This window comes from Peromyscus eremicus, chromosome 10 (genome assembly GCF_949786415.1).
Source record: "Peromyscus eremicus chromosome 10, PerEre_H2_v1, whole genome shotgun sequence".
Taxonomy (NCBI): Eukaryota; Metazoa; Chordata; class Mammalia; order Rodentia; family Cricetidae; genus Peromyscus; species Peromyscus eremicus.
This window is the reverse complement of record NC_081426.1, coordinates 21,982,458-22,054,546: the sequence shown is the minus strand read 5'-3', so window position 1 is coordinate 22,054,546 and position 72,089 is coordinate 21,982,458. Positions and strand designations below refer to the sequence as shown.

At 42.0% G+C, this 72,089-nt stretch overlaps 1 long non-coding RNA gene across 2 annotated transcripts; it reads left to right on the top strand.

Moving 5' to 3' along the window:
• Positions 1 to 24,113: 24,113 nt before the first annotated feature.
• On the top strand, positions 24,114 to 64,570 carry LOC131920958 (uncharacterized). 2 transcript variants are annotated; one of them, XR_009381812.1, is made up of 5 exons: positions 24,114 to 24,575; positions 28,074 to 28,183; positions 35,187 to 35,376; positions 63,475 to 63,599; positions 64,200 to 64,570. It is a non-coding gene; the product is annotated as an uncharacterized LOC131920958 (long non-coding RNA). The 2 variants fall into 2 exon arrangements; XR_009381813.1 differs by lacking the exon at positions 28,074 to 28,183 and having other exon boundaries at positions 24,118 to 24,575.
• Positions 64,571 to 72,089: the final 7,519 nt, after the last annotated feature.

Here is a 72,089-nt window from a genome sequence, read left to right as displayed (position 1 = left end):
GGTAGGGAGGTGCCTGCTCTCCAAAGGCTGAATCACACTCTACTGCATGTGCAGGGTTTCTGTTGTGTGTTTGTTGCTTTCTTGTTTGCTTGCTTGGAAACAGTCTCCTTATGTAGATAATTATGATCTCAAACTTGTAATTCTCCTGCCTCCGCCTCCAGAGTCCTGGGATTACAGGCACGCACCAGCACACTGGATAGGCAGTTATTTCTAATCTATCCATCTACAGATGGATATTTATGACTGTATAAATGATACTGTGATGTACACAGACTTGTAGATATTCCTTCAAGATCCTGATTTCCACTCTGGATGGATCGTACAGAAGCTCAGTGGGGATGCTGAAGTAAGTTCATTCTAGAAGTCAGGCACACAACATGGTGCCATTAGCCAGTGATGCAGTATGCTTCATTTAAAACAAAAGAATGGGTCTCAGGTTGAGCGTTTTTGCTACAATAAATATACAAACACAAGAAAAGAACATAGAAAGGGGTACTACCTTCATTGTGGTGATGGTATCACAGAGAGACACAACAAAATAGAAACAGTAGATATATACCATTTTATTAAGTTGCAACAAACTTAAAAAAAAACACTTAAGCTATTTAAAAGCATTTAACTTAGGACATTTGCTTTAAATAGCAGCCCCTATTTACCCTGACTCCTGAGGTGGGGATGTTCCTCTGACATTTCCCAAATGTCCTTGGGAAAGACGGATTCCTGGCATCTGATGCTGACGTTTGTTCTGTGCCCTAACTTCTGGTAGCCAATACCAGAACAAATGCACATCAGAGGCTGACTACTTCCTTCCCCTGGATGAGTGTTTACATGCCTCAAAAAGAACAGAAAGAAGATAGAGAGGGAATATTAAATGAAATCACACGAATTTACACAAATGTGAAAATACATGACCATGCATGATAGAATTTATCCCATGATCATGTCAAGTTTTGCCCTACATTTAGGAGGTGCATTATTATTTGCTAGAAACCAGGAAGAGAAATGGACATTAAGAGCTAAGTCATATCATATGCATAATCTGAACTTTCAGTCTAATGAGTGTATCCAATGACAGCAAACTAACGAAGTCCAAGAAGAGAAATGTACTTAATCCAGGAGACCTGGCCAGATGTTATGAAATAGCTTGGAAGCAATTCCCTGAACCTAGGACCTGGGCGATCCCATCCTTTGGATTTTCCTTACTGAGATCCATCTTATCCAGCATAATTCACCTGTAAACATAGCACTCAGTGTGAAGAGAAAATGCTGTGGAGCACATCAGTCATATTGTCCTGCTGTAATTGTTCTGGTTTCAGCTCAACCATGCACTTCTTAAATATGGCTTCTCCACATCTCAACAGAAAAAAAAAATCAAAATCATAGTAGATGAGATATAGAGCTAAATGAATATGTCTAGCACTTTCCTTTAGCACTAGAAACTAGAACAGTGAACCTTTGGGGACCTGTTTCGGAATGGCAGTCCCAAAACATCGATCTTATCTTCTCCTGGATTAATGAGCTACCAAGTTAAAACTGCAAAGACTACGTCTGAATGTATTCAAAAGCAGTTGAATTGCCTTTGATGGCTTTCCCCTCACTCCCTGGTATCACCGAGCTCCTTCTGTGGTGTTGAGGGTGTGGCTGGTGCGCAGCGGGGAGGGGAGAAAGGAGCACACACTGCTGCTATCAGCTTTGCAAAGCCTTGCTCTCATTGGTGAAACCTGAGCATGTCTCAGCTCTTGGCTGGCCGTGGTCAGTTGTTCACAAAGAATGCTAGGAGACCGGTGGAAGGGGATCAAGTCTTTGTAGCTTGTGCCTAAAAGAATGGACCTGAAAGGCCTGTCAGACGCCTCTGAGGCCCTTCTTGCCAGGCACATATATGAAAGTTAATTCACCTCCAATTTCTTCCAAAGTAATGTTGGTGAGTTTTATACCCCCTACCCCCGATTGTATGCAAAGGACTCTACGCTGAACTATTGTGTCAGGTCCCTCTGTAGCACTCCAAGTTCACATATCTGACTTCCCTGTTGGAACACTTCCTGAGACACATGGACTTGCCAAGGACAACAAGTCCCAAACTAAGTCCATAGTCTCTCTTCCCCATCCTAACCAGATCCCTGCCCCCCACTTACCAAACTTAAACCGTTCCAGGTGGACCAGAGAAGACAGAGCCTCAGCCCCCAGCAGAAGCTGGCTCCATTTGTGGGCATCCAGAACCTCCTTTCAAACTTCTGGCCCTCTGTCCCAAGAAACTGCACTTGCAAGCCACATGGCCCTGGTCCAAAGAGGCAAATGTCACAAGGAATTCAAGAACTTTGTTGTTTGCCTAATACTGGACAGATAATCGTTCTCCATCAACAGGCGTTTGGGTTGTCCCCAAGTTTTCCTCTATTACAGTTAATGTCACACTTCACATTAGTGCTACTATGAACATGGGATTTAATAAAGGGTGTTTCTATTTGCCCTTTACTAATAGACCACCTTCCTCTGTTCCTTCATCTTGTCCCTGATGTCCCTATGGGACAGTGACTGCCGCAGCCACTGTCCAATTAAATGATGTATAAATGCTAAGCTTGACGTAATTGGTTTAGAAAGAGTTCTCAAGGCAATTGGTCTGCACTGAAAGCTGAAGGCAGGTATCTGATTTAGCCATCTCAGTTGCTCCAAGGGGATGTCTTGACAGTGTCCTGGCTAGCTGATGACATCAAGGTCAGGTTCTGGCTCCTAGAATAACTAGCCCAAGCTGCTGTCAGCCTCTGGGGAGATGAGACATTGCCAGGAACCCAGCATTTCTTTTTCTTTTCCATCTGTTTTATGTATATCATGAACGCACACATCCATGAGAGGCTTCAGATTATAGTTAGCTTGGAAGTAATTTTGGTGGGTGTATACAGCTTAAGTACCTCAGCATCATAATGTATGTACGTTATTGTTCACAATGGAAATCACCCCCAAAGCTTGAAAAATACTTTTATTTATCTTTAAATTGTGATCGATATGCACATTTGAAATGGTTTTCTGGCTCTTCTCAAGGATAATTTGTGTTGTGAGTTAATAGCTGAAGAAATGGTACTGAAGTTCAGTTATTGCAATATATTTTAGTCACTGCATTGCTTAATAGCTGGAGTTTTTTAAAGCAAATGACAAAACCTCATTTATTAGTATACTTATTACTTTTTAAAGAAAACACCTAAGCATATACCACTAAAGTTCACCTGTGACAGAAGCAGACTTTACAATTAGTATTGAACCAAGAAGGAAACATTTAACAAGAGAATCTTCAAAGGTACCAAGCATTTTGCAAGGGATTTGATTATTTACAGTCCCCCCCCCTCAACTTTGTAGCAGCAAAATAAATGTGGATGAACTTCAGAAGCCTGAAGCAACATCGATTGTTTCACAAGAAAATCTGTGTGCACAGCGTCCCCCTGGGCCACACCATGTGTAAATAATAACATGCAGCTATGTTTAGACATTGAAATGCTTCCATGTGTAACAGTGCTGGGGGACTTCCTCTGAAAGTGGAACACTGGGCATGGCATCTTTTCCCTACCCAAAACTGTTCCAGGTGCTGGGGACAGATTTTGAAAGTTAAATCATTGAACATGTGCAAGTCAAAAACTTGTTGAGAAAGACGAAATGTTGAGATGAATTTTCTTTCTTCTTCAGATAGACTTTTCTAGGATTCAGGCCCTACCCTTGCTTGGCAATGGGCTTGCCAAGGCAGCACAAGCCAAATAAATGCATGAAGGTATTTCCCCTGTGGCCTCCAGAAAAGCTTTTCTTTGTTTTCTGTCTTTTCAGCCCTGCTCCCTTCCATTACTCCTCCTCTTCTCCCCTTCTCCCTCCTCCCTCTCCTCCCCCTCTTTTCCTGTTCTTCTTCCTATTTCTCCCTCTTCTCTCTTACCCTCCCCTCTTTCCATCCCCATCATCCTCTGTCTTTCTGTATATCAGCCCTGTGTTTATTTGTGTCAGTGATTAGCGCTCTCTCTCTCTCTCTCTCTCTCTCTCTCTCTCTCTCTCTCTCTCCTGTTATACAAAGATGTGAGATTAAATGTAAAATGTAAAATGTCTGAAAACATATAAAAATAGGATTCTGACCCACAATCTTTGATAGCCAGCCCTGGAAGTCAGCCCATTCTCTGCAGTAACCTATATAGGATGCCTGTCACTCTTGCAGGAAGTGAGAACAATATTTCCAACAACCCATGCGAGAAAACAAGTAGTCCTGGTGCTAAAGAGATGCCTCAGGGAGCCGGGCGGTGGTGGCGCACGCCTTTAATCCCAGCACTCGGGAGGCAGAGCCAGGCGGATCTCTGTGAGTTCGAGGCCAGCCTGGGCTACCAAGTGAGTTCCAGGAAAGGCGCAAAGCTACACAGAGAAACCCTGTCTTGAAAAAAAAAAAAAAAAAGATGCCTCAGTGGTTAAGAGCACTGGCAGGTCCAGAGGACCAGGGTTCGATTCCTAGCAGCTCCGGGAGTTCCAACACCCTCACACAGACACACATGCAGGCAAAACACCAATGAACATAAAATAAAAATAAGTATAAATAATTAAAAGAAAAAGAGCTGAGTGTGGTGGCACATGTCTTTAATCTCAGCACTCAGGAGAGAAAAGCAGGCAGATTTCTGTGAGTTTGAGGGCAGCCCGGTCTACATAGGACAGCCAGGGCTGTTACACAACAAAGTATGCCTTAGAAAAACTGGCCCCAGATAACTAGGTCTTTAATATTAACTAATCCCTTCCCTAATTTTGCCCCGACTAGTTTAGAACCAGAAAGCAGGAGCCAAATAGACGCCTGTAAGGAATTCATTCCCCGAATGCATGAGCTCTGGTTTCTGAGGGCAGAGCTTGCCCTGGCCTCTAATAACTGGAGCTCACTCAGGGGACTCTCTTAGGAGTCTCAGGCTCATTAGAGAAGGATGCCAGCTCCCTTGCTGAGGCAGGGATGCACATAGATGAAAACACTCTTCCTGCTCCCTCCTGAGTCTTCATTTACTCCCACCAAACAAAGCAGATGGGCTCTCCAGTTAGGGCTTCAGAGGGGATCCTAGAGAATCCGAACGGAGTTGTGACTAGAGGAACCTGGGACTTGTCCACCTCATATCCTGACTGCTAATCTCAAATGCACTGTTGTCATTTATGCTCATTTGTCTTTTGCTTTCTAACAGTACTTCTCGAAAACTCACGATCCGTGATCGATAAAATACCTTAAACTGGACATTTAACCGTCAATGTACAGTGTGAAAGTTGGGGTGCTGATTAAGCAGATTCTAAAATGTCAAGCAAACTAAGAGAACAGGAAGATTGAGAGAGGAGGGAGTGCCGCACAGTTTGAGACAGGAGAGCAAGGTATTAAAGCTCTGGGTCACGGGCCAGACAGCACCACTGCACTACAGAATGCAGGACTTTAAAGTGTGAAGTATGCCACTCTGACATGAGCAGGCAATGATGGTCTGATGCTGGACGGGCATCTACTAATTAAAAGATGCATCCTGGGGTTCTAGGCAAGGAAGCAGGCCAGTCATACATGAGGCTAATGGAGTGGAGCTAATTAGAAGTATGTGCAGGCAGGGTAGGGTGATTCCGGTAACACAGGGCCGAGACGACCTTCAACACCACCATCGTGGTGGGTTAACTTATGGTCTTTGCTGTGAGTGAAGCTGGAACAGGCTGTCATGGATGTCTGAAAGGGCAGCAGTGCCATCAGAATAAATCTTAAAAGGAAATGGAGAGGGAAGCAGGCTTTGGGGATTGCTAAGACACTGTGATGGTCGCCAGGATGGAAGTGTGTTGGAGAACTGATGGATGGGAGCTTCAGGAACAGCTAAGATTAGAGCTGAGACAACTGATGTCTTGCTGTGTGTTTCCTCCTTGCACCATCCACCAAACTCAGGCCCAGGCAATCCGGCTCTTTAAAAAGATGAAGTTCAGAAGTAACCTGCCGTAGTTTCCTTTCTGTTGCTATGGTAACAATCATTCTGACCAAAAGTCACTTTGGGAGGAAAGGATTTATTTGACTTATACTCCCAGGTCATAGCCTATCACTGAGGGCAGGCGGGACCTGAGTCAGAAACAGTGGGGGAATGTTGCTTACTGGCTCAGCCACAGGCTCCTGTTTAGCCAGCTTCCATATAGAGGCCAGGACCACTGTTAGGCATGGGGCTACCCACAGTGGGTTGGGTCCTCCAGTATCAATCAATCATGATAGTCCCCCACAGACATGCCCACAGGCCAAACTGATCCAGGTCATCCCTCAGATAAGGCTTTCCTTCTCAGATGACCCTAGTTTGTGTCAAGATAACAGTCAAAACTAGCTAGGACACACCTTAATTCCAGACTCTTTGTTCTTTTCAGTACCCTGTAGTAGATACTGAAAGAAAATAGTTCAATGAAGCTAATTCCAGGAGATGAGTAGCAACAGCTTGTTGCTAAGAAACAGAAATTCCCAAACTCAAAAGAAAGGGTAGACAAGAGCTCCAGAGGAGTAGAAGGAAATACTCAGCCTTTAAATAACACAATCTGCCAAACCAACCCCAGGCTTGTCTTAGGCAGCCCCCACATGACCTCCTGCCTAGCACCACTGTCCACCCAATGAACCGTGGCAAGAGTCAGCCTCTATGTCATAGTTGAGGAGGCTTCTGGTTATAGAATTGAGGAAGCTACACATAGACTTGGGAAATCCACTATAGGAACCAACAAGGTTAACCGCCTTCCTCCCAGTTTCTCTAGTCCTCCCAACTCAGATCTCCTAAAATTCCACAGTCAAGCACCTCATTATTCCATGTTCTTTTGGCAGGTTTTACATTCTCTGAAGACCATTTCATTGATTCCATTTATATTCTACACATGGTTGAGCAATGTGGCACAGACCATTGCATTTGATTACTAGGTCAGGTGGGAATGTTTGATTGGAGACACAAATAAACTTGTAAAATGTATTAAGATGTAATGGGATGATATTAGGGGATAATTACCTGGCCATCTAAGCAGGAGTCATTGGTATGTTTTCTAATAGAATGATCCCACTTATGACTGTGACACATAGGACCATGTGGGATTAATGGATGAGAGGCGGTGGTTTGCAAGCATTAACCATCTGCACTTTTGCCTTACACCCCAGGCACTGTTGAGATTTCACTCATAGTGAGGATCAGAGCAACTCTAAGGATCCTTGAAAGTCAGACAAACCACAAGAGGTGTAGGATTAAACTTGGGCCATCTGATCTCAGAGCTACCACCCAGCTGGAAGAAAACTAGCCCCATGTCTTCATGTCAACACAAACCAAGGAGCATCTTCAGCCAGCTCAGAGAATGTCATTTCCTTTAAAGCTAGCATAACGCTGTTATTACTTGTCCTTAAGTAAAACTTGACTACAGCATGGGAAAAATCTCTGAAACTCTACAGGAAGGGAATCCAGAAGACACTCATAAGCAGAGATGCTGCCAGGAATTTTATCTCGGTATTGCAGAGAAAAGGGCCAGTTTTCTACTCCAATGTTCCTTTCCCAAGTTCTGGTCTGATCATTCCCATTTGTGGCACATTCCCTTTTGTGCCTTCCTTTCTGGCTATCACACAGTGAAGTGTTTGGTGATCACAAAGATTATATGACATGAGACATTTCTACTTTTAGAAGACAATAAGAGAAACTGGATGCCAAGGAGAGCCGTACTCTGCCCATCATCAAAGGTCAACTTAATGAAGACGTCTAAGCTGAAATGCAAAGCAGCTCACTCAGTGATGTTGCTAACATCTCCCGCTCATCATTAGTAACTGTTGGATAGCTGCATGCCATGGCACCTGACTAGATACTTAGGAGGTTATGGCATGAGGATTCCTTGATCCCAGGAATTCCGGACCAGGTAGACAGCACAGCAAGCCTCATCTCAATGAAAACACACTTTTAAAATAATAAGTTTCAGACTTGCAGGAAACCTAAGAAGATAGGTCACAACACTTGGATTCACCTCTAAGCACAGACCCAGTTTTCTCTGCCATTCACATCTTGCATTTAAATGACACATTTGTTGCAATTAATGAGTTGGTATGGATGTACTATTGTGAACTAAAGTTGATGCTAAATTCCTTGGTTATTTGCCTAATGTCCTTTTTCTGATCCAGCATCTCACACAAGGTGCTGAGTTATCTATAATCACTATGTCTGCTTAGGCTCCTTTTGTCTCTGACAATATCTCAAACTATTTTGATAACCTTTAAACCTTCATATCAAAGAGACACACTGGGCAATTTTTAACATGAGAAACTTCTGACAATATTGTGTGATGTTTTTATCATATTGGAACTAAGGTCATGAGTCTTGAGGAAGAAGACCATAGGGATAAACTTTTACCATCATGTCATGTCCAGCTCGCAGGCTCTACATGAGTGTTGCTACTGTCCTTGGCCATCTGGGAGACACAGCGTTTTCAGTTTTCTTTTCCTGACATTATTTTTTGATTCCTTCTTCCCATAATAGCCTCTAGGAAAAGCAATTATGTCAGCCATCATTTAAAACGTCAGCATTTATGCTTGTTTCTTGATGGCAATATCCATATATAATGTATAGTATCTATAAATTGCACACAATTCTTCATGAGAGAATTATCTTTTTTCTCTGTGAGTCCACTTTCTGCCACTATGACAAGAGACCTGAAGTAATAAATTTATGAGGAAGAAAAGTTTATATTGGCTCTTGATTTTAGTCCATACTCAGTTGCCTGTTGCTTTCAAATTATGGGAAGGCTTTCAAATTATGTGAAATCATGGTGTAGGGAAGTGGTTTCCAACCTTCCTAATGCTGCAGCCCTTTAAAACAGTTCCTCATGTTGTGATGACCCCCAACCATAAAATTATTTTGTTGCTATTTCATAACTGTAACTTTTCTGCTATTGCAAATCATAATGTAAATATCTGATATGGAGGATATCTGATATGTGGCCACTAATAGCACCACAGAATAGCAACCGAACATTCAACACATGGGCCTATGAAGAAACTTAGTATCCAAACCAAACTGTCCTCTGTGAATTTCCTTTTTATTTATTTCTTGAAGAAATTATTCTTAATTCACTTGTATTTATTTTTATAATTGGGGTTATAAAATAATACCACATTTTTGTGACCAAATTGTTCCAAGTTTGGTCAGTTGGAAGTTCCTTTGCCAACTTCTGTAGCCATATATCACAATATTGTTGATGGGGAAAATGTTTTTGTTAATCTGCTTTTGATAAATCCTCACTTCCTGGCACTACAAGCTGCTCCGAGATCATCATCTCTATTTCCTGCCTGAGTTTCAGAATTACAGGTTTCAGAATCCAAGATCAAAATTTGGGTTCCAGGTATGCTTTCTGCTGCTATGGCCTCATCAACTTCCAGACATTCACATCTGAGAGACTGAGATAACACATATGTACAGATGGTTGCATATGCATATACGTGTATTTATAGATATTTCTGTCTGGATATATCTGTGTCTAAACTAAGCCAGGCATAAGTTTAAACTAGCACAAGGGTCATGTGAGCTACCTCTGCTTAGAGTCTGCACATTTGTCAATGTGCCTGCCACAGGCAGCACCCACCTACTCCACTGTTCAGTTCCAGGCCACATGTACAAGAGTTCTAGAATCGCTATCCCTGACACGAACTTACATTAGTTCTCTCAGTGCTTGTGTATGGTTTTCCATGTGGGGAAAGATGCCATTTATGTACGAAGTTTGTTAGGACAGTATCCCTGTCCCTCACACAAGCACACACTCACACATTTATTTAAGGCCATTGCATGAATCTGCAGGTCACTATATGACGGTCTCTCCACATGTTTACTTGGTGGTTGTTCATGTTTATTGGTGAGGTTCACATTCAGATCTTTGCCCGTTTTTTAAAATGATTTTTGTTTTTCCTATTATTGAGTTTTAGGACTTCTAATACATTTTATTTATAATTCTTTTACATTTTTTCGTACGTGCGTGCGTGCGTGCGTGTGTGTGTGTGTGTGTGTGTGTGTGTGTAGATGCCACGACACACATATGAAAGTCAGGGGACAGCTTGTAGGAGTTGACTGTCTCCGTTCATCATGTGGGTTCTGGGTTAAACTCAGGTCATCAGGCTTGGTGGTGAGTGCCTTTACCCTCTGAGCATCTCACTAGCCCTTACTCATAATTCCTTTAACCAATATAGTTTATTTTCATTCTATCAACAGTGTATTTTTCAGAACAAGAATTTCTAGTTTGGTGAGATCAATCAACCAAGCTGGTGTTTCTTTTGGGTCCAATCATCGGTTTCATTTCTTTAACAGATATTGGCCTATTCATACTGTCCGTTTCCATGAGTGAACTTTGGAGATCGTGCCTTTTAAGGGATTGGTCTAGTTCATGTAAAAGTGTCTAATTCCACAACTGTTTGTGTTTCTCTACGATACCTGTGATGTCGATGAGAACAGGAGTAACGACTTTCTCTTTCATTTTGCTGCTGGCAGTTTGGGTCTTCTAGGATAGTTGGCTACTTGCATAGCCATTCTCATAATCGGTTCCAAGAATCAGATTCTGATTTCCGGTTTCTTTAATTAATAAACTATTTTTAGCTTCACTGACTGATCTGAGCTCTGATTTTCATTATTTACCTTCTGCTTGATTTAGGTTGAAATTGCTGTTACTTACTTGGTTTCCAAGGATGGAACATTAATCATAATTCTTACCTCTTTTCTAATACAGTTTAATTTATGATTAAAAAGGTGTAAGTACCTAGCTTCCAGTCATTGCTTTTGCTGCGTTAAACCAATGTGGATAAGTCATATTTTTACTTTTAGCCAGCCGAAAACATGTTTGCTTGTTGAGATTTCTTTGATTCAAGTTATTTGGTGACATGCCTTTTACTCTCTAAGAATTTCATGTTTCTAGTTACCTGCATGGATTCAGTTTCTAGTTAGTTTCACTGTGACCTGAGAATCTGCCTGTTGATCTCTGACTTCCACATTGTGAAGGTTTGCTTATGCTCCAGCACATTTTCTGTTTGGGCAACAAGTCACATCATGAGCTCGATAAGAACAAGAGTTAGCTCTTGTTAGATGGAGTTTTCTGACAAATGTCCAAATTGACTCTGTTCCTATAGTTCATGGCCTCGTTGACCTTTCAAATATTGGCATCAACTTCTGTGTCACATAGTCTGACATCAGTTCCAAAGGTGAAGAGTTAGTTAACTAACCATAAATATTCTTTTTTTTTAATATAAACACTCAAAGCTTATATGTTTATATGTTATATATATATGTTTATACATATATATGTGTGTGTGTGTGTGTGCTGAGGATTGCTGTGGAACAATGTTTGTATACTGTAAATGTGCATTGTTCTCATTGTTAATAAAAAGCTGATTGGCCAATAGCTGGGCAAGAAGAGATTGGGTGAGACAGCCTGACACAGAGAGAATTCTGGGAGGAAGAAGACAGAGTCAGAGAGCCTCCAGCAGATGTAGACAGAGCAAGGTGAGCAAGCTGTACCGAGAAAAGGTACTGTCATGTGGCAGAGTATAAATAAGAAATATGGGTTAATTTAAATGTAAGAGCTAATTAATAATAAGCCTGAGCTACTGGCTGAGCATTCATAAGTAATATAATCTCTGTGTGGTAGTTTGGGAAACAGCTGCTGGGTATTTGGGAGTTGCTGGTGGAGCAGAAACTTCTGCCTAGAGGACTTTCTATCTTTTGGAGCATATATCCATTTATAATTATGTCACAGCCTCTTCACCACTAGTCATTGTCTTTGTTCTGAAGGGAATGGAAAACACTATAAACTTATGACCCACTTTCAGCCTTGGTTTGCTCATGTCCCTGGGATAGGCTATCACTAGTCTTTCTTACTTTGGATTTCTGTTCCCTTGCATGAAATAGAAAGGCAGGGCTCCCATGAAGGCCTCTGTCACAGTGCTTCTGCTGGAGCTCAATCCTGCCTTATGGTCACATGCTGGCCTGCTTCACAATGGATATGTCACCCAGGCCTCTGCCATATACGAGTGTGTGTGTGTGTGTGTGTGTGTGTGTGTGTGTGTGTGTGTGTGTGATTTTTGTTGCCTCTCCAACATAGAAGCAGGTGGGATTCTTAAAGATGCAATTGCAGAAACCATGACAATGTGAGGGAATTCTAAGACTGTGCCCCAGGAATTTCTCACTCTAAAACCACACCACTGCCAACCTCCAGGAAATAATCAAAACTGTACCATTTACAGTTTGTGGGCCTGGATATTTCCAGGTTAAATGGCCCTGGGCCTGACTCTCTCTTCACCTGTCTCTCTGGAGTTCAAAGCCACAGTTCAGCCTGTGACCAAGATCTCTGCTGCATCTATTCTGCTTTATTGATTTTAGTTCATTCATTCTCTCTTCTTGGGTAAGGAAAGGAGATAGGACATGTAAGTTCTTCATACGTTGGGGATAATCACCCCTTGATCACTTCATTGACCATTCTTGTCAGTGTTGCAGGATATGATGCTTAAAATAGTGAGTCTCTTTTTGACTGATTCCTAAGTAGGGCAGAGAGCACTGTAGACTGAACTTAGCCAAGCATGCCATAAAACAATAAGAAGTAAATCTTTCTAAATAGCTTGCTTTGTCTTGCAGATGGTTTCTCTGCAAGATCCAATTCTAACATGAAAATAAAATCTAAAGTGTGCCGTACTTCAACTGAATTAAATTGTCACTACATTATTAGATAGCCTCAGCATTAAAGCCATGTTAACTGCTTTTAATTGGATGAGTATTAAGAGCACTTTTTTCAAAAAAAAATTATTAATTTTCCATAGTTGACATAACTGCATAACAACAACAAAAAGTACACGGGAGAAACGAATCTGGAAGATTTGTTTTTCCCACAGCTTGAGTTTCTCCCATAGGAGAATAAACAATAGGTAGGTGAGAAAAAAAATGCAAACAAAAAGCGAAACAAAATCACATGTTTATCAAGTCAAACAATGTATGAATGAAAGTGGAAGAGCACGCGATTGTATCATCTGAGACCACACTCACTCATATATCAGAACCCAAGCAAAAGTCCCACAGAGGAAATGCTTCAGTCTGAAATACACAAAACGTACTCCAAACTATTTCTCATGGGTGCTCTTGGCTATAAGGGAAACAACAATGATAAAATCAGAAAGTGCAACCAGCTTACACATGAAGGGAAGGCATAGTTAGCACCTAGAACTTTTCTGGTTCTCCCTGATCTTAGGCTCCCTACATACAGGATAAAAGGCTACGGGGTAGGGGTGGGGGTCTGCACCCACGGGATTTCAACAACATGGCCACCTGAACAAAACACCAGATGACATGCCAGTGTGGATGGGAGAAGTCTACAGGCTGCCACCCTTAGTTGAAGAGCTACAGGCAATTAGACAATTAATGACAGCTGAGGGAGAGAAAAATCGGTCTTTCCCAGTGGTCAGTCCTAAAAATAAATACACAGAAGCAACACTAAGTGGACTCAGCAGGTTTTATTTGTATATATATATATATATATATAATGAAAGAGAGAGATAAATAATAAAAGTGTCCATGAATTTGAGGAGGGAATGAATAAATATATTACATATATATTAAATTCTTAAAATTAATTTAATTTCTAAAAAGCTATAGCTACTTCATTTACAAGCTTCTTTGTAACTCTTAAAACATGTGAACCTACCATTGAAAATGTCTGCAGTATAAATTGTAAGCAGTAAAAGAACATCACATAGAGAAAAACTAGTTTTTAATAGGGTGATAAACTTTGGAGGAAATGAGAATTAACACAGCGTTTGGCAATCACCACTAAATTTAGCAGTAAACCTTTCCTAAGACCCAGGAACTCCACTTCCAGTAGGCATGTGCCCAAGAGAAACACATCACATCTGCATCAAAAGACATGTAAACGAATGTTAATTAAAGCATTATTTGTAAGAGCCCAACCTCAGAAACAACCCAGATGTCTACAGACATTTATAGGGAGTGAGTGCATTGTGGTATACTCAAAGGGAGAGTCCCCGGCACTGAATGGGGGAAACAAACTGCTTGGATGTGGGATAATTTAGATGGGATTCATCAGTACAATATTAAATAAAAGAACACACACATAAAATAACACATCCTTTGTTATTCAAGTGAAATAAAGCTACATACAAGCAAAACTGAGCTTCTGGGATGGAATCAAGGCAAAGAGCCACCAAGGCTCCAGAGGGTTTGATCCTAGCGAGTCAGAGGTGGTTTTCTGGGATGAGCTATTGATCTCTATACTCAGGATTAGTTTGGGGGTTGCTTGGCTTTTCATTTTCTCTGTCTGGGCTTCAATTTACAATAACAAAGGGGCTGTTACTTCTTTGTGGTTTCTTTTATGAAAACTAGGGTAAATAGTTTGGGGAAGGTGGTGAAGAAGAGCCACAAAATTAAAGATGTCAGGTATAGATTTAGGGGCAGAGGTTTGGATGAGAGGGCTAGGCATGCTAAGAGATGGTACACTTAGCTAGAGTAGTCATAAACCTTATGAAGAAAGTGGAAGAAAGATGAGAAAAGGGTTTGACACAGTACAGTAGGGCTGCTTAAAAACAGGTCCTTGGGAGCTTTGAACACACTGTAGAAAGGGCAGAGGACAACATCCTGTTATGGGAAGCTAACCACAGCAGCAGGCTCGGTCATCTCTCTCACAAACAAGCCTTCCATCAGTGCTGTGGCCAAAGGACCGAGAGTACCCTGGGTTGAAATCCCAAGAGGCCAATATCTTAGGGTCCTGTATACAGAAGTTTCCCTGTGTCCCTCCTCACCTCACACAGCTTATAAAGTAATCACTCAGAGACTTGATATTAATTACAAACTGTTTGCTCTATGGCTCAGGTTTATTACTAACTCGCTCACTCATCTTAAATTAACCCATTTCTATTAATCTATGTATCTCCACGTGTCTTGTGGCCTTACCTGAGTTCCAGTACATCTTGCCTCTCAGGCGGCAGCTTACAGCATCTCCTCTGACTTTGCCTTTCTTCTCTCTGTATCTCTTGGATTTCCCACCTGGCTCTATTCTGTCTTGCCATAGGCTAAAACAGCTTCTTTATTAACCAATGGTAGCAACACATATTCACAGCATACAGAAAGACCATCCCCCAGCACTTCCCCTTTTCTGTCTAATCAAAAAGGAAGGCTTTAATGTTAACATAGTAAAACTAGATATTGTAAGTATAATTTTTGCTTGATAACTCTTTTGTTATATGTAATATTAAAAAACTGGGAGTAAAGGAGATATTTTTATTACTGAAACAGACAATATTTGTCCTTACTTATGGGCAGTCTAGTACTTTGTATAATTCATTACATACGTCTAGTGTATGATGATCTAAGGAGAGTGATTGGCATCTCCAGAGCCTGGAATATCTCCATTTCTGCCATTGCTTTGAAAGGGGAAGTTGTTTTAGACTGAAGTTCCCCATTGTGCAGAGCATCAGAACTCCCCTGCCGTTTTCCCGCCCTGATCTCCTTCCTTCCTGTCTTCCTGCCTTTGCCCCCTTTTCTTCTTGTGATCTGCATTCTACTCTCTTCTACGTAATTCATTATCAGCTTTCACATCCAAAGAGTGACAGCTGGAGTATTTCTCTCTCTTGCCTGGCTTATTTCCTTTAGCTTCATTCATGTTGCCATAAGTGACAGTACTTCACTTTTTTCTTTACAGCCAAATTACACTCCATTGTGTACACCTATCACATTATTATTCTATTTATTCATTGATGCACACCTTGGTTGAATCCATAGCTTGATTATTGTGAACAGTCTTATACTCAGCTAAGTGTGAAGAACTCTAATTTCAATTCCCTCAGATACATACCCAGTAACAGGTTTGCTGGTAACTCTATTATTATTATTATTATTATTATTATTATTATTATTATTATTATTTTGAACCTCCAGACTCTTTACCATGTGTTCTGTGTTCACATCGACCATCATGCCAACAGTGTGAGAGCTGAAGTGGGACATGTTAATTTTATTTCATTTTAAGTGTGTGTGTGTGTGTGTGTGTGTGTGTGTGTGTGTGTGTGTGTTTCTGTGAGTATGCATGTATACGGCTGCCCTCAGATGCCAAAAGAAGCATCAGATCCAGGAGCTGGAGTCACAAGTTACAGGTGGTCATGAGCTGCCTGACATGTGTGTCTGTGTCTGTGTATGCACAGGTGAGGGCGTGTACGTGCTGCATGTGTGTCAGTGTCTGGGGAAGTCAGAAAATAATGTCAGATCCCCTGAAGCTGCAGTCACAGCTGGCTGTGAATGGCCCAACCTGGATGCTGGGAACTGACTTTGCATCCTCTGGAATGGCAAGCAAGTACTCACAACCTCTGAGCCACCTCTCAGACACTTCCCGCACCAGCCATATTTTCTTTTTCTTAAATTTTTTATACAATGTATTTTGCTTGTATTTTCCTTCTCCAGACTCCTCCCAGGGCTTTCCCATCTCTCTACCCTCTCAACTTCATTCCCTCTCTCTCTCTCTCTCTCTCTCTCTCTCTCTCTCTCTCTCTCTCTCTCTCTCTCTCTCCTTGCCCATTTATTTCTCTCGTACTCTCCTTCTCTCTCCCCAGACAAAAACAAAACAGCAAGACACAAAAAATCCCACAAAAGCACAAATATGAAAATCAAAACAAACAAGCAAAAGATGAGTAAGACAAAAAAAAAAATGCCCGAAACAAGTAAAAAGAAACCAAAAGCCCACAAAACTAGCACTGAGTTCATTTTGTATTGGTCAACTAGTCCTAGGCATGAGGCTTGCCCTGGAGTGTGGTTGATAGATTCAGTGACGCTTGGTTGGAGAAAACTGATTCTTTTTAAAGATATGTTAAGAATATGTCTTTTTAAGGTTATGTTATCAAAAACAGAAGTGCCTTCTGAGATTGCAAAAGCCATGGACAGCATGTGTGTGTACGGATGAGTGTAGTATAAGTATGTGCATGTGTGTAAGCATGTGTGTGTAAGTGTGAGTGTGGTGTGAGTGCATGTATGTTGAGTGTATGCCTGTGTGTGTATGCATATGTGTGTGAGTGTGGTATGAGTGTGTAAGTATATGTGTATGAGCATGTATGTGGCATGAGTGTGTGTGAGCATGTGTGTGTATGGTATAAATGTGTATGTATGGTATGTGTGTATGTGTGAGTGTGGTATGAATGTGTGCATGTGTGTAAGCATGTGTGTGTATATGTGAGTATAGTGTTAGTGCATGTATGTGAGTGTGTGTTTGTGTGTGTATGCATATGTATGTGAGTGTGATGTAAGTGTGTAAGTGTATGTGTATGAGCATGTGTGTGTGGTATGAGTGTATGTGAGCATGTGTGTGTGTGAGCATGTGTGTGTATGGTATAAGTGTGTGAATGTGGTATGAGTGTGTGCTTGTGTGTAAGCATGTGTATGTGGTGTGTTGTGAGTGCATGTGTGTGCGTGTGTGTGCGTGTGTGTGTGTGTGTGTGTGTGTGTGTGTGTTAAGAAGTCTCATAGCAGAGGGTGATGAAGAGGCTGAGATTCTGCCTGGTTTTGTGTTCACTGGTTCTAACATGTAGATATGTAGATGTAACCAACCGTCTTATTAAATAAGAAACACAGAGCCGATTCAGAGAAGAAAGCCAAGAAGTCAGAACTAAGAACCTTACCCTTCCTGCTTCAGCCAAGAGAGCTCTCCGAAAGGGACCTACTTCCTGTGTGTTTGTCTTTATATAGTCTTTCTGTTCTGCCTTCTCATTGGTTGTAAACCCAAACACATGACTGCCTCCTCACTGCCTGTCTGTAGAGACTTCCAGGTCTTCTATGGTTGGGATTGAGATTAAAGGCATGTGTCTCCAATGCTGGCTGTATCCTTGAACACATAGAGATCTACCTAGCTCTGTCTACCAAGTGCTGGGATTAAAGGCGTGCACCGCCACCGCCGCCGCCGCCGCCGCCGCCGCCACCACCACCATGCTCTTGCTATGGCTCTAATAGCTCTGACCCCCAGGGAACTTTATTTATTAACATACATTTGTGAACATAAATCACATTTCAGTACAAATAAAATACCACCATATAGATATTTAGCCGCATCTCATTGAGAGCTATACACTAAGTTTTTAAACATATCCTTGCTTCTGTCATTAGATAACAAAAAGAACAGAACCCCTTTAATGCTCTCTTTTTTTTTTAACTCATTCAGACACAACACAATAAAATGAATAGAAATGAAGAGAGAAACACAGTTCAGCCAAACTTGAGTTGGTGGCTTGTCCACAGCTCTCTCTGTCCTGCGACTCTTCCCCCAGCAGGAAAGGTTTCACACCTGTGGGATGCTGCATTTCGACACTAGCAGTGCCTTGGAAGCACCCCGAGCATCCTGTGCTCTAGTGTGCATCTTGAAAGAACACAAAGCTGTGCTGTCATCGCTCTGTCCTGCAATCGCTCAGGCCTGCTAATGAGCCGGTTACACACTCTGTCCCGGTCTTGTTTGTCCTTTATTCACTGAAGTGGGAGAATCGACTTAAAGCGAATAAAATAGAACAACTTGTCCTGTCTGTGTTAAGCACTGGGCATCTGCCTGTGTGGGCACCCAGCCTGACCACGGAATACTCTTTATGTTCTGTAAGCAACAACTGGTCATTATTAAGTAGGGGTGTTTACAACAGGGCAAGAAGTCTCATAATTTTCATTTCTCTTTGTGCTGCCCTTTTTGATGGTCCTTGGCAACTCTCTTCCAAAATCTGGGTATTATGTTTTTCCCTGAAGTTGCTCATAATTTTCCCAGAGGTCATTTTTAATGTGTCAAGCCAAAGCTATCTCCAGAAATCAGTGGATTCAAGAAATAAAATTTCACATCATTTTCTCACCTAAAATGAACTAATTTTATCAAATTGTGAACATCTTATTGTACCTTTAACTTAATTCAAAGTACAATGAATGTCTGAAAAAAAAACTGGAGCTGTGTTAAGCCCTGAAAATCTACAATCTCATCTGGAAGTCTGTAAAAATAAATGTGATCATCCACACAACAACAGCAAGAAGCTGAAGGATCTCTAGCTGTTTGAGCATGATGCTGTTGGGATTGTAAAGATGTGGGACATCTTTGTATGAATGTTGGATTCTGATGATAGGCAGCATGGGTCACCACATGTGGACAATACAATGCAGTGCTGGAGAGAGAGAGAGAGAGAGAGAGAGAGAGAGAGAGAGAGAGAGAGAGAGAGAGAGAGAGAGAGAGAAAGGAAGAAAAAAGAAATTGTAAATTTAGTGAGTCATTTTCAATTCTTTGGAATTTCAAAAACAGAGTGAAAGATCCCAACTTTAGTATAAATATGTAATAGATATGCATTTTGTTATTGTCAAGTGAGACACTGGTCTCAGCCAAGGTACACCAAGAGATTCCTGAGTAGAAATAACATGGTGGTCATGAGAAACTAAACGGAGTGGACAGAAAACTTAGAAGCTGGTCTTTATTGAGATGAGGTAGGAGAGGCAGGTGGATGGACTAGCATTTAAACTAAGAAGCCTGTGCAGATCCACCGCTGCAGGGCTGACACTGGGGAGTGCACAGTGCCATAATCCCACAGGACACTCACGTCAGTGCAGTAATTGAGCTACATGGTGAGGCATTTCAGTCAAAACACAGACACTTAATCTCCAGTACCACCCTGCAGCCACACCCATTTTGTAATAATCAAAGGAACTAGCCTGAAGGGCCTTACAGGCATACAAGGAATGATCTTCCTGTCACTGATCCACTCCTCTGCCTATACACTCCCCTTGAGGGAATGGTCTAGACATGGGGGACAATGTCCATGTTCCTTTTTCACTCACTGGACATCAACAAAGCAAGAAGCTAAGCACTTCTCTGGGGCCCATCCTTGACTGGTGAGTAACTTTCAGGCCTTAGCTTATGATCTTACATGGAAGGACCTAACTTTGTCCAGACCACTCGCAGTGGTCTGGTACCTGAGGAAAAACAGATGATCTGGAAGAAAGTGAGAAAGCATCCAGATCTCACTGGCCATTTGCAGGAGGGCAGGTTTGCCTGGATGAAAGAACCTGGGACTTTAACATCCCAGCTATGGTCCATGGATGGAAGATGATGCCAGAAACCCTCGTTGCAGAAAAGACTGTTTGTGTTATCAATCCTGCTAACTATGACAAGACCAGAAAAGACACCCAGGAAAGGAAAGGGAATTCTTTCCTATTTCTCAATAAGCTGACAAAGGTTTTCAGTAATTGACTAATTGATCCCTCATCCACACAGGATGAACTCTTCCAGGCCAGTGTTTCTTTTTCTGGTCAACCCCAACATCTGCAGTAGTTTCACAGGTACAAATAGGATCTCAGACCTCACAGGCTCAGCATTCAGTACTCTCTTTTTAATGTTCAACAACTGAGATCTGAAAGAAGACAGGTGGAGCTCCCTTCTCAAAGGATGAGAGCAGGATCTGAACAATTGCACTTGTCCTGCAGGTACCATTGGCCAGGCCCATCCTCTGAGGAACTTCTCTGATAAGCCTCAGAGTTCAAAGGGCTGATATCAGACCTGGTTCAGATGCAAAGCTCCAGGCAATGGGACACGTGAATGCACCAAGTTCCACCCCCACCCCTCCAAGGCCTTGTTTGATATATAAGGACCCAGACAGAGGACAGGCACTGGAAGGTAAATTATCCCTATGCCAATAAAGGAAAGAACCATGCCCTGATATGTCCACCATATGAGACTGAAGGTCCTCCCCAAATAGACTAGCAGGCAGAAAAGTAAAAGCAAGAGAGTTAAACTTGTTCCCTCCAAAGACAGACCTACAGATCTTTTGGCTTTGTTAGTGTGGTTGTGTCGTAAATAGTTGATTCCATCAGTGGTTTCTATGTTACTCTGTGTATAGGACAGCATGGGAAAAAAACTCAGTTTGTCCTTAGAATTCTTGAGAATAACCAAGAAAATCTATGGCCACTTCATTTCCTTTTTGTTATATACTAAAATTATTATTTTGATGTGTGTGTGTGTTTGTGTGTGTTTGCAATGTACTAAAAGGCTTGATTAATGAACCTATTGTCTTATAAATTTAGATAATCTTAAAGCCTGTTAAAATGCTATTTTAAGTCAATAAAATGTTACAATGTAACTTGTTTATATAAACAATGTTCACTGGAGCCATAAAAGAAAAGTTTTAAAGAAGCTATGAAACTTACCATTGGCCACACAGATTTGACAAGGATTTCCATCCAAAACAAGTTGGGGGGGTGAACAAATTTTACTCCATTAAAAGTGATAATCAAGGCTAAGATACAAAAAATAAATAAAATAAAAAGATACATAAATGTTTATGCTAATCAAATACCTCTGGATAACATACATTCGAAAATATTTTTAATGGATCAATTACTATATTTATATTTTCTCAGATAGCCCCACTGAAAGAAGAGCTAGCCTGTGGAAGTGAGAAGCGCTAGGAAGCCTGTCTGTGTGTTTTACTTACAAGTTTCACCTGGGAGCAGGAAGTAGGCACATGCTGGTCCTGTGCTTGCATCCCAGGTTCAAAGGTCGTTAACAACCAGGTGCTTCTTTCCCATTAAAGAAAGATCAACTATAGAGTGTTGTTGCCAAACTGAAGATGCTTAAAAAGGTTAATGGACAGTCTTCTTTATCAGTCCCTTTCTGAGTCACCTAAAGTTACTAAGTGTGACAGCAAGAAAGGTGTCCATGCTAACAGAAGAGGACAGGACCCATGAAGAGCTAGAGCAAGTGTCAGAAACAAATGGAGTAAAAGGCACCCAGAAAATAAGAGAAACCTCTGTGTGTGCTCAAGGATGAGTAGGGAGAGTAGGAGAGGAGCAGAGTTTCCTGTCTCTAAAAGTCAGAAATGAGTAGACTGAGGAGTATTGGATGGCCACCCATTCAGCTCTGCCAGAACCAACCAGAGCAGAGCTATGTATGGATGTTTCCCCATTGCAGTGGCCCCATTGTAAGTATCAGGGCACAGCAAAGAAGGTATTTGTGCAGAATCATGGCTAGACATTTACATTAGGCACAAAAGATCTCAGGAAGTCTCCCTTTCAGATGATGGGAATAGCCTATTCTAAGAAGTCAGTGTCCTAGAAAGATGAAGCAGCCATCACAGCGGAGGACCAGTTTGGCATATACCATTGATGCCTAAGCAGAACTGGAACGCTGTGATTGGCATGTGGGTCAACATCTTGGAGGACCAGCAGAAATAAGTGACTATCCATTATTTGGAACTTTCTAGCATATAATGTCATCAACCCATCAACCAAGCAGTGTTAGGAGTAGTGTGTCTATGAAGTACTTTAAAGTATTTGGTCCCAATATCAATGAGAAATCATGTAGGCACTGAATAGGGGTATGTCTGGTCAGACTATGAGAACCCAAGAAGGGTGTGAATGACAACCAGCAGGTCCATGGTGCAGGTCCAAAGAAGAAAATCATAGCCCAGTAGGGTGAAGAAGCCGTCCTCAAATGGTGACAGTCTAAACTGAGATTTTTGAGTCCAAACAGGGTATGGAAGGAGTCCACCTTGGGAGATGGTTTGATATATGGCGGTGGTGCTAAAGCAGGATTCCAGGAATCTTGACAACGCCTGTGGTTCAGGCACTAGAATTCTATCAGAATCTGAAGGGTATCCTTAGGAAGGCAGCTCTAGAATTCCACCCTTGTACCAGTTCAGGAGTACACACACTCAGTGGGAGAACCAAGGGAGGGTAGGCAGGCTTTGCTAGTGGAGCTATGCTTTGTTACATGTTGTCAGGGACTAACTCAGGTGGAGGGGCTCTTCTTTCAGAGGTCCAGAACATGAAAGAAGTGAGACAGATCTCCTTTTCAAGGACAAGTGACCACGAGGAGATATTAGTTACCAAAAAAAAAAAAAAAAATTTAAAAAAAAAAAGGTTTGGTTGAGTAAGTAAACATATTTGGAGAGAGGGGAGTTGGGATTAGTTGCTGTTGGTGCAGGAAACAAGAGAATGAGCTGAAGACTCCAGCTTTGAGGTTGAAGCAGAACATGTCTTCTATATGTGATATGTGCGATAGGCACATGGGTAAAAACGGAAACAATACAGGTCAGTGCCTGTGTGGTACATAGATGTACAGTCTCTGTTTTGTCCATGGAGAGAAACTTGGAAAGAGGATGCTCTCAACAGCAGTGAACGCAAATACCACCTAGATTTTAGCTTCTAACTACTACTTCCACTCCACGTAAACTGGTGATCCTGGAAAACTGGTCTGGGCTGGGGTAAGTGAGATAAAAGATAAGCCTGGGACTCTTGCTGTGCTGAGGAGAAAGTGTTTAAATACTGAAAATGACTACGAGATCAAGTTGAAAGGGTTGCCATTGAGAAACATTGAGCATTAAGATAATGGTACCAATAACAGTAGTAATGACTCAGTGAATAGGCTGTAGAGCAATGTATTAATGTAAGTGTAAACAGGTGAGTGAATAAATGAATGTTTATTGAGGAATGGGGTAGTTGCTCTAGTGCAAAGGAAACTGTTCCCTACCCCCAGTCAGGCCCCAAACAATTCTTATCAGTCATAAAGAATAATTGGTATAAACCTGGCATACGCAAATTAAACAAAGTTAACCCCACCCTTACAGCACGAAAGGACTCGCAGCCCATGTGACATGAAGAGAAGGGATCAGCAAACTCTGCTTCTGCATAGCACCCAAAGGGACAACTGGTCAAAATGCAATTGGGATGCGATGATTAGATGGATGATTAGACAGATGTGATGATTAGACAGATGCGATGTGTGATGTCAGTTTTATCATGTTGACAGTGCTGTTCCCTATACGTGGGAGAAAATTAACTTTTATAGAAAGCATACACTGTGGCGATTTGTGCATAGCTCACTTATTTTTTTTTAGGAAATCCACACTTAAACAGTGAGAAACTTGTTTTCTTACATGGTTTAGGAAAAAATTACTTTGCATGATTTTGCAATTTTGATGTAATTTTGAGATGATTTCAAAACAAGGAAATTTAGATGGCTTGAAAGTGACAAAAAGCCAGGACAAAACACACATTGTCATACTATATTTAACTGGAGTTCTAGAAAAGACGAGGCTCTTCCGTGGTAACACAAAGCAGATCACTGTTGCCTGGTGGGGACACTAAAAAGAGTGGCCTCAGAAGGGACAGGAGGAAATTCCCAGCTGGTTGGAGATGTTCTGATGAGGCATAGATTTAAGGCCTAGGTATTTTTCAAAATTGTACAGATAAAAATAGGATAAAAAGAAAACATAACATTAGCATAGATTTTCATAAGAATATTTTAATTCTTACATTATATGCAAGCAGTTTAAACATTGATTAAATTAAGAGATTTCTAGACCCACCAACCATGAGGTGCAGTAGAATTCACTTTAAAAATGAGGCCAAAAGGGGCTGCAAAGATTCCCAGTGATTAAGAGCACTGGCTACTGCTGTGGATATCGCTCTGTATAAACAAAATGCTGATTGGCCAGTAACCAGGCAGGAAGTATAGGTGGAACAAACAGAGAAGAGAATTCTGGGAAGTGGAAGGCTGAGTCAGAGAGACGCTGCCAGCCGCCGCCATGACAACCAAGATGTAAGGTACCGGAAGGCCACGAGCTGTGTGGCAACTTATAGATTAATAGAAATGGGTTGATTTAAGATATAAGAACAGATAGCAAGAAGCCTGCCACTGCCATACAGTTTGTAAGCAATGTGTGTTTACTAGGTTGAGTCTGAGCGGCTGTGGGACTTCCGGGTGAGAGAGATTTGTCCTGACTGCGGGCCAGGCAGGACTGGAGAAAACTCCAGCTACAGGATACTCCTTCATAAGACCCAGGTTCAATTCCCATCGCCCATATGGTGGCTCAGCAGTAACTCTAGTTTGGGGGGATCCAATGCCCTCTTTCTGGCTTCCACAAGGACCAGGCACACATGTGGTACACAGTCATACATGTAGCCAAAACACTCATATACATTTAAAAATAATTAAATAATAAAGGCATAGGCTAAGTAAAATATGTAGATGGGTGTCATGCATGTTGTGGATATATAGCATGAAGTAGGCTGATATTATTAGAGATAAGGAAGGAAAACACAAAATAATGAAAGAGTTAGTTAGTTCGTCACAAATGTGCAGATATTGTGAACTGTGTGCACCTGATAACATAACCTGGAAATGTGCTGCAGGATAAAAACAAACAAAACAAAATAAACATGTGGCACAAAAAGACAATGCAAACAAATCCACAATTCTAGTTAGAATTTTAACACCCTGCTTTCAGTAATGGACAGAAATAGATGTAGTGAGAGAAAAAGCATAAGGGGAAGGATACAGAAGAAGGGAGCAAACTAATGTCCGCCTCGCACTAACTGGCACTTAGTACAGCAGGCCACATGTCATCAGAGTGCAGAGCACCCAGCTGTGGCTCGTCACCTTTTCATGTGTCACTTGCCCCCAGTGTGTCTTTTGTTTTCAAAAGACACATATATCATATCTGTAGTATGAGCTATAAAAGTCTTGTATCTATTAATAACACTTCTGTGTTTAATATTAATGAAGAGAAATGAAAAAATTTTTCTAATTTTTTAAAAATTCAAACTTATGATTTTGCTGATGTTTTCATACGTGCTTGGATTTGCATGATTCCCACCATCCCCTCCTCTTCCTCAGCCTCCTCCTTTTCCTCAACTTCCTCGACCCAATCCACTCATAATCATGACCCCTTTGTCTGGAGTTTGTCATTCTGGGATGGAGTTACCTCATTCAGTATATCATATTTTCTAGCGCCATCCATTTATCTGCAAATTTTTGAGTGAGATATCAGCTCAGTATTTGCTCATGTTTTACTTAGTTAACTTGCTTCTTGCTGTTAGGGTCAAGGAATTCTCAGTATGTTTTATTGGATGTGTAAATATTTTCTTTACTGATGCTTGTCATTTTGTCCCTTACTTCTCTTCAGGGCTGGAGAGATGATTTAACAATAAATAGCACTGACTATTCTTCCAAAGGGTTCAACTCCTAACACCCATCTGTAACTCTAATTCCAGGGCATCCAGTGTACCCTTCTGGCCTCACACCTGTATTGCATGCAACACAAATGGTCCATACACATACACTCATGCACACACACATAAATAAAAACAACTAAAGCAAAAATATTTTAAAAGGAGTGTCTTTTCCAGAATGTATTTTAAAATTTTTAGTACATTCCAACTTCACTTTGTTTTCACAAGTCATACTTTTGCTATCATACCTAAAATTTTCTTATCAAATCCTGTAGGTCTTTCATAACCCAATGTCTTAATATTCATTTACTTCATTATGAGATAATTTTTTTCATTATGTCAGAAGTCTTTTTCCACAGGATTTTTCTGAGCCTTTTACCTTCAACACTTAATAATCTTTTCTTCTTCTAGCAGCTTTATAAGCTTATGAATCGATAAGAGTTAAATTTTGGTAAACCTGTATATTTAGAGTCTTGTCAGTCCTTTGCATGTGAGTTTCTAGCTGTTTCCAATCATTTGTGTAAAAATTCATTTCTTCCCTTGTGTTTTGCTCCTTTGTCAAACACTAGTCAGCTGTATTTACATTTTTGCACTTCTGGGTTGTCCTCATACTATACTATTGATCTCAATGACTACTTTTTATCAGCCAAAGAATTCTGTCTTCATCACTGTATGCTGGATTGCTATATCCACACTGTCGCATCAAGAAAGGCATTAGTGTATCCCAGGCAAGCCAAGAACCCTGCTCACAAGAATGTCCTTGGACAATGTCAACAGAATTCATTATGTTCTGTGTTAGACAAGAACACGGGAAAGTCTGTGACTTCACTACTTTGTAAGTTACAAAGGTTATATAAGCTAGTTGTGAGAACATCAAACACAAAATGCATAAAAATCAAGTGGCAAAACTTTTCAAGCTCTATTTGATGTAATAGCAAACGAGAGTACTGCATATACCTATTTTTAATTTTCTTTTAAATAAATGGGCAAGAGCTGTAGGAAAACAAGATCAAGAACACTAGTCACCAGACAGAATGCTAACCAAAACCACAATCACCTTGCCTCAGTGAGAATAACTATGATAAAACAGACAATGGTTACAATTGTAGATGATTACTCTGTCTATGCATCCAACTAAAATTCCCACTGTGGTCTATGAATTTCATTCTTCAAATTTATGAGACAAGAATACTAAAGCCACTACTTCAGATGACTTGAGTGAGGTCAGCCACACCATCCCTGAACTTATACCCAAGAGTCTCCATGTCTTACTACAGCGACACTTAAGCATCTGTGTTTATTCCTGCTCTACAACAAGGAAATGGAACCGGCCTTGATATTCATCAACAAATGATTGGACACAGATGGCACACACGCATGTTGGAATTTATTCAGCTGTAAAGAAACATGAAATTATGATCGTGAAGGAAAGTGAATAAATCTGAAAATGACTATGTTAAACAATGTGGCCCGGACTCAGAAATACAAATCTTGTATATTCTCACTCATGTGCAGATTGCAGTTGTTAATGTGTGTGTTTGTGAAACATTTAAGAGTGTGTGTATATGCTATTAAACTAGTAAGTAGTCACAAAAGAGGGACAAAAGACGTGTTAAGCAAAAATGGGAGGTCAGTAGAAGACATGGGACATAAAACAGAAGGAAGGCTACCAGGAATAGATAGATATAAGAAAAAAACAAAGGGGTGAGGCAGAAAGAAAATACATGTAGGAAAAAAAATAAGATAAAGAATGTTGTTATAGGTCAGACGTGGATACAGAGAAGCCACACGAAAATATCAGACCTCAGGGAACAAGCCCCACACCATTGTCTCAGTGGGAGGTACAGCTGGTTTCTTAGCCAGCACACATGCCCAAAGGACAGCTTCAGGCATTGGAGTAGCCTCTGACACTTGCTGGGAGAGTTGGCAAAGCTATTTTTCCATGCTTTGTTTTAGCTTCCTTGTTTGAAAACCAACCAACCAACATAAAAATAGTACTTGTCTCACAGAAAAGCAGAGGGTGTTACTAAATTTTAGAGCACGGGGTTGCTGAGAGCAAGTTACGCTGACAACCTTGAACATCACCTACAGGTGTGAAAGGCGCTTGGCAGCGTGGTGTTGGACGTGCTACTAGGGTGAAGAATGGGCTGGAGAAAGAGGGGAGAGTGGAAGACAGACGGGAAACTGCCAGCCCTGGAGGGGTGAGTAAGGAATGAGGAGGAGAAGGACACAAAGGAGAGGAAGCAGGGAGACTGATTCTCCATTGATGACAGCAAAGCTTATTGCTGAATGTGTGGTGTGCCCAATTAAGCACTTAGGGCAATTACTTATGCATTTCAGTATGTATGTATGAATGCATGGACGTGTGTGTGCGGTTTTGGTGTTAGGAAGTTGAACACAAAGCTTTGTATGTACTAAGCGTAGGCCACCTCCTTTACAAACAGTGTATTTTAGAAGGAAGTCACTCGTACACAGCCTGGACTTAGGGAGCAGAGAGTCTGCCTGCCCCCGAAACTGGAGTATATACAAGCAGACCTCAGAATTCTTCTAAATATGCTATTGGTCCTTTATCTCCAACTGTTCTACTTACACAGCCAGCTTGAACTGAGGTATTTATTTGGCATGTTTTATATTTTGGTTACAGCAATAGCACCTCACTTTCTTGCTCCAGTGTTCTGTTGACTAGTGGGTCCTTTCTGCTGCTCCTGTGCCCATGTGACATGCCCAAGTCATGACAGGACATTGTATTTTGGAGCATTGTATTACCTTCTTTCCGCACAAACTACTTCTGCTTCTGGCTTTCTTACAGACTTGCTCCCTGAGTTCTGGAGTTGACTATTTCTCCAGGCAGCATCTTTCTCTGCGTTGGGGCAAAAGTACAAGAATTGAGATGAAGGGATAGGGCAATCTTCATTCCTACAAAAACACACCTACATAAATTTTCCTGTGCAAATATCTTTATTTACATTAAGTTAAGCAGTTTTCCTGACAGTATCAACAGCTCGAATCCACTGCCACCAAGTACACAGTAACTTCCTCCTCTAGACGGTGAGAAAAGTCTTTCTCAAGACTACCTCCCAAAAGTTGCAGTTTGTTTACTAGGACACATGTTCAAAGGTCTTGAAATTGTTAAACTCTGGACCCCTGAGATGCATGTATGTTAACCACATGGCAGAGCTCAGGGGAATCTCTTTTTTCCAACGCCACCCAGATCAAGACCTTTTCCCCACACTCCCTCATCAGTAAGACTATTTCAGGCACTTCTTTTTAAGAATTATAATTCCATTAGATTATCCTATCATAGTCCACATGCAGTTCTGAGACCTACCACATTCCTAAATGATTCCTCAGATTGTGTGCAATGCATTGTTTTCTCTGGGATGTAAAGTTCTACGGGTATTGACAAATACGTAGTGTCGTATATCCGCCATTAGAGTATCACAAACAATAGATCCAATAGCCCCACATCACCAAAAAATGATTGTCCTACGCATCCCTGGGGCTCTACAGGGACAAGTGCACTGATAATATTGCTTTAGCTTTGCTTTCTGCCAGTATGCTGTATAATATAATATATAATATAAAATATAATGTATAAATATAATATATAATATATTCGAGACCATGTGTCATTTAGCTTTCTGGAAGTGCCTATTCCTCACTTAAAAGTAAACATTTAAACTTCATTCATGGTGGTTTGCGGCTCCACATCCCATTTCTCAGCATCATTTGAAAGAGTATTATTTGGACACATCTCGGTTTCTTGATCCATCCACCTGAAGAACAGCATGTTGGGTGCTTTTCCCTCCATAAAATAACCACATGCACATGCTCTGTTTGCAGGTAAGGCCTCAGGTCAGTAGAGTTAAATCCCTAAGAGCATAAAGATAAGTCAAATGCCATGAATGTGACCAGCTCTGGAAGAACAGCGAAGCTGTGTGCCAAAGTGGCTGGACAGCCAGCTACTCGACCAGAAATGACTACCAGCAGAGATTTGGGTACCTTTTTCTCATCCCAATAGGTATTGACAAAGTTCATATTGTTGTTTTGATTTGGAATTTCCTAATGACAAATGGAAAAACCATGCTTTGCCATCTGCGTGGCTTTCTTGTGGTATCTGCTCTAGAACTTCCCCATGCTTTAGATCATCGTTTGTACTGCCTTTGGTTTGAAAGTCTCCTTGTATAGCACAGATGCCAGCCGTTTACAAGGTAGTTATGTGTTTCCAAAGACTTTTCCTAATCTATTTTTTAATTCTCTTAACAGTTCCCTTTAAAGAGCAGGGTGTTTTTTGTTTTTTTTAAACAGAACCAAACTTATATCTCCCTACTATCCCCCTACTCTCTCTCTCTCTCCCGTCTTTGTGTGTGTGTGTGTGTGTGTGTGTGTGTGTGTGTGTGTGTGTGTTTCATTTATCATTCAGTGTTCATTGTAAAATGCACAATAACCCACATTTTCTCTTTTATTTTCCTCTAGAATATTTTTTCTTTGTGTTTTATGATCCATATAAAGGTTATTGTGGTTAAGCTTTTAAGATCCGTGTTTAGGTTTATTACTTTTAAAATCTTTTCCTTTCACATCATAGCTAATGTTTTTAGTGTTATTTGGTTGAGGAAGTGACTGATTTTCCAATGAATTGTCTTGACTCCTTATTCAAGACAAGATTTTTTGTTGGTGTATTTCTGGGCTCCCCATTCCATTGTAATTATCTGTTTCTTTTTGTCCAATATAGTGATGGCTGTCATTTTACCTCTGGAAGTTGGATAGTGTTGGTCCTCTGAATTCAATATTATGTTGCTATTTTCCCTTGCCCCATAAGCTTAAAAATGTTATTGATTATTATATGTTGTCAATAGCTACAGAATTAATTGACTTTCTCTGTATAGAGTTTATAAATATTTTGTTAGACCATACCAAAATATTTGACCTCCTTAGTGCTTTTGTGAATGCTGTGATGTTTTTGCATTCTGTGAACAGGGTTGTTATTAAAGAACATGGCAGATGACTGTTGGTTAGATCAAGCTGATGACTTCAATCCACCATTATTGATTCTCTATCTACATCACTTATTTGCTCCTAAGTGGTTCCCAAGTTCTTCATTTCACTAGAGACAACCATCAGCTCCTCGGAGGATGAGTGGGCTGCTGAGGGCACTCGGGGCAGGACACCCAGTTCTAAAGCCCATGGTTGGCTGTGGCAGGGTGCATGCTTTGCCTTTGGTTGGAATTCTTAACCATTGTCTACTATAGGACAACACAAAATTCAGTGGTGGAGTCCAATGACTTTGCACATTACCTGAGGTCTTTGAGAATGATGTGGACACCAGTGGGTCTTCCATGGACAGATCAATCAGCTGGAGGAACAGTACTAGGCCAGCAGAGTCAGAGATTGTGGTGGGTCCTCAGGAGTTTGTAGCCCCCATGTACAGAAGGAAGGTCAAGTCACACTTAGTGGCCAAACGATGACCAATTATACACATTGTGACCCTTCCTTTGGTCGCTAATGCTTCCTATATACAATGAGTTAAAATAGATCCTGGTACAAAGAGTACAAACTGGTATAAAGCTGCCCAAACACTGGCACTAGTTTTCTCACTTTTAGGGTCTCCTTGTCTTTCCAGCTGGCTAAGATCTTACCATAGTTTCTTTTTCCATAAAAAAAGGGTTAGCAGGCAGTGGAGATATAAAGAAACTGAATCTTTTTGCCCACTGGATATTCTTAAATGTTCTTCCATAAGCCGTAGTAAGGATTGGGCCTGACTAAATTATTCATTTGATTTTACTCCCCTATTCGGGTATAAGAATCTCTGATGAAATGGTGAAGAACTCTAGTATGAAGAAAAGAATCTCGTTGGGGAGGAATGTCCAAGGTTTAGTGGACTGAAAAATGTTGACTGTGCTGTGAATTTGTTCTGGATGATTTATTGACCTTCAATACCTGTCACAGACTTGGACACTTTGTATGATAGGTCATTTCATTCTCTTGAAAAGCCATCCTCACCAGGCGGTGGTGGCGCATGCTTTCAATCCCAGCACTCAGGAGACAGAGCCAGGTGGATCTCTGTGAGTTTGAGGCCAGCCTGGTTCACAGAGTGAGATGCAGGACAGGCACCAAAACTACACAGAGAAACTCTGTCTCAAACAACAACAACAAAAGCCATCCACATTGACATCATTATCTCAGTCTATAAATGCAGAATCTACACCATGGTAAGGAGTCTTGGGGTTGTCACCACACGCTCTTCTGTGGGGATCTGCTCTCCAGCCTGAGCTTATAGGGTTTGCAAGTCAGACCTCTAGCTCCTGATCTCCAGCCCGTCTATGATGTCAGCATGCTTGGTCACCAATGGGCCTCTGGGTAGACATGTCTCTCTGGTTGTGTGCCCCTAGAAAGATCTCATATCCTAGCACTGGGCCTTTGAGGCTTCTCAGGATCAGGCAGAGCATTTGCTTTGGTGGGTCAAAGTTAGCTCTAGTTTTTGTGTTGCCCTAGTTATGAATCTCTCTGCGCTCTACCCTCCTCCACAGCCTGTGGCAGCTCAGTAAACAAACAACTCAAATGTTTTGCTACCCCAGTTTCCCCCAGGAAGACTTGACACCATGATGTCTTTGTGAAGGTTCTGGAAACAATGCCAGCTTCTGCTCTTGAGGTCACTGCTGTTATTTCCCTTCCTTGGCTCATTTTAATTTTTTCCCACATTGTCCATTTTCCTGTGGTTATTCCCACCCTACATCCTCAATATGCCCTAACTCAACCCAGCACACTTCTCCCTGGGGGATATCTGGCCACTCTGTAGAGCAGTCTCCTGGGTTTGGTGTCTCACTCTTCCCAAATGCACAGCAGTGTGTCCAATTGACATTTACCCTTTCCTTGCAACTTCTCCATCATTCTTTCCAGATGCCAAACCCACCAGCAGGCTGGAATATATAGATCTTGGGACACTTAGCATTTTAAATCTCAAAGCCTGTGGAAATTCAATGTTTGTACTTCCTTGGAAAGAACCAGTAATCCTATTTATTTAATGGAACAACTCTAAGCCTGTGAATAGACCATAAACCATGTTCTCCATTCCATCATGCATATCAGAAAATACTGTATTGACATGAATGCCAAACTATGAAAGAGTATAACCTTAGGTAGAAATAAATTTTTATTTTATTTTATTTTTCTCTAAAAAGTCAGAATAAGCCCTAATTTCATTGTCACTAGTATAATTTTATTATCTAATTAGAGTAGTCCAAATTCCCTGGAACATTTCCATGATATATAAAATTCAAAGTTTCTCAAATTACCCTGTCAAGATTTGCTTTTAAGGCATTCCCTAATGTATTAATTTATTTTATTAAAAAAAATCACATACACATTAAAGACACACAGCACATTTTTATTTCATACATAATAAAGTATTTAAGGAATGTATGCAGTATAACAAAGGAGCTATGATAACACCCTCAATCTCTTATCCAAGAACGGTGCTGGGAGCCAGGTCTCCTTCAATGGGGGCAAGAAAGTCCAATCTAACTGAAACCCAGTGTGTGTGTGTGTGTGTGTGTGTGTGTGTGTGTGTGTGTGTGTGTAGTGCAGGCTTAGTTCAATCTCTTTTTAAAATATCTACACTATACCTGTTTTTGTTGTTAGAAAGATAAAAAGAGAATAATTCTGTAGCAATGGATGGGAAGCATAAAAGTAGCATCCACAAGGGGGATGGATGGAGGGAGGGGACCAAAGAGTGGTGTGCAACCAAGAATATGGACCGGAAGCTCCAGTGGAGATGAAAGGAGGGACCAAGTGCACTGTGAACAAGTGCACACTGTATCACTGTATCATGTTTGGGAAGCCACTGCCACTCAGGGTACCCCAGGGGATACGTAAAAGGAAATGCAGGACGGTCAAGGTGGTAAGTATCCTATGAATGAAGATGGGATTTCCAACTTCACAAAGAGTTGTAAAGAGAGAGGAACTCCTCCAGGTACGCCCGCTTCTCATCTGTGTTCCTACCCTTTTTCTCTTTCTCATTTCTCCTCCTCCTCCTCCTCCTCCTCCTCCTCCTCCTCCTCCTCCTCCCCCTCTTCTCCCCCTCTTTCCCTCCTCACTTTTCTCTTTCCTTCCCTCCCCTTTCTTTTACCTGTAAGGTGTTTGGTCCAGGAGTAATTAGCTCCTCACCCACACTTCATCTTTTCCCACCTTCTGTAGGTTCAGAGGCTTCCCTGCCACTAGGGCCAGCTGCAGGCATCTCCCGCCCTGACCAGGGTCATTTTACTTTGACTAAAGGTCTTTTGGGTACCCTGTAATGCTCCAGAGAGGACACACAAATGCCATTTTGAGGCCCCGAGGAAGTGCTGGCCTTATTTGATAGTCTTAGGGAAAGTGGTTGCTCAGGGCCCTTTGAGCAGAGAACCCTTTCTTCAGCTGACACTGCATGGCCTTGGCTGCATGCTTTTGATGTTGGTTGTATCATTCTTGTCATGGCCTGAGGGAGCCCTGCTTGTCTCCTGTGTCCCCAGCTTCCCAGCCCCAGCCCTCCATTTGGAGAGGCAGCTTCAGACTAATGAGTGACTCACATGCATCCATTTCCCCAGGGGAAGAGTCTAAATATCAAAACTCCATGTGATGGCTGCTGTTTGCTTATTTGGTTGGTTCTCTCTCTCTCTCTCTCTCTCTCTCTCTCTCTCTCTCTCTCTCTCTCTTTAAAATTTCAAGACAGTTTTGTAACATGCTTTTCCCCAAGGATTTATGGACAATGGCTTCAAAATACAGCAAATGGCCCAGTTGATATGCAACTGTGGCTCAGGACACTTCTTGTCTTCTCGAAGGGTTAAATAAAAAGATACCTTCTCACTGGCCTTTTACATGTGTAGCTATGTAAAGTCTGAGGGTGGCCATCATGTGCCCCAGGATATGTGATCTCAGTGACCAGCTAGAGAGACAGAGACGGAGGTCAAGGGAAAGCATAGAGGAGAAGGCCATTGAGAAAAACGGAAGAGAAGAGTGTGAATGAAAGTCAATGTAGGCAGTGGAGTTGAGCTTGCTCGGGAGGAAGCCACAACTGTGGTGTTGCCCGGCAGGGAAGTCTCAGGAAGAACACCCTGTTCTCTGGTACAATCAGACTTAATGGGCAAGAGTTTGGGAGTGTGTCTCTCTCATCTAGGAGACGACCAATCATTCCTGTTAACCAAGTTGGGAGATCTCTCTCTCTCTCTGCAGCTTCCACTTGGCTCCTTCACACCAGATTCTGACAGCCTCTCCCTTCAAGCCCATCCCTCAGTCCTCATCTCAAGACAATTACGGGTGAATGTTAATTAATGGAAATATCTCTTCAGAAAGGTCATGAACAATTAAGGCTGCTCGTGGTGCTGTAAAGCAAAGAAGACTGGGGCACTTGGCTGAAGCTCAGGTATGCTGATACTAAAGATGAGTCCAGGCTGGGGCAGCTGGGAGTACAGGGTGATATCAGCCATAAGATCAGGAAGGGAAGGGTCAGCTGGGCTCCCAGAGTTCTCTGGTCCCTATACAGAGCTGGAGCATCTGGGTGGTATATGGTTGTTGCTGTGCATTCACTAAACACGTCTTTCCTATCCATCCAAATTGGCTAACAAGCACCGTTCTTAGAGGCCCATACCCTATTGAGCCATGCTTGGGCACCAGGAAAGGGATGCCATGGGGTGTGCTCTGAAAGCAACTCTGCCCTGTTGGCCAAGTGTCTATGAATAACTGAACACACAAGAAAAAGCTTCTATGTTTCAGAAATGACAGTTGGTGACAATCGGAAACATCTCTCTGTAGCTTTAACTATTAGATGATGAGGTTCCAGAACCTGTGGCCTTATAAACATTCAGGCAGAGTATCACAGAGGCATCACCCCTGAAAACCCTGCTGGTTTAGCCACACAGGACAAGCCTGGGTGGTGTCACTTATACAGCTGTGGACAGACTGGTACTGCACTGGGCTTGAGGACAAATCACATTAGGGATATCTCTTCAATCTCTCCCTAAGCTAAAAATGTCCTTAAAATGTTTCAGTTTGCACCTAGCCAAGGATAGACAGCCCATAATGTCCCTCGGGTGCTGCCAGAACTGACCTGACAGTCACAACCTAGGATGAATGTCCCTAAGCCCAGCTTTAATCCGATTATAGGGGGAAAGTTGTGGGTGTTGGAGAACCCATTTTGCTCTAGATGCCAAAGGAAAATGTGCTGCCCTGGACTCCAGGTGCTCATCACCACTGTGCCAGTGGACATGCAGGCTACTTGTGCTGTAATGGTTACTAACACCAGGACTCATTTCTGCCCAGGAAAGCTGATGGCACTGCTGTTGTGTTCTGGCTTTATTTATCTATTCATTCATTCATTCATTCATTCATTCATTCACTCATGAAAATGGACTTTTAAACATAATCTTTAAAAAAAAAAAGGAAAAACTTCAGTTAGGCCATCTGCTTAGGATTTATATATACATAGAGAGAGAGAGAGAGAGAGAGAGAGAGAGAGAGAGAGAGAGAGAGAGAGAGATACACATATATACATGAACAAACACATATGTATGAACAAAACATACATGGACACACACAGTTACATGGAGACACATATGAAGACACACATTACACATGCACACACTTACATGGACACACACACACACTCCAGCAAAAGTATTTATGGTCTTTCCACTCTCATCTTTTTATAAAAGAAAGGGGAAAGGAAGCTAGGGGAGTGGCTTACCTGGTAGCCTGTTTATCTAGTATGCATGAAGCCCTAGATTTGATCCCCAGCACCACATAAAAACAGGCTGCTATGGCGACACATCCCTGAAATCCCAGCACTCAGTAGGTAGAAGCAAGAGAATCAGAAGTTCGAACTCATTCTTGGTTACTGTACTGGCTGGTTCTGTGTGTCAAGTTGACACAAGTTTTACAGTCACCAGAGAGGAAGGAGCCTTAGTTGGAGAAATGCCTCCATGAGATCCAGCTGTAAGGCATTTTCTCAATTAGTGATCAATGGAGGAGGGCCCAGCCCATGGAAGGTAGTTCCATCCCTAGGCTAGTGGTCCTGGATTCTATAAGAAAGCAGGCCAAGCAAGCCATGATAGCAAGCCAGTAAGCAGCACCCCTCCATGTCCTCTGCATCAGCTCCTGCCTCCAGGATCCTGCCCTGCTTGAGTTCCTGTCCTGACTTCATTCAGTAATGAACAGCAATGTGGAAGTGTAAGCTGAATAAACCCTTTCCTCCCCATCTTGCTTTTTGGTCATGGTGCTTTGTCACAGCAATAGAAACCCTAACTAAGATAGTTAATATAGTGAATTTGAAGCCAGACTGGGCTACATGAGACCTTATCAGAAAGGAGGAGGGAGGGTGTTATATCCACTGGGTTTTGGTATTACCAAGTCTATTCAGTGATGCATTTCTGATGGAGGCAGGTCTTTGTGGGATAGTCGAGAGCCTGAGTCAGCCATCAGATTCCATGACTACCATACCGAAGATTACAATGGACCCATAATTTCCTAGTACTTCTTTTGCTTCGCACTGACTCTGTACGTGCCTCAGCCGATGCAGACACCCAAGCCCTGGAAATAAAAGTAAATTCTTCAGAATCAAGATGTAACGGGAGACAATTTGCAGTAAGGACTGGCACGAATATCACATATGTTAATGGTATCACCAAGACTACAGTCTCAGCAAAGATTGTGTAATGGTGGATGCACTGTTTTAAAAATGCAATTGGTAAGACAAATTTACTAAGTCTTGTGCTTTCTGGGCAACAGAAGGTGGGGATAGGGATGTTATGAAAACGATGGTTAGAGACTTTTCTGCCATCCTATGGCTTGCCCCAGAAACAAACCGCTGTGAGTGATTGACAGTGGGCTGTGAACTTAAGGAGAACGCCATCCTAAGGAGACCTGGCATGAGAAGGGGAGGGGATAATGGTGAGAAAAGACACCTAGACAGAGTGCTAATGCTGATGCCACAGGCAGGCAGGGTTGGCTCAATCCCAGCTGGCACTCAGGCCACTTACACAGAACATACCTAGGAGGTGAGCTAAGGGGCTGATAAGGAAGCTGCGGTGCTCATTCCTCTGCTCCCGTTCCTTCTGAGTCGGGGGCTACTCTTAAGGGAACCAAAACAGTGACACTCCTGGCCTCCTCTGTGCAGGACCCTGGAAGAAGGAGTCATCTCATTGTCTGGAATGTGACACCATCTGTTTTATTATTCCCCATAAATATGAAAAGAAATTTGGAAATAAAAAAATATCATCCATATAAAGAAAGATTTCATACACTAAATGCAGCTAGATAATGATATTACAGAGGGGACATTTCTGCTGCTGGAAGACAATGTTGACATACTTTACCTTATTCTTCCTTCAGAGTAGAGCTAAAATGTCATCTCTCTCTTTCTCTCTCTCCCTCTCCCGCTCTCTCTCTCTCCTCTCGCTTTTGCTTTCTTTCTCTCTCTGTCTTTGTCCTGAAGATAAAAAAAAAAAAATCAATTATATGCTACCCACAAGAAGCCCATTTTAAGAATCAAGACTCAGATTAAAGATAAAGAGATAAAGAGGGAACTTTACCCATCTAACATTCGTGCTGAAATTAAACAAGGAAAATCAGTCGTGGGCTTCTGCAAGGGCTGCTGTTAGAAGTGGCCACATGGGGCCCTTTAGCTACAGTGAACAATGCAGATGAATTGAAAAAAAAAAAAAAAAAGACTGCTTATAACACAGCCACCCTTGGAGACGCATCTAAGAAACTCTCAAAACTTATTTTTCTCAAGGAGTCAAAGAGGGAAACGTGTTCACTGTCTCAGCTGGTGTTCTATTGCTGTGAAGAAACATCATGACCATGGCAACTCTTATAAAAGAAAGCATTTATCTGGGGCTTGCTCACAGTTTCAAAAGACTCATCACGGTGGAAGCACGGCAGCATGCAGGCAGACATGGTGCTGCAGAGTAGCTGAGAGTCCTACATCCAGATCTGCAGGTAACAGTAAGAGAGAGACTCCCGGCTCTTGGGATGGGCTTTGTGAAACCTCAAAGCCCACCCCAAATGACACACTTTCCCCAACAAGACCACACCTCCTAATTCTTTCAAGTAGTGCCATTCCCAAGTATTCAAATCTATGTGCCTATGGGGGCTGTTTTCATTAAAACCACCACATCCACTTCCGACTTAACCATTGCTTTTTCACAGTCTGCCCTGGCTTCACACCACACTGACAGTAACACATTCCTATGCAACAAGAAATGGAGGCTTACTATTCAGAAAATCTTAGTGTTAGCTGTGAGTATTGTTTATCCAACCTCCCTTTTGGAGTAAAATAACTTATTTTTAAAGAAGAAATAAAGAACTTAGCTTAAAGGAGCTTCACACTAACTTTAGTGCCCATATTTGAAATGGCATACAGTCACTTCAAATGAAAATAAAGGGCTTTCTCAGACCTTAAAAAATCATTAAACAACAGTAAAAGGTGCCATTTTCCCAAGAAGATGCAACCCTTCCTAACACATACACACACGGTTTCAAAACATGAGGCAAAGCCTGAGAAGATTACAGAAGAAATGGGTAAACCAGGGTTCTAGCAGGGACTCCAAAGTCTCTGTCATAAACATTAGAATAATCAGATATCTGCAATGGCAAATCACAGGCATGTACATCAACAGACAAATCTGGGCATGGACCTTTTAACTCCCACAAAAAAAATTAACTCAAGCACACCACCATGCAAAATGCAAAATCTTAAATCTTCTGGAAGACACAGGGCTGGAAAATGAGTTTTGAATAAAAATGTGAAAATTCATGATCTGTGAAAGGAAAAATAATAATTTGAACATTATGAAAACAGAAACAAACCAGGCATGATGGTACAAATCTGTAATCCCAGCTCTCAGGAGATAGATAATGATCAGGAGTTCAAAGCTGTCCTGGCCTGTACTATGAGACCCTGCCCCAGAAGAATCAAGAGAAGAGAAGTTCAAACAAGAAGTTTCAGTTGTCCTACAAAAAAGATAAAATATTTGTTTGTTTGTTTGTTTCTAATAAGGCATAGACTGAGAAAATGTATCAGATTTGTTTGATAAAAGATTTCTTGCAAAATATACAATTCTTTAAAAATAACACAATAATAAAATAAGCAAGCAATTTATAAGTGAGCAAAGCTCTCAGTAGAAATTTCAGAATAAAGGGTATCCTGGAGGCAGCAAACCATACAGAAAGAGGTGTCACAGCATTCATCATAACAGGACCGTCAATCAAACATGAGAGCTTCCACTAAGCAGCCATCAGAGCTGCTCAAGCCAGACTCTGACAACACCAAAGGCTACGAGGATGCTGAGCCTCAATTCCCTCTCTCCTCTCCCAGTCCAGTACTTCGGAACTTAGGTTGGTACATCGAGACAAACATAACCAGGGTCATAACATAGGAATTAGACACAGAGCTTCTAGGTTCAAGTGATGTAAATTACATATCTTTTCAAATATTTGAATCTGGGTTTAAATCCCTATTAACTGGAAGCAACCTAGATTCAGGCAGTAGGCAAAAATGAAAATAAAAAATAATATTGAATAATAAAAGTAATTTTAAGCTTTGAAATGAGAAAGTTCTGAAAAGGGTTGATGTTGTGCAATTCCAAAGGCATAACATTCTGAAAAGCTGTAACTACAGCAGCAAGTGATCAGTGCTGTCCAGAAGTTCGTGGATGTGTTATGGCTGAAGAGCTGAGGCACAGGGAACACTAAGATGTTCAGATCATACTGTTCTGTACAATACTGTGAGAACTCAGCTCTCCAACACGAATCATCAGACTTTATAGTTCCTTCTAGAGAACTTGGCTGGCCTTTGCCCATGGTTCTTGGAAAGTGTGCTCCAATTCCTTGGAGTCTACTGACTGTCATTCATGATGGGCTCCTAGGATGATGCCTGGTTTCCTTCTAATGAACAGGCTTGGGGTAGGCCCCCAGAGCCTTGCAGCGTGGGAGCCTGGTTATGTCAAAAAGCTCCACAAGGGGGTCAAAAGGTTAGGACACTTGGACTCATTTCAAGCTCAAGAAAGGGAGGGAAGCTGGAGACTGAGTTCAATCTCCTATTCTGTGACAGAGTCAGCCATTCCTAGGACCTGACACCTTGAGCCAAACCTCTGCACCATAAACACTAGGGAAAGTCCCTGGTTGGTGACTAACATCAGTGTACCAGAAGGTGGCTAGTCCTAAGACAGGAGGCTTCACATTTGGAACCTATCAGATGTTACTCTCTCTCTCTTCTGTGGACTGCTCCCAGTTTGATGCCTTTTTAATATTCCTGTAACTGAGCAATTTCTTAAGTTCTCTGAGTCATTCTAGCAAGTCACTGACTTTGTGGAGTTAGTGAGCCCCAGATTTATCGCTTTCATATCAGAAGTAAGATGGCCTGAATACCCCAAGCTTGAAGACGGTGTTTGGAGTGAATGGAGTCTTGAAGGAGGTTGCACGTTTCACTTGTGGAGACCAAGTGAACTCCAGGTAGTTAGCAGATTACAGTATAATAGTTAACACGAAAGGGCCAAAATGATACTTTGCCTACACAATCTTCCTTCCAAAACCCATACCCTCCACCAAACCAAAAGACAATTGAGATAAATTCCAACAGAGAAACACTCTATAAATTACCTGGTCAGTCCTCTTCAGAATTATGAGTCACAGGAAACAAAGAAGGTCACAACCAATAAAAACCTAAGGAGTCATCATCAACTGAGTATAATGTGGCTTTCCGGATAGGATCTGGAGCAGATGGAGGGCATTGTGGTGGATCTTTACTAGTAATAATGCCTTGGTTTTTATTAATGTGTCAGTTTATTCATGTGACAAATGTGTCATGCTAACATAAATGCTAATGAGAAGCAAACTCAAGCCAGGGAGCAGGAGAGTGCTCTTTACTGTCCCAATGGCTTTTCTGTCAATCCAAAACTCTTCTAGAAAATTGCAAAATTTCACAAACTGCAGATGGGGAGAAAATCCTTGCAAGCCATACACCTGACTAACTTCTCATGTTTAGGATTTTCAACAGTACAAAGGCAAGCAGGCAGGCAGTCCTGTCTGAAGCTGCAAACGGTGTGAGCAAGCTTGTGACACAGAGGACAAATGACTGCAAATAAGTGCACTGAGGCCAGAGCCAGTTCTCCAGGACACCGTACCGAGAGCAAAGAGCCACATGGCACACGCTTCCATTGCTATGATACCTGTAAAATGCAAACTGAGCTGATGGGAATGGGTTATGAGATGGCTGTGGGAAAGGCACAGCAGAGGTGTGTCTCTGCAGTCTGGAGCACCCTGTATCTCACATGTGACTCAGTGACATGGAACTGCACATGTAGGTGTGATAGAAGAAAGTGAGTGAAGGATCTCTCTCTCTCTCTCTCTCTCTCTCTCTCTCTCTCTCTCTCTCTCTCTCTCTCTCTCTGTCTGTGTGTGTGTGTGTGTGTGTGTGTGTGTGTGTGTGTATTGTTCCAGAACTAGAAAGTTATTCACTGTATGGGGATCAAAAAATAAAAGAAGCAGCTGAAAGGGACCCATGCATGCAAGACAGGATAATTTAACTAATAAAAGAGCATAATGGCTGTAAGCAACTAAAATGCATTGAAAAAGTAAGTATCCATGAATCTGCAATGACATAAAATAAAGTGAAGGATCCACTGGATATCACGGAGAATCACTAGGAAATCCAGCAACAGGAAGGGACCATGTATGCCTCTTTTCTTTTTCTGATGTAAATTGTATTCCAGGCCTTCTACAGATGATTCTATCAAAACAACATGAAGGAGGGAGGAGCTAGGAAGCCATCATTTTGCCTACTCAAATGAAATAACTTAGCCAACATATAATCTTAGTACTGGAAATAGAGCAGCCAGGATTCAGGAAATGGAAGCAAGTGAGCAAGTAATAGACCCTGGAGGAACAAAGTGTCTGGTTTGGATGTGGAGCCTTCCACAGAGTCACTGGGGTGAATTCTTCAACACTTTATTGAGTGTAAATCTAATTAATCTTATCAATAAAAACCAGGAGTCAGATATTGTGGTAAACTCTTTTTTTTGAAAGATCAAAGAAGCAGGAGAGCAGCCACAGTTACTTCCTTCCTCTTCAGTTTCTCCAGTCCAAAAGGGTCAAGGTCCTGTCTCTGCCTTGCCTTATCACTTCCTGTTCCTCTCTGTACAGACCTCCAGACCTCTATGGTTAACTAGTGGCTAGCTCTGCCCTTTGTCCAAACAAGCTTTATTTGTCAGAACACAAACAAAATATCACACAACACTTTACTGACAAGCAAGACAGAGGAAACAAATCAAATATTTTGAAGGCTCAGGAAAACATGGATACAATGGCATTGTGGTGGTATAGTCACATTTATGAGGTGTGGTCATTATTACCTGGATAAAGGCATTTTCTCTAATTTTACAAATACATGTTAAGGTCTATGTAGGCATAGTGAATCCCCAGTGACAAAGTAGGTGGCCAATTTATTAAAAATATGATAAATTAATGATGTGCATTTTTAAAAAAAAGCAGTTAGTATATTGAGGTTTCTAATACAGTGACCATATTGACTGAAATTATTCACCATTAAGAACTTTTAAAGGTTTTTGTACATGTATATGTCAAGATGTTTTATCTTGTCAACTCGATGGAGTCTAAAATCATCATGGAAATAAATTTCTTGGCTTGTGTCTGAGAAACTGTCTACCTTGGGTTAACTGATGTGTGAAGACCCACCCTAAATGTCCTGTAGTACAGAACTGGAGGAAAAGGACTGAGCACTAACATCCATCTCCCCTCTTCTTGCCTAAGGACACAATGTGACCAGCTGCTTCCTACTTCTGAAGCCATGTCTTCCCTGCCATGATGCACTGGGCTCTTGAACTCTTAAGGGCCTCGGTAAGAAACCCTTCCTTCCCAATAGACTCTTCCTTCCACAGTTGCTTTATTCAACTTTTTTTTTTTGTCACGGTGACTAGTAGCTAAGACACCTCACAATCCCTCCTGCTCTCCCTCTCATGGCCTCTTCCTGCTCCTATGACTCCCTTGTCCCTCTAGACAGTTTTGCATCCACTTTCAGATCATATGTGTATACATGACTTTATGGACTGGTGCAGAACCTTGGGCATGGAAAGCTAGATTAGTGCTAAGGAACACCAGCTACTTTTGTGGAAGACTGCAGTCTGGTTTCCAGCATTCATTTCACGGGCTCACAACAGCCTTTGTAACTCCAGCTCTAGGGGAACCCATGCCCTCTTCCGGCTCGTGTGGGCACTGCACACATAGATGCACACACTCACACAGATGCACACATGCTCCTGAGTTAAAATAGAAACTAAAACTTGAAATCTACAAGCCACAAAGAGAGAAAGCATGCAGTTGTCTCCCTAGGATTTCTCTGAATTTAGATGGTCTCTGGTTACATCCATTTTCCTGCAAACAACATGGCTTTATTTCTTTTTATGGCTGAAAAAAATCCATTGTATATATAATATCTATAGCTCAACTTCTTAGTTGTGTGATTAGTTTAAAATAGTCAAATTGAACTAATGTTTTAATGAGGTGTTTGTGGGTCCTTTTTTATGATTCATTCGTCTGTTCAGTAAGCCATTATATACTCTGGTTGTGCACTCATCTAGTGAATAGAGTTGCTTTTAAAACTGAGAGGCTAGATTTGCCTTAAATATTTAAAACATATGCTTGACATTAGCTGTAAGTATGTGCATGTGAAATAGTTAAAAGTGATTGGTCCCTTCTGCCACTTTTATGGTAAAAACATACGTTGTGAATTACAAGGTATTAATACCTAACCATCTCTATAAAAATGTTTTTCCCCATAAACAAAGCCCAAGTAAACACAGAAGAGTATCTAGGAGTTCTTATGTCTGATGTTTAGCCCCTTGTTGTAGAAAGATGCTGTCTTTGTGCTACTACAATGAAATAACCAAGGCAGGTAACTTTACCAAGAAAAGAGGTTTGAGCTGGGGAGATAGCCCAGTGGGTAAAAAACATACTGCACTGGCATGAGGACCCAAGTTTATTCCTAACAGCCACATAAAAGCCTCATCATGGAAGTGTGATCCCAGCACAAGGAGGTGGAGACAAGAGGATACTGGGGTCTCACGGGCAGGTCGGTCTAGCTATTCCACTAGATCTAAATTCAGTGACAGATGCTATTTGAAACAAAAAAGGGACACAGTAGTCAAGTTACCCAACATCAACAATGGGCCTACAAATACAGGTGCACACAGCTGCATGCATTTGCATACACCATAACACACACACACACACACACACACACACACACACACACACACACGAGTTTATTTAGCTCATAGTTCTGAACGTTCAAAGGCATCGTCCTAGCCTTAGCTCTTCTCTGAATAGGCATCTATGATGCATATCATCACAGTAGTGGGGATGCATGTGGGAGGAAGCATTCACACAGTAAGGCAGGATGTGGAATCAGGGCACTCTTGCTCTTCAATAACAATCTCTCATAAGGATTCTGTATTGGTGAAATTATTCAGGCCACTCCACGTAGTTAAAAGGGAGATTTATTTTGTGGGGTAACTCACAAATGAAGGGATAGGCTACAGGGTCTGGGGAAGACATAGCACAGTCTGGCAGTGTTCTCTGGAGAACTCTGTTCGGTCTACCTCTAGCGTCCAGGGTCCAGGAACCAAGAGAAGATTTCGCATCTGGATCTCGGGTCTTCAGGGCCCCCTCTTGGCCCTGCCTTGTAGGAGTGATAGTTACTCAAGCCTCAATGGGGGTTGGAACTTCCAGACCAAAGCTGGAATGGCTACCCACTACATCTCTGTGTCCCGTTAGAACTACTACAACCTCTTCTGAGGACACCATCCCCCCACTAAGTCCCATCTTTTAAAGACTTAACCACTGTACCCCAACACACTGAAAAACAAGATTCGAGTGTCGAGAATTTGAAGTACAAATCATACCTATATCATACCAGCGTCCCAGGCAGGCTCTCTATTTGACTCAAGTCATACAGTACAATGGGACTGTGTCACTGTTAAATTGTCACAGCTGTTCCACTCCACCTTGACCCTTCTTTGACCTCGAGTCTTCGGCAGACCTGAAAGCAAACTGTCTCCAGTAAATACCTTATTGCATGTGAAATCACACCGTCCCATCTTATAGAGAAGAAACAGCTTGGTGATGAGGAGAAGCTCAGGAACTCCAAATGGGTCTGCTTCAATCACAGCCTCAAAATCTACAGCTGGTGCTGACTGACCAAGGGAATCTAAGTCCCAAGTCATCAACCCAAAACACCACGGGCCCTCCATTCCTGCTTTTTCTAGGCCAATGTCCCCTAAAATGTCTTAAAACTCTACTAGAAAAGAAATTTAAAAACGTGTCCAAAGAGAGATGACAGTTAAAACTACCTTTCAGCATGCATTTCTGTGTGGCTTGTTACAACAGTGGGTGAAAGGTGAGGGCTGGAGGAGGTCAGGTCCTCTCAGGGGATTGTGTGTGCACTGACTGTGAGGGCACCATTTCCGTCTTAGTGTACATCAAGAACAAGCTGTTCTCAAGCTGGGGTGTTTTCCTACAACTGTGTCACCTTTATTGGATCGTAGTTACCTGAAAAGCTTTCGATCTATGTTGTAACTTGAGTCTCAGCTGAAACTATTTAGTCAAAATTGTTGGAATATTCTAGAACTACTCTTAGTTCAAGTGACCTTTAAAAAAAAAAAAACCCACAGAAGGCATGGAGAACTCAGATCAGAGGAAACCTGTGTGACAGTGGTCTTCTTGGCTCCTACACCCTGACTAGAGAAAATCCTGGGTCCTGCCAAAGGGACACTGTGTTCTAAGAAGATCTTTGCATCTTTGCATGTACCAGGTCTTGTTCTAGGAATTGTTGAATTAGTCTCTACAAGTCCAAAGACAGGACAAGCTCTTCCAGCCTGGACGTAGAGAGAATAAGCTGGTGCAGATGGTGAGATTCATAGGTCAAGATGCAGACCCCACATTGCTATGAGTGTGCCCGTGACATTTTATCTTTTAACCTTCTGGGGGAAGGCGGGGCAGAAGGCTGACTGATGAGATTCTTGACACAAACAGCATGGGGGGCAGGAGCTCCCCATGGCTCAGATGTTCAGCAAAGCCTCATGTCAGGCAGAATCTGCAACTGACGAGGTAGTCCCCTAGGTAAGCGCGAATGGCTTGCATCGGGGGTGGGCGTGGGGGATATAAAACTCAGTCAGCTCCATTCCCATTAACAACTTAGAAATGCTCGTCTATATAGAACACTTGTGGAAAACAGTTCACAGCCTTGGGATCCCAGAACGTAGATTCCATCATGCTCTGTTACCATTACTGTGAAGGCAATACAGACCCCATCTAAGAGTAGGGCCAGCATCTTATACCACCTGCTGTACTCAGTTCCAGAAAGGACCTCAGGAATGTGCCATGAACTAGAACAGATACAGGGCAGTATGCTCCTGCAGACATTCTGTCTGTGGTTTATGGCCCTTGAAGCTATCTAGATAATCCTGCTGAGCAGTCCAGATAATCCTGTTCAGCGGGTTGTGGTTTCCCGCCAAAAGTACAATCTAATAGTTTCAAATGTGGCTTCGGCTGAAAGTCTAGACCAATAGTTTCAAAAATCACTTTGCCCCATATCCCTTCTGTCTAGTCCCAAGCTTGTAATTCGCAGCTTGTTGTTTTTCCCTACAAAAACTCATGGGGTCGTGGCTGCCGCCACATTTCCTTATGTACTTGCATTGGGAACTGGCTCCTTGGTGGTCTCTGGGGGTTTCTCAAAACAGGTACAATCATTACCAATACCCAGCTCCAGGTCTGCTGTGGGCATGCTTATACGAAGATCCAGACAGGACCCAACTGACAATGACTCAGCAAAATGAGAAGCCACCTCATCACCAGAGCATGGCATCTTTGTGATTTGGTTGTTAGGGTCTGCTTTACCTCACACTGCCTATCACATCCCAGATCATTGTGGACACGTGAATATGTGTGCACACACTCAAGCAGATATCTATCTGTCCATCTATCTATCTATCTATCTATCTATCTATCTATCTATCTATCTATCTACATATGTATATGTGTGTATGTATATGCACATATATGCACATTCTTACACACACACACACACACACACACAGAGAGAGAGAGAGAGAGAGAGAGAGAGAGAGAGAGAGAGAGAGAGAGAGAGAGAGAGGAGAGAGGCTGGTCTCCAATTGAGTCTGAGTACCTGAGCTGTCCTCCTTTTGGACTGTGGGACTCCTGCAGGCGGCACAGCCATTGTTCATGCTCTTCTGGATATCCTGTAGAACTGTGCACCTGGGCTGAGCTTGGCCTTGTCTTTGTCCCATCTCACTACCCACGTAGGATTGCCAGGCAAAATACGGGACACTATATTTGAAGAATGAAAAAAAAATCATATATTTCCCAAATATTGCATAGAACTAACCTTAACTGGAAAGGAAGGCATTTCTCTGATTGGACCCCAGTCTGTGGCTATCAGAGGAGATAGAGGTGTCTGCTAGGTCAATATCTAAAGCCTTTCTGGGACCACTTGGCGCCCTCCAGATTACCGGCCAAGTTACAGAAATTAAAAGCAGATGTGCCCCCAAATGTGACACTGCTTGCTTGTAATTACGATGATCCTTAAAGACTCTTTATTGGGCCTCAAATTGAAGTTTAGTGAACAATTGTCCCAAATGTGGGGTTTCCCACGCTACATGTCACAAGCAAAACTCAATTCAAGCTGAGTCCCTCCAGTCTGTTGCCATGACTACAACATCCTGCAATTAGATGACATGGTCCTTGCTGTATTTATCATGAGGACGTTTATAACCTCTTGGAAGGAAATTGTAAACTTCCTTTTTATTTAGTCTTCCTTGAGATAAGCAAACCCTTGGAAGTCTGGATGATACTGAAGAGAAAGTCGATTTCTTAGAAGCTTCAAGCTGCAATCGAACCTCACAGAGCTCCTTCTGTGTGGAGAGTGCTCACAATGCCAACCTTAACCCTTCCCCACTGGTTTCCTGCTTTGAGCTTGACAGCACTGATGCTTGTTAACTTCATTATCCTCCATATTGGCATCTAAAGGAATGAGCTAAGATTGTTTTAATTCTGTCGTAATGACTTCCCTCTTTCTTCTTCGTCACTTTTATTCTTTTGGTTGGGGCTGTTTTCGAGTTTCTGTTCTGTTTTCTAGTTCATGGACTGATCAGCTAATGGGAAAACATTGGGTTTAGTGATTCATTCAACACTATAATTCCAGCAACCTGACACTAATGATATTCTTTTCATGCTAAGTGATTTTGTGTGTGTGTGTGTGTGTTCAAATCAAGCAGTTAACATGTTCAGTGGCAGTTGTGCACTGAGTACTGTGTTCAAGTCCTTGGGTAGAATTTTCGTTCTTATGTGAGCTCTCTGAAGAAGAAACTACACTGAGGCCAATTTTATAGCTAAGAGAATTAAGGCAAAGCACTTTCAGATCCTTACAGTATTGCAAAGCACTATTAGATCCTTACAGTGCTGTAAGTATCCCTTATGTGTGATGATGAAAGTATAAATGCCAAAATATAAGTTAAATAGCATTTTCGGACTGTTTCTTAATTACACCAATGCTGGTCTCCTAACACAAAAGTTTCAACTGAATTGAGTTGTGTCAAATATGATGAGTATCCAGCTGCGGACACATGAAGATGCATGAACATCTCCCAGTGCCACTCAGCACTTCATGGCCCTGTCACACAGGTATAGATGGACATTTCTTTCCAGCCTGCCACAAAGAGGCTTAATATTTATTATAAATGGAGCTGGAGAGATGGCTCAGTGGTTAAGAGTACCAACTGCTCTTCCAGAGGTCCTGAGTCCAATTCCCAGCAACCACATGGTGGCTCACAACCACTTGTAATGAGATCTGGTGCCCTCTTCTGGCCTGCAAGGACACATGCAGGCAGAATACTGTATACATAATAAATAAATAAATCTTTAAATATATATATATATATATTAATTATAAATGATCGGCCAATAGCTCAGGCTTGTTGCTAGCCAATTCTTATATTTAAAATTAACCATATTTCTTATCTACACTTTGCCACATGGCCTGGTACCTTTTCTCAGTACGGCATGCCCGTCTTGTTTCTCTCTGCATCTTCTTCTGGCAACTCCTCAGACTCTGTCCTTCTTCCTTCTAGCATTCTCAGTTTGGCCTTATCCTGTTCACCTATTGACCAGTCAGCTTCTTTATTAAACCAATCACAGTGGCATATATTCACATGGTATAAAGGAATATTCCACACACAGGCTCATATTGCATTTCTAAAATAAGTTTTAGAAACTGATGTTTTCTGGAATACTGATAAAAAAATCTACATGAGAAGGAGATCTGTGGCCAAAGGACACCCTCCATGAAAAACAGATAAACAAATTTCGATGTTCTAAGATTGTCCACTTTTTCTTAGAAGAACACAATAACACTGCATAACAAGCAGTACCAAACAGGTATATAAATAAACTTTTTAATCTATTCATGGGTCCATGGCCTAGGAACACAAACACATCAGGCACGATTACCTGTCTATGCTCCATACTCCAGGATGGGATGATGAGGGCAAGCTTGGTGAGAAGACCCTAAGTGATAGGGGTATCAATGGTTGGGAGCTAAAGGCTCTCTGAGGACTCCTGTGTGAGGTGCCTGTGTAAGGAGTTAAAGACTGGAATTGTCACTAGAAGGACCTACTCCTGTGTTCTCCAAGAGGTTGGCTTCTCAGAGACAGGTGTCTTCTGCATTGCTGGACATCTTCCAAGGCACCCAGGGCTTCAAGCACAAGTTTTCAATGTCAAAATCACAGCTTTATCAATTTTCAGCTTGATTTCAGAATGCAAACTCTATTTTGTCCATATTCCACAAATATATTACCACAGTCATGGCACAACCTGCAGAGTCAAGGTAATAACATAAGCCTCCTCTCCACTAGGGGGAGAACTTTCATGCCTCAGAAAACCAGAGGGAGAGAAGCTGTCATTGGGTGTCAGGTCTCGGCCGACCTGTAGAACAGTCCTAAATAGGGGAATGAGGATTGAGAAAAAAAAAGATAGAAAAAACAGAGACATCAAAGAAAAGACGAAGACACAGAATAGGTTCAGGAGGGCTCTCAGTCAATACCACAGCAGTCCTGAGTTTATTTCTCACAGCATTTTTATACCCAAAGCAAGGGGGGCAAAAGACTCCTCTCAAGGACACCATGGTTCAAGGAACAAACAAGCATAAATACCTCCTTAATTCTCAAGACATCTGGCAGCCACGCCTTTGGCCATGCATCCTGTTATTCAGCCTTGAGGAGCAACCAACCAGGCCTTTGGCCATACATCCTGTTATCCAGCCTTGAGGAGTAACCAGCCAGGCCTTTGGCCAAATATCCTGTTATTTAGCCTTAAAGAGCAAAGATGAGCTTGAATTCTCTGACCTCGAGTCAAGATGGAATCAAGCCAAAAGCTGGAGTCACTGTGGATTTCCACAATTGGGCCCATCTCCAGATGTGAAAAATGACTCTCAAAATATAAATGGCTATCTTTGCTCATCATATTTGATACAGGCCTATGTCCCGTCTAAGTAAAAGCATCCTTTATAGTCAAGATGAAGCTCAATATTTCCTTCCCTGCCTCCGGCTGTCACAAACTCATTGAAGTAGATGATGAACACAAGCTTCCTACGTTCTATGAGAAGTACATGGACACAGAAGGAGCTGCTGATGCTCTGGGTGAAAAGTGGAAGGGTTATGTGGTCCAAATCAGTGGTGGTAATGACAAACAAGATTTTCCCATGAAGCAAGGCATTTTTACCCATGGTAAAGTGTGCCTGATGTTGAATAAGGGACATTCTTGTTATAGACCAAGGAGAGCTGGATAGAGGAAGTGCTAGTCTGTTCACAGATGCATTGTGGATGCCAATCTGAGTGTTCTCAACTTGGTTCTTGCAAAGAGAGAGAGAGAGAGAGAGAGAGAGAGAGAGAGAGAGAGAGAGAGAGAAAGGATCGTATTCCTGGACTGACAGATAATACTGTGCCTTGTTGATTGGGACCTAAAGAGCTAGCAGAATCTGAAAGCTTTTTAATCTCTCTAAAGAGAGAGCATTTTCCTGCTGTAGAAATGACTCTACATGATTCCAGGTGAAAATACAGTTTTGGGGTAACCATCTTAAGTGGGCTGTAATTTCTCCCATTATAGATTACTACCAGGGCACAGTTAACATGCACCATTTTCATCATGTTTAAGAGAATACTATGCTCTGTGTCTTCACAATCGTGTGTAACCATCACTCTCACCTGGCATGCTTTTTCCCTCTTCCTAAACAGAAACCCAGCACCCACTAAGAACCCACCTTTCTTCCTGATACTTCTGTGGATATCACTGGTACAGCTACTCTGTGAAAGTAGAGTTATACAGTATATACATCTGTCTGTGATTAGCTGGTTTCCCTTGGAATAATGTTTTCATGCAACCCGTGGTACAGCACATAGCAGTATTTGCTTCCAGTTCAAGGCTGGACAACGTTCTACTGTGTGTCAGGGCCACATTCTATCTGCCCACCATACCACCGGTAGGTGGGGCTACTTCCAGCTTTGGGATATCATGAATGATGTTGCCAAAATTATGGTGTATAAATAGCTCCTTAAGACCCTTCTTTTGATATACTAGGGTATACCCTGAAGTGGAATTTCTGTGGAACTTAGTAATTCTATTTCTGTTGTTTGAGAAATTACAACATTGTTTTCCTCAATGACTACACTGTTGGACATTCCCATAAGCAGAGCATAAGTGTTACAATTTCCTTCCTTCTTTCCCAACACTTGTCATTCTTTCTGCTTGGTTTTGTTTCAACAGCATCCAGCTCTGTGGGTACAAAGTGACATCTTATTTCAGTTTTAACTTGCTTTTCCCTAGTGACTGTGGTGGTCAGTATCTCTTCTTGTACTGGGCACTCTCGTGTTTTCTTTGGCAAAATGTGTTGCCAAGCTCTTTGTGCCCCTTTGTTAGTGATGCTGAGTTATAGGAGATGTTTATATATTCTGGATTTCAAACCTGTATCAGATGTATCACTTGCAAGTATTTCTCCCATTCACTCTGTTAAAACTATATTTTGACACATTAAAGATTTTAGCCTGGGTGAAGTCCAATTCATCTATTTTTTTCCTTTTGCTGCATGTACATTTGGTGTCATTGAAAAAAAATACAATAGAAAACATAATTATCAAATGAAATGTCATAAAACTTTATATTGTCTTCTAAGAGGTTGGCGATTTGGGGTCTTATGTTTAGGTATTTGATCCATTCTGAAGTGATTTTTATATATGATATGAGGGTTCAGTTTTATTTCTTTCCTCTGGATCTCCAGTTTGTCCAGCATCACATATAAATGTGCTTGTAACTGTGGCCACATGAAGAGTCTTACTTCACTCCGTGTATTTCTTCTTTTAAAATGATCCCACTCCCCCACTGCAGTTACCACCCAGCCCACCGGTCTCCCTTGCAGATGGACACTGCTGTGTGACGAAATCAAGTTAGCAATGTTGAAGTATGGTGTGAGCTTCTAGAAGGCTGATTACAGAATGCACTCTGGGAGAGTAAACCCTCTGACATTCACCTTCCTACTGCCCTCAGCCTGAGGCACGGCAATATTGAGCAAAGTGACAGGAGACCCTGGGGGTAATGAAACCACCGAGAGTCAAGTAAGAACCACGTACCTGAAAACAACGCGAAGCTGCGATACTCACACAGTGTCTGTCGTCTTGAGACACACTTGCAGTTGGTGGACATAAAGCTCTTTCCATTTTTCACCACTCTCAAGCCCTTTCTGCCTGCTGGGCAACCGACCTACCAGTTGTGAATTCTTTAAAACGCACTTGTGGAAAACATGCAATTACATGAATTTAGGCACAAGCATGCCTCAGTGAAACTGTCACTTGTCCGGTTCTCAGGATCGCATGGCCTTGAAGAGTGCCTGCTCCTGTGCACTGTCCTTTCTTACGTCCATCTGGAGGCATAGGAAACCACCAGTCTCCTGTTTCTTCATTGCTGTGGGTTGCAGAATTTTGCACAGAAAGATCACTCAGTGCAGGTTCATTCACATCTGGCTCCCCTTGCTTCACATAAAGATTTTCACTTCTGTCTCTGACAAGGAAACCCAGGTTTGTTTCTCTCTAGTGCTGAGCTCTCCCATTTATTTCTTCCTGGTTTTTATTTGATTTGGTTTTCTGAGACTGTAGCCCAGGCTGGTCCGGAACATGACCCTCCTTCCTTTGGCTCCTGAGCACTGGGAATACATACAGTTCTGCACCACAAAAACCAGCTCCATTTGCAGCTCACAGATCCCGTAAGTCCCAGGATAGCTACCCAAAGAGAATAACTCACTTGCAGGTGACAGCATCATAGGCAGTGTCAAAAAGTTGCTCGTCTCTGAAACCCATAATTAACCTCTGGAGGATAGCATGGTTGTAATCTCACCTAGTGTGATACAGATATCCTGAACAGAGCAGAAAACACACTGAGCCCTTCCCCAGAAAAGAAATTCTTGAGAAAATTTCACTCTTCTTGATATCGTTTCTACAACTTGATTAACATAATGTAAAATTCACAGTACTTTGTATAAGAAAATAAGTCAGTGTCTTACGTAATAATAAAAAATATATGTGATATATAATAAAATAACAAGAAGAGAAAAACAAAGATATTTGCTTCATATATAGGTTATAGGTTGGAGATAAAGGTGTGTTTATAACAATATAAGGAGAGACACTCATGGCAGCTCTAATAGTTCTCATTTCTACCAGTTGGCAGCAGATACTGGCAATTGCCTTTTTCTACTATTTCTCTGTAATTCTGAATGCTTTGGAGGAGCTCTTCAGCCAGAAGATGACTTAGATCTTTATTCATAAAGGGTCTGGCCAATCATAGTCCTCTCTGAATGGACTTGTAGTTTTCTACCTACCTTAATCTAGGGACAAGATAATAATAAGAGCCTCCCCCACCACAAAGTGATCATCTGAATGCCCAGACATGCTCTTCTTTGGCTCCTTTGTGAAGTGGCAGCCCTATTTCTCCTTGGTAACATGGATCCATCACCCCAGCTAGGACCATAATAACTTCTATGGACTTGAGATCTTCAAAGTGGCAGAATGATCTGATCGTTTCAACACTTAATTCAAAAGAATATGTTAAACTTCCTAGTAAGAGAATTCTTCTCTGGGAAACTGAAACCTGTATTCATCATAGATTTGTGCCATGAGAACAAACTAGGCAAAGTTTACCAAGGTAATTGAAGGTGATAGTGAGTAGGTCTTCCACTTCCCAACCCTTGATTCCTGGACTCCTGAACCTTGGCTATAGGAGAAACAGTATCATGCATTGAATGCTGATTCAGAGTATATACACTAGTTGTAAAGTCTTGTCCATCTCTGCAAAGGTTTTCTATCCAGCTGGTGCTACTCTACCATTCTAGTAGACCAGCTGCCTCAGAGTGGTGGAGAGCATGATAAGACTTGTGAATTCAGCCGGGCGGTGGTGGCGCACGCCTTTAATCCCAGCACTCGGGAGGCAGAGGCAGGTGGATCTCTGTGAGTTCAAGGCCAGCCTGGTCTCCAAAGCGAGTTCCAGGAAAGGCACAAAGCTACACAGAGAAACCCTATCTTGAAAAACCAAAAAAAAAAAAAAAAAAAAAAAAAAAAAAGACTTGTGAATTCAAAGGGTAGGCATCCATTGTTACATTTCATTGCTGTAAAGTGATCTCCTTGGTTCCCAGGGACAAAATATTTGTAAGTATGATAAATTTTGGAAAAGTACTGCATATCCAGTGTACCTGTAATTGAAGAACAAAACACTGTCCCCTTCATGATGGAGGTTGCCTAGTATAATCAACCTGCTATCAGTTGGCTGGCTAATCACCCTAGAGAATGAAGCTATACCAAAGCTCAGTATTCATCTCAGCTTCTCATACAGTGTGTACCCAGTGGTGTCTATAGCCAAGTCAGTCTCAATTACTGGAATTCCATTTGCTGAGTCCATGTATACTTACTGGGCCAAGGTCACCTCATATGACCATGAGGAATTAAACCAGTCTGGTTAGGAGTGCCACAGCAAGACTGAGGTGGTGACAATTTTATTGAGAGCAATCAGACTTTTTATACCTTTATCAGAAACAGAACATAATGGTAATTGCCAAGATCAATACAATTATAGTTGCCAGGATACAATGATGTTTGCAGACTTTACAGGGTACACAAGATTAATGTCTAGGAGCAATTGTCCTGCCAAGCTTCCATGTTTCCTTGACTTCTGAGGGAACATACAGAGAAATACAGTGGCCCAAATGCTTCACTGCTTGAGAGAGTATGTTGGTCTCTCAGGAACTAGAAGCCACATGCTTCCCAGGAGCCATGGACTCTAACCTGAAAAACCTATGAGGCAGGCCTCTCAAGACAGCTAGGCCAGACCAACTCCATGGTTCCGTGCACGTGTATAACTTCCATCCCTGCCACCATAACTACTGTGTTCATGAGCCCATTGGGTGGTTCCAGAAATGGCTGGGGAAGAAAACAGAGTCTTCTGGAGAATGGGCCATCCTATCAACTTGGTGATTAAAAATCCTCTTTTCTCATGGGGAAATGCAGTAATCATATAACAGGAATACGGACAGGATTCGACTCTAGGAAAATATGTGCAAGACTTGATACAAATCTCAACTGGTACTTTAAAAAATAAAATGTACTAATTCCTAATTTTTTCAAAATAGATCAATAATATTCCCAGAAGCAGAAAATAAGTCTTACGCATCTGCACTTCACAGAAAAGTTCTGAGCTGCCAGGTGGAGACCTGGCTCCCTATGGACTCCATCATTGTTTTTCCGGTCCTCCTTGGCAAGCATTCGCCACTCTGAACTGTAGTTTCCTTCTTCCAAGTGAAGAGATTGGGCTCTAGGTACCCGATGCTTATTTCATCTTGAATATAGTACACATCTACTCCCCAGCTACTTTTTAACAATTCTTAAAGGATTACTACTCTCTGTTATGACTATAAGCAAAGCAATATGCATGTTTTCTTGAAAGACCTCATAGGTCTACAGGTTGGTTTTCACAGACTTTAGAATATGAATCCTCTTCAGAGTCTGCAAAACTAAATGGGTTTAAGTTTTCTCTTTTTTTCCCCAGGATACAGGGAAAATCTTAAGTGGAGAAAATGTTTTTCTAGATATATTATCATTCCATTTTCACTTAACAACAACAAAAATATATAATTAAAAATAAAACTGCTCTCCATGCTGTTCTCCAAAGCTATGGCAGAAAGCTTTGTCTCATAAGCATCACACAGTGCTGGATGTCTGGAAGCCTGTGGACCCCTGCAAATCCCTCCAGAGAACTCAGCCTTGTCATGCTGTTCCTTTTTGGATGTCTCAGGAAGCTAGACATGCCCAGCCTCATCCTGAACTACCAAGAACATGGATGAGGAGAGTTGGATATGAAATATTTCCAGAGAACAATGTCAACAAATAATTCATCTCCTCTTTAAGAAAAGCCAATTTCTATTTATAGAACAATCATGCATTCTGAAGACAGTGCCTGCAGGTTGTAAGGATTACAACACACATTCTTAGGAAGGCTTGTGGTTCTTACACTGTGCCATGAAGTAGCTCCTCATTGTGTTCAAACAGTTTGCACTAAACAGCTTCTGATTCTCTGTCCCTCTGTGAGGTGTTATGGATTCAAAGTCCACAAATTTCCTAGTTTTTCCCTTTGGAGAAGTTCTTGGCTTCTTCAATGACTCAACATTAAATTGATCACAATATAACCTCATAAAGATGAGTATCATTTGCTCCCACAATTTGTTAGCAGTTCGGGAGCCAGGGGGCCATAGCTGAAATAAAGAAAGTCTGGTCTCTGGCTTCAGCTGCTGTGACTCTAGTATATCTAGTGTCTAGGTCCTAGATTTACTAGCTTTGTTGGGAATTATGAGTGGGTTTCCCTGATGACCTGTGAACCTATCCCTATTGCACTGTACTGGTCTTCTGAGTCCTGCATGCCTCTGTGGTTTGCTCTGATATAGCCATATTCTCCCACAACAGCACAAGACCATCTCTGACTGGCTAACTGTAATCTTTTCCACAGATGTGCATAGGCATTCTGACAAGAACCAAGCACTGGTGAGTCCAGGACATGGTCTTGAATGAAAATGAGGGCATGACTGCTCCTAGGTATAGTTGAGGAGGTTTTATTATAGATATGAGGGAGAACACAGCCAGAAGCATCTGGAAGGGTAAAGACTGAACAGGGCCAGCAGAATAGACTTGGCCATGAGGCAGGAGGTGGGGTGGGGGGAGAGTGAGAAAGGCAGAGAAGAGAGGAGCTGGCAAAGAAGACCAAGAGGGCCAAGAGAACCAAGAGGAGAAGAAAGAGCGTGTAGCCAAAATGGCTGAGTTATATAGGAAGCAGAGAAGCGTGGGGAAGGGAGTGAAGCTCATGGGCTAGAGAAGTTTAGAGTAGGGGCAGGTATGACAGCCAGGACGACTCTGTAACAAGAGGGGCTGAGGAAGCCTAGATGCTAGCATAGACCTTGATAGGCTAATATGCACAACAGGCATAGGTTGATGGACGAGCCGTTTGTCCCTTTCATCAGAGATCAGGAAAATGACTCCTTTTAGCAAAAAAGAACTACCTTCTTAAGTTCTTTAGAGAATGCTGGCTTTTGTCTAAATGCCAGACGTTGGAAAAATGAATTTCTTGGGACCTAACAGGTGTAATTGTGGATCTAGAAGAAGCAGAGGTTATCCAAGTTGACCTGGGTCCTTGTGCAGATGTGTTGCTTAGGTCTCCATCTTGGACAGTGTCTTTCCTATTACTATAACATAACACCTGAGACTAGTTATAACAATATATAATAATTATAATAAGTTACTATGCTAGAATAAAATAACTGAGACTATAAATACTAGAAGTTCATTTGGTTATGATTCTGAAGATTAGGAAAACCATGCTGTCTGTACCAGCTTGGCATTTCATGGGGGCTTCTTTCCATACCATGACATGGCAGAGGACACCACAAGACAAGAGTGAGCAAATGTCCTGGCTTTGACCTCTGTTCTTCTTCCACTGATAATATCATAGGAGGCTTGGTCTCATAGGCTTCTCTAATTTCAACCACTTTCCAAAGGCTCCTCTCCAACTACTATGAGCATATAAATTTGGGAATTTAGTTCACAACACTTTGGGGACACATGTTCAAGGTACAGCAGCAGGTAAGTTATTAAGCTATTCTGACAGAGTTTTATCTTTAGTAAGGAGAAATACACATTCTGTTTCAGAAGAATATTGTGAGGATTGGCTGAAGTAGCTAATGAAGAGTGTTTGATGTATCTATAGACTAAGAAACATATTGGGTACCTCCTCTGAACCTAGCAGGTCTAAAGACAGATCTCTCCTCTGGGTTTACATACGCTAAGTTTTTTTTTTTTTATCTTCCAGTCAAGACACTTTCTGGTAATCACTCATCCATTTGACGATATAAATTATATAAATTTGTGCCACTCCATTTCTTTAGAACTTTCACAGTGACCACCATTTATGCATCTTTTCAAAACCAATCCACATGAAAAATTCTGAGTTAGGCTTGGTCATGCCAGAATGAATCAGGGAGTTTGGCCATTCCTCCTCTCCATCTCAGCAGTTCCTTCTTCCAGTCGCTGGATAGCTGTTTCTCAAATGTCCTTCATGGATGGCCTCCCTCAGTTCCCTCAGTAGGTGAGTGACTATCATCTACAGCCTCTTAATTTCCATACTTATGCTGGTAAAACAAGCAATCTCAGTCCTGTGTTAGCAAAAATATACCAGTTTGGATGCTATACCCCAAACTTTACACCAAGTGTTACTTAATCATGGTAAGAGCATTTAATATTAGTTCCATATTCTGAATCCATTTAGAAGTGTACAACACAGTGTAATTAGCTGTGAACATGATTCTGGAGTGAATGCATGATATTCTTATCCATTTACCCAGGGACAGGCTTTGGGGATGTTTTCACATCTTCACTGTTTTTAAGAATGCTTCTATGGATACACTTACATAAATATCAAGATCCTGATTTTCAAATCCCAGGATTCCCAGAAGTGATACTGCTGGTTCATAGAATTCAGTGTCAACTTCTTGCTCAATTTCCATGACGATTTCTGTATCATTTTGCCACCCAAAAGTCATCATCAAGTATCTGAGTGCACTCTAGTTATACTTCTTCATAACAGTTTTTCCTTCATAATAGTTACAGTAATAGGTTCAAGGTAGCCTAATTATGCCTTTGATTTGTGTTACCTTAGTATAGATTCAATGCAGTCCCTTGATGACATTTTTTCATAGGAACAGAAAAAATCCTAAAGTGCGAGACCATGAATAACTGAAGAAATCATATAAAAGAACAAAAAGCTGGGGGATCCCACTTACTCATCTCAAAATACATTACAAAGTCACAGTATTAAACAGTGTGATGCTGATGTAACTCTCTCTCTCTCTCTCTCTCTTTCTCTCTCTCTCTTTCTCTCTCTCTCTCTTTCTCTCTCTCTCTCTCTCTCTCTCTCTCTCTCTCTCTCTCTCTCTCTCTCTCTCTCTCTCTCACACACACACACACACACACACTCAATATATCAATAGAACAGAATGAAGAGTCCAGAAGTAAAAGTATGTACAACAGACTGATGTATCTTTGACAAGTGTAGCAAGACTATAGTAAAGTCTGTTCAATGAACGGTTCTTAAAATGCATAATGTCTCCATATAAAAAAATTAAACTAGACCCTAATCCAACAACAAACACAGAAAAATCAAACCAAAAAATTAAGACCTCAAGGCTACAAAGCTCCCACCAAGAAGCATGGAGGAGGTCATTACGACCTTGATCTGTAATCAGTGTTACTTTCCTGGGTACAACAACCAACGTGCAGAAAACAAATGTGAAAACAGGTGTGAGCTGTAGTGGGTGTTCGTTCCACCTATAGCCAAGAGGAATACCCACTACAGAGAACCTTCCTAATGCTGTGACCCTTTAATAAGTTCCTCATGTTGCTACTTCATAACTGTAATTTTGCTACTGTTATGAATACAAACTCTATAGAAGTCCTACAATTAATACAACAGCAGCAAAAGGACAAATAAGTCAATCACAACCAGCCAAAGTCCTTGACAATTCTCTCTCCCCAAAGAGATACAGCTAGGGCCTGCAGGTGTGCAAGCACAGGGAAAAGAGGCTGAACCCTAGGTTGTTTACATCTGAACCCTGAACCACGTGGATGCTCGCTAAGCCCTCTGTTTTCTAGAACATGTTTCCATCTCTGCCTGGCCTCTGCTTCCTTTCAGACCTGCTTGGGGCCCTTTCTTTTGCCGTTGTAACACAGCTCCCTGGGAAATTGCTGGTGAAATGCACTCTGCAAAACCCCAACAGGGACACTTCCCCAAAGTCTAACCCTAGAATCGTTTGGATGAATTTGTAATACTCACTTTAGGTTTTTTTTTTGTTTTGTTTTTTTTTTAAGCAAGAACATATAACCAGATATTTTACTAGAAAAAAATGAGGAAAATTTCTCTGTTTGGATTTTCTACCCAAAGTGGGTGTTGCTGGAAAGGTTAAAACACGGCGATCTGTCTCTTGTGATGAATGAAATATTTGGCCCGATCCTTCACTAGTGAACAGGAAGGCAATCAGGAGAGGCATGCTATAGGCCAGACTTACACCCCAGAGGGGGTTGACTCTGTCCTGGAAAACCAACCTCTGGGAAGAAGGCTTTCCATACCAGGAACCCTGATGAGCTCATTCTCCTCTCCTGTCAGCCACCCAGCCACATCCTTCATGTTGAGGGCTCTGCCTCCCACGCAGTGAGCAACCACCTGCCCCTTCTCCCAGCTCTTCCCATCAGTCCTCTCATTGTTCCTCTCCTCGGAGCACTGACCATTCCTTTTAGCTGTGCTGTTCTCTTCCCAGACAGCAGACACGTCTTCCTGTCCCTGAAGGTTTTTAGACCTTTGTAAGAGCCCGTCACCAGCTGCACACGGCCTTCTGTCTATGGGCTTCCCATTTGTACCATTTCTCATGGTCTTAGATTCCTTCACCTTCACGTGTTCCCCCTTCTCTCAACTGCCTCAGCTCTCTCCCCCTCCTGTACCTCTCCACTTCTCCTCAGCTAATTGTTGATTTTGAGGTCCCTTCCCCATTCCCATGCCTGCCAAGGCACTCACCTTTCTGTAACCCCAAAGGCCACCACCCTTCATCTTTTCTCCTGTCTCCTGATTAGAAGTTGTCAAATGGATGTGTATTCCTCTGAAGTGTGATGAAGCCATTGCCTTTAAGCCCCTCATCTAAGCATCAAAACCACAGGTTAGTGAGTCGGCCCAAGTTTCATCCTGCACTGGAGGCTCTGCATTTCTCGGAGTTTGTTAACCCCGATGGTGGAGGTAGCAGGCCTAGTTTACCGCAGAAACACAGGCCGCTGCATCCTTCAGCGTGGTTTCTCACAGCCAGCCCGAGGATGCAGCTGCTCTCTGTGGGCCTTCATTTCCCACCTCTGCCCTGGGGATCTCCACATCCAAACGTCCTTGCTCTTCACCTTGCCCTCTCCCTGGTCTACACCACTTTCTTTTTACTCCACTTTCCTCCTTGAATCACAAAAGAAGTGAAAAGCTGAACTTTTTATTCTCACTGTTCTCATTCTCAGCCCCAGCACATGCTCAGTTTTACAGGTCTTTGTGGGAGGGACCACCCTGTGCACTGTGGGATGTTTAACAGCATCCTGGTTTCTACTCACTAGCTGCCAGGAGCTTCCCCTTGATAACTCCCACTCATTGCAGCAGCCACAAAACCCCCTTTTACACACTTGTCCCCATGGTTTGAAACCCACTGTCCTAAAGCAACATGTGTTCTGATTTTCATCAGGTGTGACACCTGGCTTCTCTTTACTATTGCTTTTAGAGAAGATCTAAGTCTAAAAACTTGTCCTGGATCCCAGTGGCCTTATGACCAGATGCCAGTTTCCCCTTCTGACCAGCAGCAGGTAGAGCCTCATGTGGTATTGCCCAGCAGCCTTGCTCTGGTGTCTGGACATGTGAATTGTTTTCATCCAGTCGTCTGTTCTAATTTACCCGAGAAGCAGTCACTCCAGAGCGATGCTCCCCTATGGGTGTCACAGAGATTGGGGAAGCAGAGTGGTAAGTGGGAGATGGTGTCCAGGTGTGTTAGTCACTTTCGTATGGCAATACATGACAAAAATAACTTCAAGGAAGAAAGTTATGTTTGGCCTTGGTGTTTCAGAGAGACATCGGTCCATTATAGCGGGAAAGGCTTGGCAGTGCTCACACTGGCAGAAGCACATGACAGAGCTATTCACACAGTGGTGGGCCAGGAAGGGAGAGAATAGGTTGAAATACAGGTGGTCATAAGGGTCAAAAGCATGCCCTAGTAACCTATTTCTACCAGCCAGGTCCCATATCTCTAAAGGCGGCATAGCCTTCCAAATGATGCCGCAAGCTGGTGACCAACCATTCTAAACATGAGACTACGTAAGGCAGTCAGTATTCAAGCCACAGCAGCAAGACCACAAGGTGAGTCAAGGGGCTGAGACAGGAGGCAGATAACCTCAGACAGGGACACAGGAAGTAGAAGATGTGGAACAGGAGGGTGAGAGGTTCCTCTGAGGATAGGCAAGTGTGTGCACACTTATATTTAGAGGGAAAAGGTGGAGAAGATTTTGGAGGAGGAAAGTGGCTGAGGAGATAGGCAGGAAGGATGGGGCCTAGGCACTCTCAGGACTTCCATGGCTGGAGAAAGGCTGTGTTCCTTTCTGGGATCTGGGGAAAATGGGTGCAGAAAATAGGGGTGGGCTGGAGAGATGGCTTAGCAGTTAAGAGCTATTACTGCTCACACAGAGCACCTGAGTATAGTTCCCAGCACCCACATCAAGGAGCTCACAACTGCTTTTAACTCTGGTTCCAGGAGATCTGTCAACCTCTAGATACATAGCTTCCTCATGCATGTGATGCACATAAACTCATAGGGATATATGCATTTAAAAATATTTTTTTAAAAATCTCTCTCTCTCTCTCTCTCTCTCTCTCTCTCTCTCTCTCTCTGTGTGTGTGTGTGTGTGTGTGTATGTGTGTGTGTGTGTGTGTGTGTGTGTGTGTGTGTGTGTGATCTGACAGGATTGATCATCACTGGCAAGATTTTGATTTTTTTGTGGGAGCCCAGCCATCTTCTCTGTGTTAAGGGATGAAGACAGGCTTAGAGCCTCAATTTAAAGAAGGCAATGTAATATCTTTGGAAAAATGAGAGACCACGAGAGAGTGGGAATAAGGGATTCTGTGGGGAGAGGGCTCACAAAAGGATTCTAGGGAGGTTCAGAATCTGTGGTGACTTTTCTCCCTAGATGCTTTACATAGGGACTCTCAGATGGCCCCATCTGGCCCACATCTTCCATACTGTCTCCTGCTAAATAATCAGTACAGAGAAAAACAAGTCACTGTATGTTCCTTTCAACATCCCAGAAGTAAAAGAGAAACAGCTCTGGAGCAGAGGCAGTCTGTTTGGTCCTCTGTTTTGTTCTTGTATCCACTGGAATTATGAAGTGTTGATTGCTGTTGGGCCTATTTCAGCAGAAGGGTTTACAAATGAAAGACAAAATTTTCCTCAGATGCCTATTCCCCTCTTTGAAATTGGAAGCAAGCATATAGCAACAAAGAAGGAAAGTGCCTGGGAGCTGGACCACAGAGAGCCAAGACCCATCATTTCTCCTAGAGCTCATCACATGTCTTTGTAAATTACAGGAGCTCTCCAGATCCCCAGGGGCCCCACATACACAGCAGCAAATACACTAATTCCCATGAATTGCATATAGTATACGGTAACATGCTTATGTTCTCCCTTGTTTCCATAATCACCACACAAGCATACTCATGTGTGCTTGGTCACCTCAACACTCACACAGGCCCTGCAACCCAATATTCCATGCTTACATAGACGGCGATGGTACTCACTTCTTTGGCCCACATGCATTCCACTCTGCAAGAAGCGACACCAATATATGGTCATCACCACTGTCTTTCATACACCGCCACAAACTCAGTTCCCACCAGACCTCATGCTCCTTTCCACTTCAACTGTTTATTTCACTGTATATTTGAAGTTCTAGAGTATGAGTCTCACTCAGCTAGACAAGCACTGTACCACCGAGCTGCATCTCCAGCCCTTTGCAGATATTATTTCATATGATCTTGGACATGACTTTTAAATTCATCTGTGTCAACTTTCCCACATTCACACTCATCCTGTAATGCTCTTACATTCTCATTAAAAGTCTCTCTCATCCATACACCATTATCCCCCTGGATAGCCTGCCTACCTAAGACATGTACTCAGGCTCCCTTACCCATTACAACCTCCTTCTATACTTAGACCTCTGCCTTTCATCTTGAATCCACCGCCTACACATTGCACAAACCCACATTCCATCACATGGCCTCTCACACATATTGTCTTTACCACAGACATACATATGGCTCTTCTTTACACACACACCGCCTCACCAGACACCCCATGCCTGGACACCCCTCATGTGTAGACCCTTTCCACACAGATACCTGCACAGAGAATTTTCCAATTCACCTTGCATATGTTCCCTCTCCCTAAAGTCCATCTCTCCCACAGAAGTTCTTATTACTCTGTCTGTCTTTCTGTCTTTCTTTCTGTCTGTCTGTCTGTCTGTTTCTCCCTCTCTCTCTCTCTCTCTCTCTCTCTCTCTCTCTGTCTCTCTCTCTAGCTTATACCCAATCACATTTCTATTAAACCTTGAAATCCAGATTCTACACCATAAAGTAAGTAAAGACAAATCTTCAGCTAGGTCAAAAACAAAACAAAACAAAAACAAAAACAAACCCCCAACCCTGAACCTCTAGAAACACTTTCCCCTATCCTACCACTAAGCATACTGAACATGCAGGATATTGCATCCTTAAATGTAGAATCCTGGATGGTAGGTTGCCTGGGAACATCAGGGTCTAGGGACCAGGTTGGGCTGTGTTTCCCCAGCTTCCTTTGTGTCTGATCGTCTCAGTCTGGCAGCTGTAGAAATAAAGTGCTGACTATCCATAGGCACAGACAAGAGAAGTCCCAACAAAAACCCAATGTTAGTAATAAAAGGATCCAGAAAGCTTCTGTCCAGAAGGCTTGCAAAGCTTTAAGAAATCAATTTTTACTTTAACCAAATACCACATAGACTATAGCGTTGCCTACACAAGGGCATGCAAAGGCCAGTGGAAACTGGGGCATCCAGCCTCAGGGGCTGTGGTAAGGAGTCACATCAGAGAGGGTAACTAGATTGCTGGGACTTTCATTCATGGCAGCTGGTAGCCAGACCTTCCATCTTCACAGTGTCAATGGTAACCACATGCAGAAACTTGACTCTACCCCACACAGAAGTAACAAGGAGCCCCTCTACTAGGGCGTCCTGGGAAGGGACATGGAAGTCAGCATTTTCCAAGGCTCTGCAGTCACAAGGCTGTTTCCTCCCCCCTTCCCCCCATGTAAATGTAGGCCACTTGGAAAAAAAGAAACAGGTATTTCTTCTGCCTTCTCAATCAGAATGGCACCAGCAGAAGCTTAGTGTTCCCACCCATTGTTCCCACCCATTACTGAAGGGAAGCTTGTTAACATTTAGGCATCTGTACTGGCCTGCCCTCAGGTCCTGACAGGATATACCTCAGCTGCAGCCACTAAGAGCATGCCCTTTGTGCATTCACTACATTTCCTTATAAAAGGTGGGCCTTGCCCACCCACCCCCATCTCTTTCTCTTTCTTCACTCTCATTCCCAGGAATCTCTGCTGCTTCTCTGGCCCCTTCTCCGCCCCTTCTCTCCCTTCCCCTCAATAAACCTCCCACCTGGGCCCTGTTGTATAGTTTGACTCCTTCATGTCATTTTTAAAATACTACAGAAGCCCTTTACTGGATGTATCCACCTGAGGCCCAGTGGGAGCCTCAACTTCCATGGCCACCTGTGAGAGCAAAGTGCTAGACCCACTTTCCCACAGTGCTTATAGAGAGTACTGATAAAACAGAAGATTAAATACTTTATCATCTCATAATTTATATGGAGATCACCCAGATTTCAGTAGAATGATTCATCAGATCAAAGACCAAAACAGACACCAATCCATGAGTAACAAAGCCTCTGAGATGGCTCGGAACTTAGGACCATGGAGAAGTGGCTCCCCCTTAGCTACCCCAGTGTCAACTACACACACACTAGGAACAAATGGTAGGAAGCCTCAAGAAAGGAACAAAAAGCATAAAACAGAGCCAAACAGAATGTTTAGAACTGAGAAATATAGTAGCCTATAAAACATTCAATAGTAAAAGTCAACAGGAAAAAAAAAAACACAACAGGTCAAATGGAGGAAAGTATTGATATTGAAGACAAAACAATTTATAGACAGCAAACAGGATCTAGACTGAACAATCAAAACAAAGAGAGCCTCAGGAACATGGCACCATACAAAAGGTGGGGGTGGATAGACCTCACTCCCCTGACAAAATTTGCAGGAAGTAACCACAGATCTAATGCAAATAACCTAAGATGGGGGTGGGGGTGATCTAATGATCCTGGAGAGGAATTCCCTGCAGTGGAAGCAACCCATGGGTCCTCTGATGGTTTATCCTGTTGTTCTAGACACATTTGCTCCTTCATTACAAATCAGCTGCCCATGGTTCTATGGATCTATTTCTGAGCTTTATGTTCTTCTACCTTGACCTCTCTGTCTCTATATATTTTTCACAGATGCAACATTGTGGCCATGACTGTAGTGATGCAGTCGGCTGGACACATCTGTCCTCTCATTTTCTTCCTTGCCCGTCAGTATAGGGTAGGCCATACCGGGATCTAGGTCCATAGTTTACTTTACAACTTGTATTTTATAGATGGACAAAAGGAAATGGGACTCAGAGAAATTATCTGATTTTGTTAGAGTTCTCCATCTGGTGAGTAACAACCATTTGCACTGTCTTCAGAGAGAGATTGTATCTATCTTAATCAAAAAAAGAAAGAAAGAAAGAAAGGAAGGAAGGAAGGAAGGAAGGAAGGAAGGAAGGAAGAAAGAAAGAGAAAGAAAGAAAGAAAGAAAGAAAGAAAGAAAGAAAGAAAGAAAGAAAGAAAGAAAGAAAAGAAAAGAAGAGAAAAGTCCTATGAAAACTGAAGCATTAAGCTTACCTGGAGTTGCAAGTCTCCTCCCCTCCCAGAGCATCGTGAAACCTCCCCAGTGACTGGATATTCTCACAGGCAAATGCCTTCTTGATCTTAATTGCAGGAACACAGAATGTTCTCAAGCTTCCAGTCTGAGGATTCCTGCAATGTTTCATAACTTTCAACCAAAATGTGCTTTTTGTTTTTATACATTTCTGCCTGTACTACCCCTGGGGAATGCCTAGAAACCAGAGCACAGACCACCCCAAATATTAGAGGTCTACAAATAAAACCTCTAAACACCCAAGAAACAGCATGTACCAAAACTCCAACCAAAATAGAGGAGACACAAATTAGAAAAACAATGAATGGGGTATGTTAATTGGGCTTGCAACTAACTCATAATTCTGCACATTTTGCTCATAAATTCGTAGCCACTTCAGACAAACCAATAACTTAAGACAAGGGCATTTCAAGGCAGAAGCAAACATACAAACTTCCGAATAAACAAATTTCTGAATAAACACTGCTCTCTGTAGATGGCAATGATCCACACTTATTTGTTCCCAAGTAGAAAGCAGAGTAGTCCATGGACTGAAAAGTGACCTCATTTCAATCGCTGACTTTTACTGAGTTTATCTCATTTGTCTGTGTGGTTGGCCTTGGGAAAACAGAATGGATTAGGCATAGTCACTGCCCTCGGGAGGGATTCTGACACACAAACAAATCATCATAAACATGGTACAGGCCACCACAGAAATAGAGCTCATGGGATGACAAAATGCCACATGAGAATAATGTATCAGGGAAGACACTCTATAGACACTGAGCCCCAATTTCTCCAGTCTTGCTCAGCTGCAGATGAAGGAATTAGCCCACAGGCCTGGTGCACATGACTCTTCATGGTTAAGAACGGTGGCCCCACCCCTGCTGACATCTGATGATCAGTTCCAGGTCACACCAGTCAGAAGAACAGATAGGTAAACTCAGGCAGAGACTGGCTGCTGGAACAGAGGCAACACAAGCCACCAGGACTCCAGATAGGCGGCCTACCCTCAGACTTCTTCCATTCTCCCACTGCTTCCCAATATCTCCATTACCCTCCTCTTCACCGTGTCCCACCCTGCAACTCAAGCAGAGAGACACTGCTGGACCAAAGGCCAAGCTAGCCACCACAAGTTCGGCCCCCAATTCAAACTGAGACTTCATGCTGGACCAGAGGTCACAACAACTGCCAAATCTCCAGGCCACAAAGATCAGAAGACCAAAGAGGAAACCAAGAAACAAAACACCCATCCAACAAAGACAAACTCACATTTTCAGCACCAAGACCTATAATGCCGCAAACCCAGATGCCTAGATGCCAGTGTGAGAAGTCAGTCAACAACAGCCAGGGCAACATGTCACCACCAGTGCCCAGCTATTCCACTACAGCAAGTCTTGAATATTCCAGCGTAGTCAAAGCACATGAAATGACCTTAAATCCAACTTTATGAAAATGATAGAGGTCCATAAAGAGGTAATGAATAAATCCCTTAAAGAAATCCAGGAAAAGACAAACACAAAATTAGAGGAAATTAATAAACCCCTTAAAGAAAACCAAGAAAAAACAAACAGTTGAAGTAAATTAATAAAGCAGTTCAAGACCTGAAAATGGACGTAGAAGCAATAAAGAAAACATAAACTGAGGAAATTCTGGAAATGGAAAAATCTAGGTAAGTGAACAGGAATTACAGACACAAGTACCACTAACAGAATACAAGAGATGGAAGAGAGAATCTCAGGTGTTTGAACATATGATAGAAGAAATAGATACATCAGTCAAAGAAAATGTTATATCTAAAAAATTCTTGACACAAAACTTCCAGTAAATCTGGGACATTATTAAAAGACCAAACCTAAGAATAGTAGGAATAGAATGAGGAGAATCCTAGATCAAAGTCTCATAAAATATTTTCAACAAAATCATAGAAGAAAATTTTCCTAAAGAAGGACATGCCTACAAAGGTACAGGAAGCTTACGGAACACCAAATAGACAGAACCAGAAAAGAAAGTCCCTTTGCCACATAATAATCATAACACTAAACATACAGAACAAAGAAAGAATGTTAAAAGCTGCAAGGAAAAAGAGCAGGTAACATATAAAGGCAGACCTATTAGAATCCCACATGACTTCTCAACAGAGACTCTAAAAGCCAGAAGGGCTGGACTCTAATGTCCTGCAGACTCTCAGAGACCACAGATGCCAGTCCAGACTACTTTAACCAAGCAAATGTTTAATCACCATAAATGGAGAGAACAAAATATTCCATTAATATCCCTTAATATCAATGGACTCAATTAGCCTATAAAAAGACACAGGCTAACAGAATGGATAAAAAAAAAAAAAACAGGATCTATCCTTCTGCTGCATACAAGAAATACACCTCAACTTTAAAGACACACACTATCTCGGAGTAAAGTGTTGGGAAAAGACTTTCCAATCAAATGGACTTAAGAAACAAGCTGGTGCAGCTATCCTAATATCTAACAAAATAGACTTCAAACTAAAAACTAAAAAGAGATTGGGAAGAACATAACATACTCATCACAGGAAAAATCCACCAAGATGAAGTCTCAATTCTGAACATTTATGCCCCAAATACAAGGGCATCCACATATGTAAAGGAAACATTACTAAAGCTTAAATCATACCTCAAACACCACACACTAGTAGTGGGAGACTTCAACACCCCACTCTCACCAAAGGACAGATCTGCCAGGCAGAAACTTAATGGAGAAATAAGGGACTTAACAGATGTTATGACTCAAATGGACTTAATCGGTATCTACAGAACATTCCATCCTAACAAAAAAGAATATACCTTCTACTCTACACCCCATAGAACTTTCTCTAAAATTGACCACATACTCTGTCACAAAGCAAATCTCAACAGATAAAAAGAATGGAATAACCTCCTGTATTTTGTCAGACTACCATGGCTTAAAGTTAGATTTCAAAACAATAAAATTACAGCAAGCCTACAATCTCACTGAAACTGAATAATGCTCAACTGAATTACCAATGGGTCAAGGAGGAAATAAAGAAATAAATGAAAGACTTCCTAGAATTCAATGAAAATAAAGTACAACATACCCAAACTTTTTTTTTTTTGGGGGGGGGGGGTTTCGAGACAGGGTTTCTCTATGTAGCTTTGTGCCTTTCCTGGAACTCACTTGGTAGTCCAGGCTGGCCTTGAACTCACAGAGATCCACCTGGCTCTGCCTCCCGAGTGCTGGGATTAAAGGCGTGCACCACCACCGCCCGGCTCAACACACCCAAACTTATGGAACACTCTGAAAAGCAATGCTAAGAGGAAATTTAATATCACTAAGTGTCCACATAAAGAAGTTGGAAAAATCTCACACTAGCGACTTAGCAGCACACCTGAAAGCTCTAGAACCAAAAAGAAGCAAACTCACCCAAGAGGAATAGACACCAGGAAATAATCAAACTGAGGAATGAAATCAATAAAATAGAACAAAGAGAACAATACAAAGAATCAATAAGACAAAGAGTTGGTTCTTTGAGAAAATAAACAAGATAGATAAGCCCTTATCCAAACTAACCAGAAGGCAGAGAGAGAGAGAGAGAGAGAGAGAGAGAGAGAGAGAGAGAGAGAGAATCCAATTAACAAAATCAGAAATGAAAAGGGAGACATAACAACAGACAACAAGGAAATACAGAAAATCATCAAGTCATACTTTAAAAACCTATACTCCACAAAATTGGGAAATCTAAAAGAAATGGACAATTTTCTGGATAGGTACCACATGCCAAAATTAAATGAAGACTAGATACACAATTTAAACATCTATAG